The sequence below is a fragment of the Aulostomus chinensis genome, chromosome 1 (assembly GCF_037954235.1).
Source record: "Aulostomus chinensis isolate RoL2024-O1b breed Wild chromosome 1, RoL_Achi_v1.0, whole genome shotgun sequence".
In the NCBI taxonomy this organism is placed as follows: Eukaryota; Metazoa; Chordata; class Actinopteri; order Syngnathiformes; family Aulostomidae; genus Aulostomus; species Aulostomus chinensis.
This window is the reverse complement of record NC_141320.1, coordinates 20045485-20117573: the sequence shown is the minus strand read 5'-3', so window position 1 is coordinate 20117573 and position 72089 is coordinate 20045485. Positions and strand designations below refer to the sequence as shown.

Here is a 72089-nt window from a genome sequence, read left to right as displayed (position 1 = left end):
TATTTTGAGGTTCGTAGCAACTTTTACTACATTACTGTCGCATTATTTTGAGGTTCGTAGCAACTCTTACTACATTACTGTCAGCATCACTTTGAGTTCATTAGCAATTCTTCCGACATCACTGTCGGAATATTTTGAGGTTCGTAGAAACTTTTACTACATTACTGTCGCATTATTTTGAGGTTCGTAGCAACTCTTTCTACATGACTGTCAGCATCACTTTGAGGTTATTCGAAAGTTTCACTCCATTACTGTTAGCATCATCTTGAGTTCATTAGCAATTCTTCCGACATCACTGTCGGAATATTTTGAGGTTCGTAGCAACTTTTACTACATTACTGTCGCATTATTTTGAGGTTCGTAGCACCTCTTACTACATGACTGTCAGCATCACTTTGAGTTCATTCGCAATTCTTCCGACATCACTGTCGGAATATTTTGAGGTTCGTAGCAACTTTTACTACATTACTGTCGCATTATTTTGAGGTTCGTAGCAACACTTACTACATGACTGTAAGCATCACTTTGAGGTTATTTTAAAGTTTCACTGCAATACTGTTAGCATCATTTTGAGTTCATTTGCAATTCTTACTACATCACTGTCGCAACATTTTGAGATCATTAGCAATTCTTCTGACATCACTGTCACAATATTTTTTAGGTTCGTAGCAACTCTTAGGACATGACTGTCAGCATCACTTTGAGGTTATTCGAAACACTTACTACATTACTGTAAGCATGACTGAGTTGATTAGCAACTATCACTAAATTACTGTTAGCATCATTTTGAGTTCATTAGCAATTCTTCCGACATTACTGTCGCAATATTTTGAGGTTCGTAGCAACTTTTACTACATTACTGTCGCATTATTTTCAGGTTCGTAGCAACTCTGACTACATGACTGTCAGCATCACTTTGAGGTTATTCGAAAGTTTCACTCCATTACTGTTAGCATCATTTTGAGTTCATTAGCTATTCTTCCGACATCACCTTCGCAATATTTTGAGGTTCGTAGCAACTTTTACTACATTACTGTCGCATTATTTTGAGGTTCGTAGCACCTCTTACTACATGACTGTCAGCATCACTTTGAGTTCATTCGCAATTCTTCCGACATCACTGTCGGAATATTTTGAGGTTCGTAGCAACTTTTACTACATTACTGTCGCATTATTTTGAGGTTCGTAGCAACACTTACTACATAACTGTAAGCATCACTTTGAGGTTATTTTAAAGTTTCACTGCAATACTGTTAGCATCATTTTGAGTTCATTTGCAATTCTTACTACATCACTGTCGCAACATTTTGAGATCATTAGCAATTCTTCTGACATCACTGTCACAATATTTTTTAGGTTCGTAGCAACTCTTAGGACATGACTGTCAGCATCACTTTGAGGTTATTCGAAACACTTACTACATTACTGTAAGCATGACTGAGTTGATTAGCAACTATCACTAAATTACTGTTAGCATCATTTTTAGTTCATTAGCAATTCTTCCGACATTACTGTCGCAATATTTTGAGGTTCGTAGCAACTTTTACTACATTACTGTCGCATTATTTTCAGGTTCGTAGCAACTCTTACTACATGACTGTCAGCATCACTTTGAGGTTATTCGAAAGTTTCACTCCATTACTGTTAGCATCATTTTGAGTTCATTAGCTATTCTTCCGACATCACCTTCGCAATATTTTGAGGTTCGTAGCAACTTTTACTACATTACTGTCGCATTATTTTGAGGTTCGTAGCAACTCTTACTACATGACTGTCAGCATCACTTTGAGTTTATTAGCAAATTCTTCCGACATCACTGTCGGAATATTTTGAGGTTCGTAGAAACTTTTACTACATTACTGTCGCATTATTTTGAGGTTCGTAGCAACTCTTACTACATGACTGTCAGCATCACTTTGAGGTTATTCGAAAGTTTCACTCCATTACTGTTAGCATCATCTTGAGTTCATTAGCAATTCTTCCGACATCACTGTCGGAATATTTTGAGGTTCGTAGCAACTTTTACTACATTATTGTCACATTATTTTGAGGTTCATAGCAACTCTTTCTACATGACTGTCAGCATCACTTTGAGTTCATTCGCAATTCTTCCGACATCACTGTCGGAATATTTTGAGGTTCTTAGCAACTTTTACTACATTACTGTCGCATTATTTTGAGGTTCGTAGCAACACTTGCTACATGACTGTAAGCATCACTTTGAGGTTATTTGAAAGTTTCACTGCAATACTGTTAGCATCATTTTGAGTTCATTAGCAATTCTTACTACATCACTGTCGCAACATTTTGAGATCATTAGCAATTCTTCTGACATCACTGTCAGATTATTTTGAGGTTCGTAGCAACTCTTAGTACATGACTGTCAGCATCACTTTGAGGTTATTCGAAACACTTACTACATTACTGTAAGCATGACTGAGTTGATTAGCAACTATCACTAAATTACTGTTAGCATCATTTTTAGTTCATTAGCAATTCTTCCGACATCACTGTCGCATGTTTTGAGGTTCGTTGAAACTTTTACTACATTACTGTCGCATTATTTTGAGGTTCGTAGCAACTCTTACTACATGACTGTCAGCATCACCTTGAGGTTATTCGAAAGTTTCACTCCATTACTGTTAGCATCATCTTGAGTTCATAAGTAATTCTTCCGACATCATTGTCGGAATATTTTGAGGTTCGTATCAACTTTTACTACATTACTGTCGCATTATTTTAAGGTTTGTAGCAACTCTTACTACATGACTGTCAGCATCATTTTGAGTTCATGAGCAATTCTCACGACATCACTGTAGCATTGAATTGAGTTCATTAGCAACTCTTACTAAATGACTGTCAGCATCACTTTGAGGTTGTTCGAAACTCTTACTACATTACTGTTAGCATCACTGAGTTTCTTAGCAACTATCACTACATTACTGTTAGAATCATTTTGAGTTCATTCGCAATTCTTCTGACATCACTGTCGCAATATTTTGAGGTTCGTAGCAACTTTTACGACATTACTGTCGCATTATTTTGAGGTTCGAAGCAACACTTACTACATGACTGTAAGCATCACTTTGAGGTTATTCGAAAGTTTCACTACATTACTGTTAGCATCATTTTAAGTTCATTAGCAATTCTTACTACATCACTGTCGCATCATTTTGAGATCATTAGCAATTCTTCTGACATCACTGTCACATTATTTTGAGGTTCGTAGCAACTCTTACTACATGACTGTCACAATCACTTTGAGGTTGTTCGAAACACTAACTACATTACTGTAAGCATCACTGACTTGATTAGCAACTATCACTACATTACGGTTAGCATCATTTTAAGTTCATTAGCAATTCTTCCGACATCACTGTCGCAATATTTTGAGGTTCGTAGCAACTTTTACTCCATTACTGTCGCATTATTTTGATGTTCGTAGCAACTCTTAGTACATGACTGTCAGCATCACTTTGAGGTTATTCGAAACTCTTACTACATTACTGTTAGCATCACTGAGTTGATTAGCAACTATCACTACATTACTGTTAGCATCATTTTGAGTTCATTAGCAATTCTTACGACATCACTGTCGCATCATTTTGAGATCATTAGCAATTCTTACGACATCACTGTTGCAATATTTTGAGGTTCGTAGCAACACTTACTACATGACTGTCAGCATCACTTTGAGGTTTTTTGAAACTTTCACTCCATTACTGTTACCATCATTTTGAGTTCATTAGCAATTCTTCCGACATCACTGTAGCATTATTTTGTGGTTTTTAGCAACTCTTACTCCATTACTGTCAGCATCATTTTTAGGTTATCCGCAACTCTAACCATATGACTGTCAGCATCACTTTGAGTTTATTGAAACTTTCACTACATTACTGTTAGCATCATTTTGAGTTCATTAGCAATTCTTCCGACATCACTGTCGCATTATTTTGAGGGTCGGAGCAACTCTTACTACATGACTGTCAGCATCACTTTGAGGTTATTTGAAACCTTCACGACATTACCGTAAGCATCATTTTGAGTTTAATAGCAATTCTTACTACATCACTGTCGCATTATTTTGAGGTTCGTAGCAACTTTCTCTGCATTACTGTTGCATTATTTTAAGGTTCGTAGCAACTCTTACTACATGACTGTCAGCATCACTTTGAGGTTATTTAAAACTTTCACTACATTACTGTTAGCATCATTTTGAGTTCATTAGCTCTTCTCACTACATCACTGTCGCATCATTTTGAGATCATTAGCAATTCTTCCGACATCACTGTCGCATTATTTTGAGGTTCGTAGCAACTCTTACTACTTGACTGTGATCATCACTTTGAGGTTATTTGAAACTTTCACTCCATTACTTTTAGCATCGTTTTGAGTTCATGAGCAATTCTTCCGACATCACTGTCGCATCATTTTGAGGTTAGTAGCAACTCTTACTACATTACTGTCAGCATCACTGAGTTTATTAGCAACTACCACTACGTTACTGTTAGCATCATCTTGAGGTTATTAGCAACTCTTACTAGATTACTGTCAGCATCATTTTTAGGTTACTTGCAACACTAACCACATGACTGTCAGCATCACTTTGAGGTTATTGAAACTTTCACTACATTACTGTTAGCATCATTTTGAGTTCATTAGCAATTCTTCCGACATCACTGTCGCATTATTTTGAAGTTCGTAGCAACTCTTACTACATGACTGTCACAATCACTTTGAGGTTGTTCGAAACACTTACTACATTACTGTAAGCATCACTGACTTGATTAGCAACTACCACTACATTACTGTAAGCATCATTTTAAGTTCATGAGCAATTCTTCCGACATCACTGTCGCAATATTTTGAGGTTCGTAGCAACTTTTACGACATTACTGTCGCATTATTTTGACGTTCGTAGCAACTCTTAGTACATGACTGTCAGCATCACTTTGAGGTTATTCGAAACTCTTACTGCATTACTGTAAGCATCACTGAGTTGATTATAAACTATCACTACATTACTGTTAGCATCATTTTGAGTTCATTAGCAATTCTTCCGACATCACTGTCGCAATATTTTGAGGTTCGTAGCAACTTTTACTACATTACTGTCGCATTATTTTGAGGGTCGTAGCAACACTTACTACATGACTGGAAGCATCACTTTGAGGTTATTCGAATTGTTCACTCCATTACTGTTAGCATCATTTTGAGTTCATTCGCAATTCTTCTGACATCACTGTCACATATTTTTGAGATCATTAGCAATTCTTTGACATCATTGTCGCATTATTTTGAGGTTCGTAGCAACTTTCATTGCATTACTGTTGCATTATTTAAAGGTTCGTAGCAACTCTAACCACATGACTGTCAGCAATACTTTGAGGTTTTTTGAAACTTTCACTCCATTACTGTTAGCATCATTTTGAGTTCATTAGCAATTTTTACTCCATCACTGTCACATCATTTTTAGATGATTAGCAATTCTTCCGACATCACTGTAGCATTATTTTGAGGTTTTTAGCAACTCTTACTACATTACTGTCAGCATCATTTTTAGGTTATCCGCAACTCTACCCATATGACTGTCAGCATCACTTTGAGTTTATTGAAACTTTCACTACATTACTGTTATCATCTTTTTGAGTTCATTAGCAATTCTTACTCCATCACTGTCGCATCATTTTGACATCATTAGCAATTCTTCCGACATCACAGTCGCATTATTTTGAGGGTCGGAGCAACTCTAACTACATGACTGTCACCATCACTTTGAGGTTATTTGAAACATTCATGACATTACTGTTAGCATCATTTTGAGTTTAATAGCAATTCTTCCGACATCACTGTCGCATTATTTTGAGGTTCGTAGCAACTTTCTCTGCATTACTGTTGCATTATTTTAAGGTTCGTAGCAACTCTTACTACATGACTGTCAGCATCACTTTGAGGTTATTTGAAACTTTCACTCCATTGCTGTTAACATCATTTTGAGTTCATTAGCAATTCTTACTACATCACTGTCGCATCATTTTGAGATCATTAGCAATTCTTCCGACATCACTGTCGCATTATTTTGAGGTTCGTAGCAACTCTTACTACTTGACTGTGATCATCACTTTGAGGTTATTTGAAACTTTCACTCCATTACTTTTAGCATCGTTTTGAGTTCATTAGCAATTCTTCCGACATCACTGTCGCATCATTTTGAGGTTATTAGCAACTCTTAATACATTACTGTCAGCCTCATTTTTAGGTTACTCGCAACTTTCACTACATTACTGTTAGCATCATTTTGAGTTTTTTAGCAATTCTTTCGACATCACTTTCGCATCATTTTGAGATCTTTAGCAATTCTTCCGACATCACTGTCGCATTATTTTGAGGTTCGTAGCAACTCCTACTACATGACTGTCAGCATCACTTTGAGGTTATTTGAAACACTTACTACATTACTGTAAGCATCACTGAGTTGATTATCAACTATCACTACATTACTGTTAGCATCATTTTGAGTTCATTAGCAATTCTTCCGACATCACTGTCGCAATATTTTGAGGTTCGTAGCAACTTTTACTACATTACTGTCGCATTATTTTGAGGGTCGTAGCAACACTTACTACATGACTGTAAGCATCACTTTGAGGTTATTCGAATTGTTCACTCCATTACTGTTAGCATCATTTTGAGTTCATTAGCAATTCTTACTACATCACTGTCGCATCATTTTGAGATCATTAGCAATTCTTCCGACATCACTGTCGCAATATTTTGAGGTTCGTAGCAACTCTTACTACATTATTGTTGAATTATTTTAAGGTTCGTAGCAACTCTTACTACATTACTGTCAGCATCACTTTGAGTTTATTAGCAACTATCACTCCATTACTGTTAGCATCATTTTGAGATCATTAGCAATTCTTTGACATCATTGTCGCTTTATTTTTAGGTTCGTAGCAACTCTTACTACATGACTGTCAGCATCACTTTTAAAGTTGTTCGAAACACTTACTAAATTACTGTAAGCATCACTGAGTTTATTAGCAACTATCACTACGTTACTGTTAGCATCATTTTGAGTTCATTAGCAATTCTTACTACATGACTGTCAGCATCACTTTGAGGTTATTGAAACTTTCACTACATTACTGTTAGCATCATTTTGAGTTCATTAGCTATTCTTACTCCATCACTGTCGCATCATTTTGAGATCATTAGCAATTCTTCCGACATCACTGTCGCATTATTTTGAGGTTCGTAGCAACTCTTACTACACTACTGTTGCATTATTTTGAGGTTGTTCGAAAAACTTACTACATTACTGTAAGCATCACTGAGTTTATTTGCAACTATCACTACATTACTGTTAGCATCATTTTGAGTTTAATAGCAACTCTTACTACATTACTGTAAGCATCACTGAGTTTATTAGCAACTATCACTACTTTACTGTTAGCATCATTTTAGTTTAATAGCAACTCTTACTACATTACTGTAGCATCATTTTGAGGTTCGTGGCAACTCTCACTACATCCTGTAGCATCATTTTGAGGATTTTAGCAACTCTCACCACATCACTTCAGCATCATTTTTAGATTTTTAGCAACTCCTACTACATTACTGTAGCATCATTTTGAGGTTCGTAGCAACTCTCACGACATCATTGTCGCATTATTTTGAGGTTCGTAGCAACTTTCATTGCATTACTGTTGCATTATTTAAAGGTTCGTAGCAACTCTAACCACATGACTGTCAGCAATACTTTGAGGTTTTTTGAAACTTTCACTCCATTACTGTTAGCATCATTTTGAGTTCATTAGCAATTTTTACTCCATCACTGTCACATCATTTTTAGATGATTAGCAATTCTTCCGACATCACTGTAGCATTATTTTGAGGTTTTTAGCAACTCTTACTACATTACTGTCAGCATCATTTTTAGGTTATCCGCAACTCTACCCATATGACTGTCAGCATCACTTTGAGTTTATTGAAACTTTCACTACATTACTGTTATCATCTTTTTGAGTTCATTAGCAATTCTTACTCCATCACTGTCGCATCATTTTGACATCATTAGCAATTCTTCCGACATCACAGTCGCATTATTTTGAGGGTCGGAGCAACTCTAACTACATGACTGTCACCATCACTTTGAGGTTATTTGAAACATTCATGACATTACTGTTAGCATCATTTTGAGTTTAATAGCAATTCTTCCGACATCACTGTCGCATTATTTTGAGGTTCGTAGCAACTTTCTCTGCATTACTGTTGCATTATTTTAAGGTTCGTAGCAACTCTTACTACATGACTGTCAGCATCACTTTGAGGTTATTTGAAACTTTCACTCCATTGCTGTTAACATCATTTTGAGTTCATTAGCAATTCTTACTACATCACTGTCGCATCATTTTGAGATCATTAGCAATTCTTCCGACATCACTGTCGCATTATTTTGAGGTTCGTAGCAACTCTTACTACTTGACTGTGATCATCACTTTGAGGTTATTTGAAACTTTCACTCCATTACTTTTAGCATCGTTTTGAGTTCATTAGCAATTCTTCCGACATCACTGTCGCATCATTTTGAGGTTATTAGCAACTCTTAATACATTACTGTCAGCCTCATTTTTAGGTTACTCGCAACTTTCACTACATTACTGTTAGCATCATTTTGAGTTTTTTAGCAATTCTTTCGACATCACTTTCGCATCATTTTGAGATCTTTAGCAATTCTTCCGACATCACTGTCGCATTATTTTGAGGTTCGTAGCAACTCCTACTACATGACTGTCAGCATCACTTTGAGGTTATTCGAAACTCTTACTACATTACTGTAAGCATCACTGAGTTGATTATCAACTATCACTACATTACTGTTAGCATCATTTTGAGTTCATTAGCAATTCTTCCGACATCACTGTCGCAATATTTTGAGGTTCGTAGCAACTTTTACTACATTACTGTCGCATTATTTTGAGGGTCGTAGCAACACTTACTACATGACTGTAAGCATCACTTTGAGGTTATTCGAATTGTTCACTCCATTACTGTTAGCATCATTTTGAGTTCATTAGCAATTCTTACTACATCACTGTGGCATCATTTTGAGATCATTAGCAATTCTTCCGACATCACTGTCGCAATATTTTGAGGTTCGTAGCAACTCTTACTACATTATTGTTGAATTATTTTAAGGTTCGTAGCAACTCTTACTACATTACTGTCAGCATCACTTTGAGTTTATTAGCAACTATCACTCCATTACTGTTAGCATCATTTTGAGATCATTAGCAATTCTTTGACATCATTGTCGCTTTATTTTTAGGTTCGTAGCAACTCTTACTACATGACTGTCAGCATCACTTTTAAAGTTGTTCGAAACACTTACTAAATTACTGTAAGCATCACTGAGTTTATTAGCAACTATCACTACGTTACTGTTAGCATCATTTTGAGTTCATTAGCAATTCTTACTACATGACTGTCAGCATCACTTTGAGGTTATTGAAACTTTCACTACATTACTGTTAGCATCATTTTGAGTTCATTAGCTATTCTTACTCCATCACTGTCGCATCATTTTGAGATCATTAGCAATTCTTCCGACATCACTGTCGCATTATTTTGAGGTTCGTAGCAACTCTTACTACACTACTGTTGCATTATTTTGAGGTTGTTCGAAAAACTTACTACATTACTGTAAGCATCACTGAGTTTATTTGCAACTATCACTACATTACTGTTAGCATCATTTTGAGTTTAATAGCAACTCTTACTACATTACTGTAAGCATCACTGAGTTTATTAGCAACTATCACTACTTTACTGTTAGCATCATTTTAGTTTAATAGCAACTCTTACTACATTACTGTAGCATCATTTTGAGGTTCGTGGCAACTCTCACTACATCCTGTAGCATCATTTTGAGGATTTTAGCAACTCTCACCACATCACTTCAGCATCATTTTTAGATTTTTAGCAACTCCTACTACATTACTGTAGCATCATTTTGAGGTTCGTAGCAACTCTCACGACATCACTGGAGCATCATTTTGAGGTTCGTAGCAACTCTCACTACATTACAGACAGCATCATTTTGAGGTTTTGAGCAACTCTCATCACATCACTTTAGCAACATTGTGAGATTTTAAGCAACTCTCACCACATCACTTTAGCATCATTTTGAGATTTTTAGCAACTCTTCCGACATCACTGTCGCAGCATTTTGAGGTTTTTAGCAACTCTCACTACATTACTATAGCATCATTTGGAGGATAGTAGCAACTCTCACCACATCACTGTAGCATCATTTTGAGGTTTTTAGCAACTTAATACATTACTGTAGCATCATTTTGAGGTTTCTAGCAACTCTAAATACATCACAAGAGCATCATTTTGAGGTTAGTAGCAACTCTCACTACATCACTGTAGCATCATTTTGAGGTTTTTAGCAACCAAATACTTTACTGTAGCATCATTTTCAGGATCGTAGCAACTCTCACTACATCACTGTAGCATCATTTTGAGGTTTTTAGCAACCTAATACATTACTGTAGCATCATTTTGAGGATCGTAGCAACTCTCACTACATCACTGTAGCATCATTTTGAGGTCCGTAGCAACTCTCACTACATCACTGTAGCATCATTTGGAGGATAGTCGCAACTCTCACCACATCACTGTCGCATCATTTTGAGTTTTTTGAGAAACTCTCACCACATCACTGTTGCATCATTTTGAGTTTTTTGAGAAACTCTCACCACATCACTGTTGCATCATTTTTAGATTTTAAGCAACTCTCACAACATCACTGTAGCATCATTTTGAGGTTCGTAGCAACTCTCACTACATCACTGTAGCATCATTTTGAGGTTCTTAACAACTCTCACTACATTACTGTCAGCATCATTTTGAGGTTTTAAGCAACTCTGACTGCATCACTGGAGCATCATTTTGAGGTCCGTAGCAACTCTCACTACATGACTGTAGCATCATTTGGAGATTTTAAGCAACTCTCACAACATCACTGTAGCATCATTTGGAGGATAGTAGCAACTCTCACCACATCACTGTCGCATCATTTTGAAATTTGAAGCAACTCTCACTACATCACTTTAGCATCATTTCTTAGATGAGTAGCAACTCTCACTATATCACTGGAGCATCATTTTGAGGTTTTTACCAACACTTACTACATCACTGTAGCATCATTTTGAGGTTCGTAGCAACTCTCACTACATGACTGTAGCATCATTTTGAGGTTCGTAGTAACTCTCACTACATTACTGACAGCATCATTTTGACTTTTTTTTTTTTTTAACTCTCAACACATCACTTTAGCATCATTTTTAGATTTTTAGCAACTCTTACTACATGACTGTAGCATCATTTTTAGGATCATAGCAACTCTCACTACATTACTGTAGCATCATTTTGAGGTTCGTGGCAACTCTCACTACATCATTGTAGCATCATTTTGAGATTTTTAGCAACACTTACAACATTACTGTAGCATTATTGAGGTTCGTAGCAAGTCTCACTACATTACTTACAGCATCATTTTTAGATTTTTAGCAACTCCTACTACATTACTGTAGCATCATTTTGAGGTTCGTAGCAACTCTCACTATATCACTTCAGCATCATTTTGAGATTTTTACCAACTCTTACTACATTACTGACACTATCATTTTGAGGTTTTTAGCAACTCTCACCACATCACTGTCGCATCATTTTGAGATTTTAAGCAACTCTCACTACATCACTGTAGCATCATTTGGAGGATAGTAGCAACTCTCACCACATCACTGTCGCATCATTTTAAGATTTTAAGAAACTCTCACCACATCACTGTAGCATCATTTTGAGATTTGAAGCAACTCTCACTAAATCACTTTGGCATCATTTCTTCGATTAGTAGCAATTCTCACTACATCACTGCAGCATCATTTTGAGGTTTTTCGCAACTTAATACATGACTGTAGCATCATTTTGAGTTTCGTAGCAACTCTCACTACATCACTGTAGCATCATTTTGAGGTTTTTAGCAACTTAATACATTACTGGAGCATAATTTTTAGGATCGTAGCAACTCTCACTACATCACTGTAGCATCATTTTGAGGTTTTAGCAACTTAATACATTACTTGAGCATCATTTTTAGGATCGTAGCAACTCTTACTACATTACTGTAGCATAATTTTGAGGTTCTTAGCAACTCTCACCACATTACTGTCGCATCATTTTGATGTTCGTAGCAACTCTCACTACATTACTATAGCATCATTTGGAGATTTTTAGCAACACTTACAACATTACTGTAGCATTATTGAGGTTCGTAGCAAGTCTCAGTACATTACTTACAGCATCATTTTTAGATTTTTAGCAACTCTCACTACATGAATGTCAGCATCATTTTAAGGTTTTAAGCAACTCTTACTGCATCACTGGAGCTTCATTTTGAGGTTCGTAGCAACTCTCACTACATCACTGGAGCATCATTTTGAGGTTTTTACCAACACTAAATACATCACTTTAGCATCATTTTGAGATTTTTAGCAACTCTCACTACATTACTGACAGCATCATTTTTAATTTTTTTGCAACTTTCACCACATCACTTGAGCATCATTTTGAGATTTTTAGCAACTCTTACTACATTACTGTAGCATCATTTTGAGGTTCGTAGCAACTCTCACTCCATAACTGTAGCATCATTTTGAGGTTCGTAGCAACTCTCACTACATCACTGTAGCATCATTTTGAGGTTTTTAGCAACTTAATACATTACTGGAGCATCATTTTTTGGATCACAGAAACTCTCACCACATTACTGTAGCATCATTTTGAGGTTTGTGGCAACTCTCACCACATCACTTTAGCAACATTTTGAGATTTTTAGCAACACTTACAACATTACTGTAGCATTATTGAGGTTCGTAGCAAGTCTCACTACATTACTGACAGCATCATTTTTAGATTTTTAGCAACTCTCATCACATTACTTTAGCATCATTTTGAGGTTCGTAGCAACTCTCACTACATCACTGGAGCATCATTTTGAGGTTCGTAGCAACTCTCACTACATGACTTACAGCATCATTTTGAGATTTTTAGCAACTCTCATCACATCACTTTAGCATCATTTTGAGATTTTTAGCAACTCTCACCACATCACTGAAGCATCATTTTGAGATTTTTAGCAACTCTCACTACATCACTGGAGCATCATTTTGAGGTTTTTAGCAACTCTCCCTACATCACTGGAGCATCATTTCTTAGATTAGTAGCAACTCTCACTACATCACTGGAGCATCATTTTTAGGTTCGTTGCAACTCTCACTACATTACTGACAGCATCATTGTGAGGATTTTTGCAACTCTCGCCACATCACTTTACCATCATTTTGAGATTTTTAGCAACTCTTCTGACATCACTGTAGCAGCATTTTGAGTTTTTTAGCAACTTTCACTACTTCACTGTAGCATCATTTGGAGGATAGTAGCAACTCTCACCACATCACTGTCGCATCTTTTTAAGATTTTAAGAAACTCTCACCACATCACTGTAGCATCATTTTGAGGTTTTTAGCAACTTAATACATGACTGTAGCATCATTTTGAGGTTTTTAGCAAGTCTCACCACATCACTATAGCATCATTTTGAGATTTTTAGCAACTCTTACTACATCACTTTAGCATCATTTCTTAGATTAGTAGAAACTCTCACCACATCACTTTAGCATCATTTTGAGATTTTTAGCAACTCTTACTACATTACTTTAGCATCATTTTGAGGTTCATAGCAACTCTCACTACATAACTGTAGCATCATTTTGAGGATCGTAGCAACTCTCACTACATTACTGTAGCATCATTTTGAGGTTCTTAGTCACTCTCACCACATTTCTGTCACATCATTTTGAGGTTCGTGGCAACTCTCACTACATCAATGTAGCATCATTTTGAAGATTTTAGCAACTCTCACCACATCACTTTAGCATCATTTTGAGATTTTTAGCAACACTTACAACATTACTGTAGCATTATTGAGGTTCGTAGCAACTCTCACTACATAACTGTAGCATCATTTTGAGGTTCGAAGCAACTCTCACTACATCACTGTAGCATCATTTTGAGGTTTTTAGCAACTCTCACTACATCACCTTAGCATCATTTTGAGGTTTTTAGCAACTTAATACATTACTGGAGCATCATTTTTCGGATCGTAGCAACTCTCACTACATTACTGTAGCATCATTTTGAGGTTCCTAGCAACTCACGCCACATTACTGTCGTATCATTTCGAGCTTCGTAGCAACTCTCACGACATTACTGTAGCATCATTTTGAGGTTCCTAGCAACTCTCACAACATCACTGGGGCATCATTTTGAGGTTCATAGCAACTCTCACTACATTAATGGAGCATCATTTTTTAGGTTTTGAGCAACTCTCACTACATTACTGTAGCATCATTTTAAGATTTTAAGAAACTCTCACCACATCACTGTAGCATCATTTTGAGATTTTAAGCAACTCTCACCACATCACTTTAGCATCATTTTGAGGTTTTTAGCAACTTAATACATTACTGTAGCATCATTTTGAGGTTCGTAGAAACTCTTACAATACTACTCTAACATCATTTTTTAGGTTTCTAGCAACTCTAAATCCATCACAAGAGCATCATTTTGAGGTTAGTAGCAACTCTCACTTCATAACTGTCAGCATCATTTTAACGTTTTAAGCAACTCTCACTACATGACTGTGGAATCATTTTGAGGTTTAAAGCAACTCTTACCACATCACTCTAGCATCATTTATAGGTTCGTAGCAACTCTCACTTCATTACTGGAGCATCATTTTTAGGTTCGTAGCAACTCTCAATTCATCACTTTTGCATCATTTTGAGGTTTTTAGCAACTCTCACCACATCACTGACAGCATCATTTTGAGATTTTTAGCAACTCTTCCTCCATCACTGTAGCATCATTTTTAGGATAGTAGCAAATCTCACTTCATGACTGTCAGCATCATTTTGAGGTTCGTAGCAACTATTACCACATCACTGTCACATCATTTTGAGATTTTAAGCAACTCTCACTACATCACTGTAGCATCATTTGGAGGATAGTGGCAACTCTCACTACATCACTGTGGCATCATTTTTAAAGGTTTTAAGCAACTCTTACTGCATCACTGGAGCTTCATTTTGAGGTTCGTAGCAACTCTCACTACATAACTGTAGCATCATTTTGAGGATCGTAGCAACTCTCACTACATAACTGTAGCATCATTTTGAGGTTCGTAGCAACTCTCACTACATCACTGTAGCATCATTTTGAGGTTTTTAGCAACTTAATACATTACTGGAGCATCATTTTTAGGTTCGTTGCAACTCTCACTACATTACTGACAGCATCATTGTGAGGATTTTAGCAACTCTCGCCACATCACTTTACCATCATTTTGAGATTTTTAGCAACTCTTCTGACATCACTCTAGCAGCATTTTGAGGTTTTTAGCAACTTTCACTACTTCACTGTAGCATCATTTTGAGGTTTTTAGCAAGTCTCACCACATCACTATAGCATCATTTTGAGATTTTAAGAAACTCTTACTACATCACTTTAGCATCATTTCTTAGATTAGTAGAAACTCTCACCACATCACTTTAGCATCATTTTGAGATTTTTAGCAACTCTCACTACATTACTGTAGCATCATTTTGAGGTTCATAGCAACTCTCACTACATCACTGTAGCATCATTTTGAGGTTCTTAGTCACTCTCACCACATTTCTGTCACATCATTTTGAGGTTCGTGGCAACTCTCACTACATCAATGTAGCATCATTTTGAAGATTTTACTAACTCTCACCACATCACTTTAGCATCATTTTGAGATTTTTAGCAACACTTACAACATTACTGTAGCATTATTGAGGTTCGTAGCAACTCTCACTATATAACTGTAGCATCATTTTGAGGTTCGTAGCAACTCTCACTACATCACTATAGCATCATTTTGAGGTTTTTAGCAACTCTCACTACATTACTGTAGCATCATTTTTTAGGTTCCTCGCAACTCACGCCACATTACTGTCGCATCATTTCGAGCTTCGTAGCAACTCTCACTACATCACTGTAGCATCATTTTGAGGTTCCTAGCAACTCTCACAACATCACTGGGGCATCATTTTGAGGTTCATAGCAACTCTCACTACATTACTGGAGCATCATTTTGAGGTTTTGAGCAACTCTCACTACATTACTGGAGCATCATTTTAAGATTTTAAGAAACTCTCACCACATCACTTTAGCATCATTTTGAGGTTTTTAGCAACTTAATACATTACTGTAGCATCATTTTGAGGTTCGTAGAAACTCTTACAATATTACTGTAACATCATTTTTTAGGTTTCTAGCAACTCTAAATCCATCACAAGAGCATCATTTTGAGGTTAGTAGCAACTCTCACTTCATAACTGTCAGCATCATTTTAACGTTTTAAGCAACTCTCACTACATGACTGTGGAATCATTTTGAGGTTTAAAGCAACTCTCACTACATTACTGTGGAAATCATTTTGAGGTTTAACGCAACTCTTACCACATCACTCTAGCATCATTTATAGGTTCGTAGCAACTCTCACTTCATTACTGGAGCATCATTTTTAGGTTCGTAGCAACTCTCAATTCATCAGTTTTGCATCATTTTGAGGTTTTTAGCAACTCTCACCACATCACTTTAGCATCATTTTGAGATTTTTAGCAACACTTACAACATTACTGTAGCATTATTGAGGTTCGTAGCAACTCTCACTATATAACTGTAGCATCATTTTGAGGTTCGTAGCAACTCTCACTACATCACTATAGCATCATTTTGAGGTTTTTAGCAACTCTCACTACATTACTGTAGCATCATTTTTTAGGTTCCTCGCAACTCACGCCACATTACTGTCGCATCATTTCGAGCTTCGTAGCAACTCTCACTACATCACTGTAGCATCATTTTGAGGTTCCTAGCAACTCTCACAACATCACTGGGGCATCATTTTGAGGTTCATAGCAACTCTCACTACATTACTGGAGCATCATTTTGAGGTTTTGAGCAACTCTCACTACATTACTGGAGCATCATTTTAAGATTTTAAGAAACTCTCACCACATCACTTTAGCATCATTTTGAGGTTTTTAGCAACTTAATACATTACTGTAGCATCATTTTGAGGTTCGTAGAAACTCTTACAATATTACTGTAACATCATTTTTTAGGTTTCTAGCAACTCTAAATCCATCACAAGAGCATCATTTTGAGGTTAGTAGCAACTCTCACTTCATAACTGTCAGCATCATTTTAACGTTTTAAGCAACTCTCACTACATGACTGTGGAATCATTTTGAGGTTTAAAGCAACTCTCACTACATTACTGTGGAAATCATTTTGAGGTTTAACGCAACTCTTACCACATCACTCTAGCATCATTTATAGGTTCGTAGCAACTCTCACTTCATTACTGGAGCATCATTTTTAGGTTCGTAGCAACTCTCAATTCATCAGTTTTGCATCATTTTGAGGTTTTTAGCAACTCTCACCACATCACTGACAGCATCGTTTTGAGATTTTTAGCAACTCTTCCTCCATCACTGTAGCATCATTTTTAGGATAGTAGCAAATCTCACTTCATTACTGTCAGCATCATTTTGAGGTTTGTTGCAACTATTACCACATCACTGTCACATCATTTTGAGATTTTAAGCAACTCTCACTACATCACTGTAGCATCATTTGGAGGATAGTAGCAACTCTCACTACATCACTGTAGCATCATTTGGAGGATAGTAGCAACTCTCACTACATCACTGTAGCATCATTTTTAAAGGTTTTAAGCAACTCTTACTGCATCACTGGAGCTTCATTTTGAGGTTCGTAGCAACTCTCACGATATCACTGGAGAATCATTTTGAGATTTTTAGCAACTCTTACTGCATCACTTTAGCATCATTTGGAGGATAGTAGCAACTCTCACTACATTACTGTCAGCGTCATTTTGAGGTTGTAGCAACTCTCACTACATTACTGACAGCATCATTTTTAATTTTTTTGGAACTTTCACCACATCACTTGAGCATCATTTTGAGATTTTTAGCAACTCTTACTACATTACTGTAGCATCATTTTGAGGTTCGTAGCAACTCTCACTACATGACTGTAGCATCATTTTGAGGTTCGTAGCAACTCTCACTACATCACTGTAGCATCATTTTGAGGTTTTTAGCAACTTAATACATTACTGGAGCATCATTTTTAAGATCACAGAAACTCTCACCACATTACTGTAGCATCATTTTGAGGTTTGTGGCAACTCTCACCACATCACTTTAGCAACATTTTGAGATTTTTAGCAACACTTACAACATTACTGTAGCATTATTGAGGTTCGTAGCAAGTCTCACTACATTACTTACTGCATCATTTTTAGATTTTTAGCAACTCTCATCACATTACTTTAGCATCATTTTGAGGTTCGTAGCAACTCTCACTACATCACTGGAGCATCATTTTGAGGTTCGTAGCAACTCTCACTACATGACTGACAGCATCATTTTGAGATTTTTAGCAACTCTCATCACATCACTTTAGCATCATTTTGAGATTTTTAGCAACTCTCACTACATTACTGGAGCATCATTTTGAGGTTTTTAGCAACTCTCACTACATCACTGGAGCATCATTGTTAGGTTCGTTGCAACTCTCACTACATTACTGATAGCATCATTGTGAGGATTTTAGCAACTCTCGCCACATCACTTTACCATCATTTTGAGATTTTTAGCAACTCTTCTGACATCACTGTAGCAGCATTTTGAGGTTTTTAGCAACTTTCACTACTTCACTGGAGCATCATTTGGAGGATAGTAGCAACTCTCACCACATCACTGTCGCATCTTTTTAAGATTTTAAGAAACTCTCACCACATCACTGTAGCATCATTTTGAGGTTTTTAGCAACTTAATACATTACTGTGGCATCATTTTGAGGTTTTTAGCAAGTCTCACCACATCACTATAGCATCATTTTGAGATTTTTAGCAACTCTTACTACATCACTTTAGCATCATTTCTTAGATTAGTAGAAACTCTCACCACATCACTTTAGCATCATTTTGAGATTTTTAGCAACTCTTACTACATTACTGTAGCATCATTTTGAGGTTCATAGCAACTCTCACTACATAACTGTAGCATCATTTTGAGGATCGTAGCAACTCTCACTACATTACTGTAGCATCATTTTGAGGTTCTTAGTCACTCTCACCACATTTCTGTCACATCATTTTGAGGTTCGTGGCAACTCTCACTACATCAATGTAGCATCATTTTGAAGATTTAAGCAACTCTCACCACATCACTTTAGCATCATTTTGAGATTTTTAGCAACACTTACAACATTACTGTAGCATTATTGAGGTTCGTAGCAACTCTCACTACATTACTTACAGCATCATTTTTAGATTTTTAGCAACTCCTACTTCATTACTGTAGCATCATTTTGAGGTTCGTAGCAACTCTCACTACATCACTGGAGCATCATTTTGAGGTTTTTTGCAACTCTTACTACATCACTGTAGCATCATTTTTAGGTTTTTAGCAACTTAATACATTACTGGAGCATCATTTTGAGGTTCGTAACAACTCTAACTACATTACTGTCAGCATCATTTTGAGATTTTTAGCAACTTTTACTACATTACTGTAGCATCATTTTGAGGATAGTAGCAAATCTCACTTCATGACTGTCAGCATCATTTTTAGGTTCGTAGCAACTCTCAATTCATCACTTTCGCATCATTTTGAGGTTTTTAGCAACTCTCACCACATCACTTGAAGCATCATTTTGAGATTTTTAGCAACTCTTCCTACATCACTGTAGCATCATTTTGAGGATAGTAGCAAATCTCACTTCATGACTGTCAGCATAATTTTTAGGTTCGTAGCAACTCTCACTTCATCACTGTAGCATCATTTTGACGATCGTAGCAACTCTCACTACATCACTGTAGCATCATTTTGAGGTTCGTAGCAACTCACCACATTAGTGTCACATAATTTTTTTTAGGATTTTATCAACTCTCACCACATCACTTTAGCATCATTTTGACATTTTTAGCAACTCCTACTCTATTACTGTAGCATCATTTTGAGGTTCGTAGAAACTCTCACTACAATACTGTAGCATCATTTCTTAGGTTTGTAGCAATTCTTATTACATCACTGGAGCATCATTTCTTAGATTAGTAGCAACTCTCATTACATCACTGCAGCATCATTTTGTGATTCGTAGCAACTCTCACTACATTACTGTCAGCATCATTTTGATGTTTTTAGCAACTCTTACTACATCACTGTAGCATCATTTTGAGGTTCTTCACAACTCTCACTACATTACTGTCAGCATCATTTTGAGGTTTTTAGCAACTCTCACTACATCACTGGAGCATCATTTTCAGGTCCGTAGCAACTCTCACTACATAACTGTAGCATCATTTTGAGGTTCGTAGCAACTCTCACTACATCACTGTAGCATCATTTTGAGGTTTTTAGCAACTTAATACATTACTGGAGCATCATTTTTAGGATCACAGAAACTCTCACCACATTACTGTAGCATCATTTTGAGGTTTGTGGCAACTCTCACCACATCACTTTAGCAACATTTTGAGATTTTTAGCAACACTTACAACATTACTGTAGCATTATTGAGGTTCGTAGCAAGTCTCACTACATTACTTACTGCATCATTTTTAGATTTTTAGCAACTCTCATCACATTACTTTAGCATCATTTTGAGGTTCGTAGCAACTCTCACTACATCACTGGAGCATCATTTTGAGGTTCGTAGCAACTCTCACTACATGACTGACAGCATCATTTTGAGATTTTTAGCAACTCTCATCACATCACTTTAGCATTTTTTTGAGATTTTTAGCAACTCTCACTACATTACTGGAGCATCATTTTGAGGTTTTTAGCAACTCTCACTACATCACTGGAGCATCATTGTTAGGTTCGTTGCAACTCTCACTACATTACTGACAGCATCATTGTGAGGATTTTAGCAACTCTCGCCACATCACTTTACCATCATTTTGAGATTTTTAGCAACTCTTCTGACATCACTGTAGCAGCATTTTGAGGTTTTTAGCAACTTTCACTACTTCACTGTAGCATCATTTGGAGGATAGTAGCAACTCTCACCACATCACTGTCGCATCTTTTTAAGATTTTAAGAAACTCTCACCACATCACTGTAGCATCATTTTGAGGTTTTTAGCAACTTAATACATTACTGTAGCATCATTTTGAGGTTTTTAGCAAGTCTCACCACATCACTATAGCATCATTTTGAGATTTTTAGCAACTCTTACTACATCACTTTAGCATCATTTCTTAGATTAGTAGAAACTCTCACCACATCACTTTAGCATCATTTTGAGATTTTTAGCAACTCTTACTACATTACTGTAGCATCATTTTGAGGTTCATAGCAACTCTCACTACATAACTGTAGCATCATTTTGAGGATCGTAGCAACTCTCACTACATTACTGTAGCATCATTTTGAGGTTCTTAGTCACTCTCACCACATTTCTGTCACATCATTTTGAGGTTCGTGGCAACTCTCACTACATCAATGTAGCATCATTTTGAAGATTTAAGCAACTCTCACCACATCACTTTAGCATCATTTTGAGATTTTTAGCAACACTTACAACATTACTGTAGCATTATTGAGGTTCGTAGCGACTCTCACTACATTACTTACAGCATCATTTTTAGATTTTTAGCAACTCCTACTTCATTACTGTAGCATCATTTTGAGGTTCGTAGCAACTCTCACTACATCACTGGAGCATCATTTTGAGGTTTTTTGCAACTCTTACTACATCACTGTAGCATCATTTTTAGGTTTTTAGCAACTTAATACATTACTGGAGCATCATTTTGAGGTTCGTAACAACTCTAACTACATTACTGTCAGCATCATTTTGAGATTTTTAGCAACTTTTACTACATTACTGTAGCATCATTTTGAGGATAGTAGCAAATCTCACTTCATGACTGTCAGCATCATTTTTAGGTTCGTAGCAACTCTCAATTCATCACTTTCGCATCATTTTGAGGTTTTTAGCAACTCTCACCACATCACTTGAAGCATCATTTTGAGATTTTTAGCAACTCTTCCTACATCACTGTAGCATCATTTTGAGGATAGTAGCAAATCTCACTTCATGACTGTCAGCATAATTTTTAGGTTCGTAGCAACTCTCACTTCATCACTGTAGCATCATTTTGACGATCGTAGCAACTCTCACTACATCACTGTAGCATCATTTTGAGGTTCGTAGCAACTCACCACATTAGTGTCACATAATTTTTTTTAGGATTTTATCAACTCTCACCACATCACTTTAGCATCATTTTGACATTTTTAGCAACTCCTACTCTATTACTGTAGCATCATTTTGAGGTTCGTAGAAACTCTCACTACAATACTGTAGCATCATTTCTTAGGTTTGTAGCAATTCTTATTACATCACTGGAGCATCATTTCTTAGATTAGTAGCAACTCTCATTACATCACTGCAGCATCATTTTGTGATTCGTAGCAACTCTCACTACATTACTGTCAGCATCATTTTGATGTTTTTAGCAACTCTTACTACATCACTGTAGCATCATTTTGAGGTTCTTCACAACTCTCACTACATTACTGTCAGCATCATTTTGAGGTTTTTAGCAACTCTCACTACATCACTGGAGCATCATTTTCAGGTCCGTAGCAACTCTCACTACATCACTGTCGCATCATTTTGAGATTTTAAGCAACTCTCACTCCATCACTGTAGCATCATTTTGAGGATAGTAGCAACTCTCACCACATCACTGTCGCATCATTTTGAGTTTGTAAAGAAACTCTCACCACATCACTGTCGCATCATTTTGAGATTTTAAGCAACTCTCACTACATCACTGGAGCATCATTTTGAGGTTCGTAGCAACTCTCACTACATCACTGTCAGCATCATTTTTAGCATAGTAGCAACTCTCACTACATCACTGTAGCATAATTTCTTAGGTTTTTAGCAACTGTCATTACATCACTTTAGCATCATTTTGAAATATGTAGCAACTCTCATGACAGCACTGAAGCATCATTTTGAGATTAGTAGCAACTCTCACAACATCACTGTAGCATCATTTACAGGTTTCTAGCAACTCTCACTACATCACTGTAGCATCATTTTGAGGTTTTAAGCAGCTCACTACATCACTGGAGCATCATTTTTAGGTTTTTAGCAACCCTCATTACATCACTTTAGCATCATTTTTAGTTTAATAGCAACTCTCACGACATCACTATAAGCATCATTTTGAGGTTAGTCGCAACTCTCGCTACATTACTGTCAGCATCATTTTTAGATTTTTAGCAACTCTCACTCCATCACTGTATCATCATTTTGAGGTTTTAAGCAACTCACTACATCACTGGAGCATCATTTTGAGGTTTTTAGCAACTCACCACATCACTGGAGCATCATTTTGAGGTTTTTAGCAACTCTCACGACATCACTATAAGCATCATTTTGAGGTTAGTCGCAACTCTCACTACATCACTGTCAGCATCATTTCTTAGGTTTTTAGCAACTGTCATTACATCACTCTAAGCATCATTTTGAGGTTAGTAGCAACTGTAATTACATCATAGTCAGCATCATTTTGAGGTTCGTAGCAACTCTCACCACATTACTGTTGTATCATTTCTTAGGTCCGTAGCAACTCTCACTACATCACTGTAGCATCATTTTGAGATTTTAAGCAACTCTCACTCCATCACTGTAGCATCATTTTGAGGATAGTAGCAACTCTCACCACATCACTGTAGCATCATTTTGAGGTACGTAGCAACTCTCACTACATCACTGTCGCATCATTTTGAGATTAGTAGCAACTCTCACCACATCACTGTAGCATCATTTTGAGGTACGTAGCAACTCTCACTACATCACTGTCGCATCATTTTGAGATTAGTAGCAACTCTCACCACATCACTTTAGCATAATTTTGAGATTAGTAGCAACTCTCACCACATCACTGTAGCATCATTTCTTAGGTTTTTAGCAACTCTAACCACATCACTGTAGCCTTATTTTGAGATTTTTAGCAACTATCACTACATCAATGTAACATCATTTTGAGATTAGTAGCAACTCTCATTACATCACTTTAGCATCATTTTGAGGTTAGTCGCAACTCTCACTACATCACTGACAGCATCATTTTTAGGATCGTAGCAACTCTCATTACATCACTGTAGCATCATTTTGAGGTCTTTAGCAACTCTCACTACATCACTGACAGCATCATTTTTAGGATCGTAGCAACTCTCACCCCATCACTGTAGCATCATTTCTTAGTTGAGAAGAAACTCTCATTTCATCACTTTAGCATCATTTTGATCTTAGTCGCAAGTCTTACTGTATTATTGACAGCATCATTTTGAGTTTTGTAGCAACTCTCACTACATCACTGGAGCATCATTTTATCCTTGAGATTGGGGACCAATAATTTTATTGTCCATTTTGGGGACATGTACTGTACACACACACACAGATTTATGAAAGTCACTTTCAGGTGCCTGAAATTCCTTTGGGGACTAAAGTCTAGAAAAGTAATTTCAACATTTGTGTGTACTTTGTTTATTGATGATAAGATTTACACCGACCAAGTCAGCCATATTGGCACCACAATCCAATTGGCATGTCAATAAACATCACCCAATAAACCAGGTCTTCTGTCTCAATGTATGTCACTGAAACATACTGTATTGTATTGCCTCACACTTACAGCATACAAGGATGCATGGCGTGGGTGGAACTGCCTGAATCTCTTCTGCAATGGAAGTTTGGTCAACCGTGTGGAACATTCCTGCACGATCCCCTTTGAGTGGGAAAGTAGCATCAACACAGCACCACGTGGTCCACCAGCAGCTTGGACTTCTGCTCCTTGTCTTGTAGTTCCACTTGACTTCTCCAAGGGAAGAGACTGCAAATAGTCAAGAACTCTGGGAAATTTGGTGGCTGTGGCCTCCTCAAATTCCACATTGATGTGGACACCAGTTCAAAGTTTGAAGTGCAGTTATCAACTCTGCACTGAAGTTGTTTTGTTCAAGGATAAATGATTTCCATTGTCCAATGATTATTTTACATTCCAATCCTCTAAAGTGATGGACTGATATTGTAAATATGTAGAAATTCTCTATTGTTCAAAGTACAGATTCTGTGTTTATACATTGTTGTAGTTTTTATACTTGGAGAAATCAGAATCTAACAGGAAATCACTGTAGAAAGTTGGCTCAGTTTCATAAAGTAACAACTAAATAGCTTCAATTGACAGCGATTGACCTTAAACTTGGCTATTTTGATGGACTATGCTTGCTTTTCCACTGTCAAATGAACTTTTTAATGGGAAATTCCTGCTCATAGACTGGTTTGTTTCATAAATGAACCAGTAAGAGCCCTGAACTTAGAGAAGAACCTGAAAGGTCCTTGTTCTTCATGTGTTTTTACGTGATGGGCCTGTTTTCCTGCAATTGAATGCACATTTATCAACACTAAATGGACTGTAATTTAATGAGTCCGGCCTGTGAAACCTGCTGTGTATTTTTACAGTTTATTCCATGTAATTTTGTGGAACAGTTCATTACTGTAATTTGACGGTATTCGTCTGGAAACTCTGCTGACTGACTTTTTACTGTTTTTTTTCTAGTTTTTTTTTTACAGTGTACACAGAGGTCTGGTGGTTGAGCCGGGGCATTTTTACAAGCTGCTACCCGCATTCAAAAGACAAAACGGTCCCAGAGCTGATTGACCCAGAATGGAAATGGCACCTCGCATTTTGTGTTTGTGCCCCACAACATTGTCTGGCAGACAGTTGACCTGTCAATCACACACAGAGTCCCGCCCCCACACAGCTGAGAAACGCAGCTCTGAGCAGCTGCCCCAGTCACACAGAAGATAGACGCGTTTCCTGGTTGGCGAGTGCAGACACAACTTCTCTGAGTGCAGGATTCACTTCTCTCATTGCTGTTTGTTCACTGTTGAGGTTTTATTCCTCCACCAACCTGCTTCTGTCTGGAAAGAAACAAATAACTGGAGTGCTGCACATCAACAGACTTGGAGTTTGGACACGGACGAATGAAGTTTGGCTTTTTGTTTCTTCCATCAGATCAGAGCTGATAGGAAAAACAATCAGGTGGTTTTATTAAACCAGCAGTGAGCTGGACTTCAGCCCAGGTCCTCAGTCCCACTGTCAGTTCACTTCAACATGAACCAATAAAATCCAACCCTCACCTGGCCTGGAAATAAATAACAATTACATAACAATAACTCCTTTATTTCTCTCCTGTTCAGGTCCAGTTGGACTCACTCATCTCTATGTGGTAGGATTTCACTTCATGAGTTCAGAAGCATCTTCACATGAGACGCTGGTTCCTCACATTGATTGATCGTTGAATTCTGTCTTTGATCTCTGAATTCTGTGTTTGATGTCTGAATTCTATGTGTGATGTCGGAATTCTGTGTTTGATCTCTGGGTTCTGAGCATTGATCTCCTGCTTCAGTCTTTGATCTCTGACTGATTCTAAACTCATCAAAGGATCACATCAGCATCTTGCTCCAGACTCCAGATGGTGATTTTACCAAGTGCACCATAGTCCTTGTTGCTGTCTGCTGTTGGGTCACAGCAAAGTAAGGAAACAGCCTGACGGTCCTCAGGAGGAAATTCAACAACCTCCAAAGATGGAGGTGAATCTAGACCTGCTCATGTTGGCTGTCCTTGATGAACTTGGGCGGTACTCTGGTGCAGGGATGAGGTCATGGAGCTGATCTGGGAGCAGTCCTGATGTTAAATGATGGGATGAAGGACAGTGTGGAGGCAAAATGGACAAAATGTGTCAACATCAAATAAAATTGTAAACCTGTTTGAAGTCTTACTTTGTGTCTGATGGCCATTTTTAAAATCACTAATGATTTTTTGACTGAACGTCCTGGATCCTGTGGTGCCTGATGAGGAGACAACTTGAGTACAGAGTTGGAGAAGAGGGTTTTTGGAGGGGAGATGATTTTTGCAGTGCTACAAGTCAATAAAATGTCATCATGTTTCAAAATGTCCTCACTAAGATGGTTATTAATCCCTCATTCTCAGCTGCTACAGCCTTTAAAGAAACCCTTTGACTGGTGGATCTAACAAAGATCAGATGTTGTCTCCTCTAGAACATCAACAGCTTAACGTTGTGGGCAGGACTCCTACCTGAGCAGGGAGACCCCAATGGATTTTTAGTCCTGATAGGGAGAGGGAGCCTCCTGGGTCACGGAGAGGGGAACCTGATAGGGAGTGGGACGACCCGCCCATTGTGGGTGATTGACAGGGCAGGTTTGATCTATGTTTTCATTTTCAAAAGTAATTTTGAACATTTGTGGAAAGTTAGCCCACCTTGATCATGGAGAAGATGTCTTCTGATAGTTAATCGACTGTTGTCACATTTAAGGATCACTTTAGCTGACAAGATGAAGGCTACACAGGTCCAGCTGGAGATACCGGGGATTGAACCCAGGGCCTCACACATGCTCAGCATGCGCTCTACCACTGAGCTACATCCCCTCTGGTAGAGTCACTGTTTAACTGGTGAATGAATTTCCAGTTGATTTTAGGAAACCTAGAAGTTCCTCAGGTGCCATCAATCTTAAGTCACTCCTTCACTTTGTGTGTGGTTCAAAGTCAGTGGTTTCATCAGAGCTCAACAACAGAACAAGCTGAAGTCTTCTGGAGAACGAGGGCACCGATCCCACCACCTCTCACATGCTAAGCTAGCGCTCTACCATTGAGCTCCTTCCTCTGCTCAGCAACATAACAGATAATGCAGGTTGACCTTCAGGCTGCTGGGAGGTCAACACCTGAAATATTTCCAGGATTCTGTTGTGTTGGTAGAAACAGTTTGAGGGAAGAAAACCCTCAAACATGATGATGTCATTATTGAAGGCTTCACTGCTCCAAACCTTTGCTTGTTCTTCTGGGGTTGTGAGAGGTTCTGAGTGATGAATGGAAACTGAAGGTTTAGGCATCAGTTCAAAGTAGCAGGAGCTTAAGGGGACATTTCAGATTTGTTGAAGTTGAGTCCTACTGCCTTCTTGTTCATGATGATGGTGATGTCAGAGTTCTTGCTCAGAACGATCCATGCTGTTCCTCCTATTAGTTCTGGAAAGTTGGAGCAAAACGTCATGCAGGGTCACAGGGTCACGTGTTTTGTGTTATCAGCAGATTTAATCTATAGAGTGAGTGACGTGTGGTGTGTTTGTCAGGAGCTTAAAGACCAAAGTTGTTGATGCACAAGAGAAGTACACACGTCAAAGCTGCTTCATTTTAATGAGTGAAACTGAACATTAAGAGAAGAGTGACAACAAAAATGGAGTCAAGAAGTCTTCTTCAAAACACACACACACACACACACACACACACTCACATAGTCATATACGTGCAGTCAAATGCCAGTAAATTCTGAGTATTTTTGAATCCATTTTCATTTCACTCTTCTCTTTATGTTGCCCCCTGCTGGACAATAGGTTTAAGGTTAATGTGGAAAAAAAGCAGACAATAAATACGACTGAACTATGATTGAAATGCCGGCGACTTCATTCGATCTGAAAGTTCATTGTTGACCAAACAGACACTGATACAACAGGCTTAAAGTCTACCTCCATCGGCTAAAGATGCCCCTGGATCATAAAGCACAGCTCGACTGCTGGCTAACATGCAGGCGTGGGCCCATCACTGAAATCAGCAGTCATGAAAAACTGTGCTAGGCCTCCAGACCCAAGCTTGAAGAGGTTTGAAAACTGGACCCAGGAGAATTTTAACTGAAAACCCCTGCTCTGGAGGATCTGAGGGATGCATGACTGCCCTCTGTTGACCCGTTTAATACAGGAATATCTGAGAAGTACTGAGGACGGCAAAGGGTGCTGATTGGCCAGCAGCCCCACACAGGTCAAAGGTCACCCCCACGGCGGACCAGTTTATTATAATAGTCACGACACCATCCGTTACAGTTGGGTTGGGTTCAGGCTCTTCAGCGCTTCTTATTTTTCCGTGAGCTCCTCCAGCTGCTGGTCCGTCTCTCCTCTTTTCTTTCTCTTCTGCTTACTTTTTTGTTTCTTTGTTCTTTAACTTGAAACAGAACTTCTCCTCTCCCCCTTTTCACGGTCACAATACTGTTGACCTCCCGTGAGCCTTGAATCTCCATCCTGACCAGCGGAGAGAAGCCCCCTTGTGCCTGAGAAGTTCCTGACTGTGGTGAGCTGCCTTGCTCCTCCTCAGGTCTTCATGGTGGCTTTCTGCTGGACTGTTGTTGAAGGGAACATGGCATCCTATCATTTTCAGCTCTGACATCTGGACAGTGGACAGATGTGACATCATCATGGTCTCACTGCCTGCTTTGTTCATGGATCAATGGAACGTTGTGTTGGAACCTTTATTGTAGAACTGCTATGAGCTGAGAGCTCAGTGTTGTTGGAACAACGCAGCTCCACATAGGACTGATGTGATGAAGAGGTTTTTATTGAGCTGAAGCTGGAGAGCAACAATCAAAATGGAGCAGCAAACATAATGTCTGGTCTCTCTCTCTTCTCTTCCCCACCTCTCTGTCTCCTCTCCTCCCTCCCCTCCATCTCTCTCCAGCCCTTTTTAGACAGAAAATGTGCCAAATTTGCCGTCTTGTCTGTGTGAAATGGAGGCGTAATATTCCTCTTTTTGAAAAGACACCCCTTGGTGGGCATCAACACTTGATGTGATGTGCAGCTCACACAACCTCAGTCATTGACAACGCAATGACTGAGGTTGGCAGAGCGGGGCAACAACAGACTCTTGAACTGAAACCCAAGATGGAAACCATCTCGGAGCAGTTGGCCGCTCTGCAAAGAGGAGAGTGATGTTGAAGACCAGAAATTTAACTTTACAATTTGGATTGGACTGAAAGAGAAGACAGATTGGAATGTGTGCTCCTCCGCCCAAACCCACAGCTTCCTTATCGGCTGCCCCATTGTTTATCCTCCAGGAGAACTCCTTCTGCCTTGGTGACGTAAATGGCGCGTACTATCCTCCCCTCCCCCATGTGTTCCTGACCCCTGCCTCTGCCCTCTCCACCTCCCTTGGGGTGGCAGCGCCGACCTTGTAGTCTGGCTGCAGGCCTCACTCTCACTTGCCTCCATTGGGACAACGGACTGTTCAAGTTCAGCGTACATACACAACAAATGTATATGTGCTGTCGTTAATTCTGAAGTGTACCATTATTACGATTAAACTGTGCATTCAGGGAACATTAAAGTGGTTTCAATCGTATTCATCAGGTTGATTTCAGTTTGTAGACGTTAATGATAAATCTTCTATACAAACCAAAGTTAAACACGGTGTTCCTCAAGGTTCAGTGCTGGGGCCAATACTCTTCACTTTATGTATGCTTCCTTTAGGTCATATTATTGGGAAACAGTCCATAAATTTCCATTGTTACACAGATGATACTCAATTATATTTATCAATAAAGCTGGATGAAGGCCAGCAGTTGTCTAAAACTCCATGTATGAGTTCCATCTAGGCTGGACTTTTGTAGTTTATTATCAGGCTGCACCAACAAGTGATTAAAGACTTGACAGCTGCACATGTATTGACAGGAACCAGGAAGAGAAACCATCGTAACAATAACATACACTCATGTAAGATAGTCTGAAGACACTCAAAGATAATTCAGTGTTTGATCAGTGATCAATACGTCAATATAAAGATCAGTAAGTGGTACCAGGTGGATCTTTCCATGGTGACCTCAGAGAAAATAAGATCAGCCCCCTCACCGTCATATCCAATGATGGCTCCATTATGTCAGGTTAACTGAGTTCATTTCCTGCTGCATTATCTGAAAAACGCTTTCTAAAACCAGAACCTCCAAGTTGGGTCTGAACGACCATGATAAATTGCATTATCTACTCAGTTTGAGTCACACCAACACAGAATGGACAAAGGACATTTTTCTGTTGTGTTGTTTCATGTTTTCCTGATCTGGGAAGATTTGCAAGACAAATGTCTCTCAAGTGTGTGTTCTCCTCATGAGTGTGTTTACATGCAGGCTTCCTCTTGTGACAACTGATGTCATTGGAAACCATCTTGAGGACATTTGGAGAAAGTTCAATCTTTTAGCTGCAGGTACAGTGACTTACAACACTGCAACAACAACAAAAACACCCCTCCACAAACACTCTTGTCCAACATTTGTGCCCAAATTTTCTCCTCATGAGGCATCAAATCACTACAAAAACTGCCATTAAGTTGATCTGGTTGGCACTGGTATTTGTTCTTGCTGCATCATCGTCCAGCCTCCAACCAGAGGTCCCTCAGTTATCATGGAGCCACAGGTGGAGTCTGGATTCTTTTCTGGAATGAGACGGCAATGAGAGTCCTGCCAAGTGACATCACTGACATGAATGGATGACTTCAGTCACATGACTGGATGACTTCAGTCACATGACTGGATGACTTCAGTCACATGACTGGATGACAGTGTAGATGCCAATGTAGAGGTTGGGGAAATCGTCTCTGAGAATCAAGCTTGAACCCACGCCCTCCTTGTCCTTCAAAAACCCAAACAGCAACCATCAGTCTCCCTCCAATCCTGTACTTGGTTCAATGTTGCTGTTCCATTTTGCAGCAGTAGGTGTCGCTGTGATACCAGGTTCAGTTCAAGAGTCCCAACTCCAGCTCATGTTGGTGACCTCAGTGGCAGGTAAAATGGTGCTTCAGTAGATCATGTGATCAACTCATGTGTGTCCTCACTGCTCCACAGGTTTGTCAAATGTTCTGTAAAATAGTTGGACCCAGCAGAGCTGCTAGATTAGGAGTTGATGGAGTCGTTGCAGATACCAGGGTCCAGTTCCATCCTCACTACCCCTGGTGACCATGTCAAAGTGTCCTTGAGTGAGATACTGAACCCCCAAATACTTCTGATGAGTAGATTGGCTCCTTGCATGGCAGCCTTCAGCATCAGTGTGTGAGTGTGTGAATGAGAGGACATTGTTCAGCTCCTTGAGTGCTGCTGAGGTAGAAAGGCTCTGTATGAATAGAGTCCTTTTACCATTTCTTTCCTGCCTCTAGCGGCGCTGTTGTCACTTCCTGTGACCGTGGAGGGAAGGGGTCCCCCTTCAGAATAAGTTTGATATCATGATGTTACTTCCTCTTCAACATGCCTTTAGCAGACCAACTCAGAGAACAGCTCAGTGAGGTAGTGTGGCCGAGTGGTCTAAGGCGCTGGATTTAGGCTCCAGTCTCTGAGGAGGCGTGGGTTCAAATCCCACCACTGCCATCATGTCCCAGGTCACTGGAGAGGTGTGGCAGGTTTCTCACAGCCTCTCCTCTCTCTTCCACTGAGGTCTTCAAACCTGTGACCAGAAGAAGAATCCTCCTGTGAGTCCACAGACCTGAGCATCGCTGCTCTGACTACTAGGTTACCGCCTGGTTATCAGAGTGAAGTCATGGTGAGGTAGTCAGTTGTTCATTTTGTTTTATGACAGAGGCCTCATTGTGAATTAAATAATTTTAATTCTTTACTTGAAGTTTCACGCTGTTTCGATTGAAAAAGGCGAGTTCCTGGAGAAGATCTTCTAGGGGTCCAGGTTAAAGCGGTGCCCCAGCTGGCACCAGGTGCTGACCCAGGTCCTGCATGGGAGATACTGTCAGTTCTGTTCTGCCCTGCTCACAACCACAGGCTGGTGTTGAGGCCTGCAGCAACCAGGGAGTATAAAGGCTGGTCATTGTGGCAGTGGGAGGAGTCAAAATGAAGACAGACCAATGAGAGCAGGACGTTACTGGAGAAGTCATCCATCCACTTTCTATTCTTATCCTTTAAGGGTCACGGGGGGGGGGGGGTGATCCCAGGTGACATTGTTCAAGAGGCAGGGTTCACCCTGGACAGGTCACCAGTCCATCAGGAGAAATGAGGTGGTCGGCATCATGCAACCTAAACTAAAACATTAGTCAGATCAAATTCAGATTAAAGCAAGAGTCTCCAGATCAAAGTCAGAATTCCTGATGATGTCATCAGGGCTTTGACAGTAGCTAGAATTCTGTCTTTGATCTCAGGAGGACATGAAAGAAACCCAATTGAGGAAAGTAGAGGAGAACATTCAGCTTCATTAGAAACACTTGAACTGTTGAACAGTAGAATTTGTTTGAAACAGTTTACAACACTGAGTGACAGGTTTGAAGAGGGAAGAGTTTTCTACTTTAAATTTAAATCTAACTTCAAAGTCGTCAAGTCAATTTTATTTATTTTGTGCCAAATCCCAACAGAAGTTATCTCATGACACTTTACAAGTTTATCTAATGAGACAGGTACCCTGGAAGGTATCACCTTGGCCCCCAGCACCACCCTAAGGAACCTAGGAGTTCTCTTTGATCAGGATCTGTCCTTTCATGCCCACATGAAGCAAATTTCTAGGACTGCTTTCTTTCATTTGTGAAACATTGCTGAGACCAGACACATCCTGTCTCAAAAAGATGCAGAAGAACTAGTCCATGCCTTTGTCACTTCCAGGCTGGATTACTGCAATTCCCTCCTATCAGGCTGCACCAGGAGGTCCCTAAAGACTCTCCAGCTGGTCCAGAACGCTGCTGCCTGACTAGAACTAGTAGAAGAGACCATGTCTCTCCTGTACTGGCCTCTCTGCATGGCTCCCTGTCAAATTTAGAAGAGAATTCAAAATTCTCCTTCTACCATCAAAGTCCTCAACAGTCAGGCTCCTTCATACCTGACAGAGCTCCTAGTCCCCTATTATCCAGCTAGAACCCTTCACTCCCAGGATGCAGGGTTACTGTTGGTTCCTGGAGTTCTAAAAGTAGAATGGAGCCAGAGCCTTCAGCTATCAGGCTCCCCTCCTGTGGAACCGTCTCCCAGTTTCAGTCCAGGATGCAGACACCCTCTTGACCTATAAGAGCAGACGAAAGACCTTCCTTTTTGATCAGGCTTATAGTTGGGCTGCTTAGGCTGGCCCTTAGATATGCTGCTAAAGGCTTAGACTGCTGGGGGATCTCCCATGGTGCACTGGGCTTCTCTCTCCTCCTCTCTGTCCTCCTATATTTGTCATACATAAATCATACTCATATGTATTACTAACTCGTCTCCTTCTCCAGAGCCTTCAGGCTCCCCTCATCCCAGATGTGGGTGCTGCTGGAGGAGGCTGCAGACCTGAAGAGGCTCAAGCTGCCACCCGTAGCTCCACCTTCTCACCGTCTGTTCATCAGTCTCTTCACTTCTCTCTCTCTTTATCTCTGTCCCACTCTTTCCTTCTGCATATCTGTCTTCCTCCATTATCTGTCTTTGTCTCTGCCCCGCTCTCCTGCTCTCTTTCCCTCCAACCGGTCAAAGCAGAAGGCCGTCCCCACTGATCCTGGATCTGCTCGACGTTCCTGTCTGTTAAAAGGAAGGTTTTTGTCGCCGCTGTTGCAGGATGTGCTGCTGGTGGAGAATTGTTGGGTGGAGGTTCATTGAAGGAGTTTGGTGCTGGACCTGCTCTACTAGTAAAGAGTCATGAGAGAACTTTTGTTGTGATTTGGCGCAATACAAATAAAACTGACTTGACCAGTGTTATTTGTAGTCTTTTGTTAATTGCATGCCACATGAAATTATTATTGGTCACTTTTCTAGCGACTGTCTCACAGTAGCAAGACAAGAACACTTCTACTTTTGATGATGACAGTTTGTTCAACACTAAACTTCATCCAGTACCATGTTGTCAAACACTGGAACCTCCACAGCACCTGAACAGGGACTTGAACCCTGGACCCTCAGATTAAAAGTCTGATGCTCTACCGTCTGAGCTCCTCAGGCTCTTTCTACAGCATTGAGACAGGAACAGAAACACCTGTGAAGGTCAAACTGATGCTTTCTTGACTTGTTCAGTCCTCCATGTTAAAGTCCACCATGCTTTTGATTGGCTCTGATTCTCTGTGGCAAAATCCAACAAGAGGCTCCAAAAATGTCCTGAATGTCACAAGAATGCACAGGACAAGATGTTAGTTTCCTTCATGTCTGCAGTTCCTCCACTGGAAAGTAAAGTCAATGCTGCTCCTCTGCTGAAACCTGGGATCGGACCAGGGACCTTTAGATCTTCAGTCTAACGCTCTCCCAACTGAGCTGGTTCAGTTCTGAGGGAGGGCCCTGCTTCTCTCATTTATAATCTCTTCCACTCTCACTGGACCTTAGAGAGGATTGGAGCTTCTGAAGTCCTGACACAAATCAAACCAGGGACTTTGAACTACACAGTGAAGGAGTTGGTCATCAAGGTCGATGGCAGCTTATTAAGTTCTATCTTTGATCAAATATAAGAAATGTAAATGAATTCAACATTGATTGCATTTCCCTCCTTTCTTTGGTGCCCTCAGACTTTCTGAGAACTGTAGGAGGAACTGCTCTCTGTTCTGTGTTTGTTCTGCTCAATGGAGGAAGGAACCAAGGACCGAAGCTCTAAGTTTTCCAGTTCCTACATCAGTGAATGGACTTTCTGTGCTGCAAGGAGCCAAAGCTACAAAGGAGGATTACAGAGTTTGTCCTTGCAGGAGTCAGTGACTTCATAGGGTCTAACAAAGGGTTGGACCTGAATGAGACAGTCACCCTTCAACATGGGGCCATGGCAGAGTGAACCAAGAACTCTACAATGGGGGTGAGAGTGGAGCCATGATGGATTCACACTTCATCACCTCCACCATCATGTGGACCACCTGATCACCTCTCCCTCAACCTCTAATTAACTCATTCCCTGACCGGGAATCGAACTCAGGCCATGGCGGTGAGAGTGCCAAACCCTAGCCACTTGACCATCAGGGACCACACTGAGCTCTCCAACAACAGAGACTATAGACAATGACTCAAGAACACAGGACTCTGTGGTCTCAGCTTGAGATGCAGAGGGTCCACCAAGACCACCAGACACCTCAGCCCCCTAAAGACAGTCCACCCCCAGGATCAGCTTCTATCACTCAGTGGTCCAGAACCATTATGGAGCCTGATCAGGAATGTGAGCAAAGCTCTTGGAACAGGCCTGCTGCCACCACAACTAAGATCCTGCAGGTCACTAGAAACTCCAGTGTCCAGCTGACAAGTGGACGTTCCTCTGATCTGTGGTGGTGCTGAGTTTAGCAAACACCTCCAACAAGAAGATGAAGGAGGCCATCAACTCCTCCAAGCTCAACATCTATACTGGCTTTACTGGGAGATCAGGAGGTCAAAGCAGACCTTCCCCCTCCACCTCAGATGGTTTCTACTCACAGAGATGAGGGACCAGTTCAAACCAGCTCCCTGGAGCTCCCTTAAGCCATTGTCCCCCTCAGCTAACATCTGGATCTGGACCTGCACCGGTGCTGACTTGTGTCTTGAGTCCCCAGAGTTTGTTGAACCAGAGAAGCTTCAACTGGTGGCGGTCGTACAACCAAGCGTGAAGGTGAGCCTGCATTGTCTGATCTGGAGCTAACAGGAATTAGCAAGTTAGCGACTGTTCTAGAGTTGCTGCTGAGTTGAATTTGAATTTATTTGTTAAAAGGTTCCAGTTTCTATGAGGTCAGGGAAGATTGGTGTGGATCTAAAGGTCCCTGTTGATCCCAGGACATTGTTTTGACTCATTTGAACATTTTCAAACCCTCGTTGCTCAGATTTTACATGAATTTGATCATGACTTCAGACAAATGTTCTGTTTATTAATTAAATAATCACTTTAGTTATGAATTTAGTGAGTCAACCAGACTTGGTCAAAGATAAAAGTTAGTCTGGTTATTATTCAGTTTCCAGTCAGTAGGGACACACACACACACACACACACACACACACACACACACACACAGCCTGTCTTCAGTATAAAATGGTCTGTCACGTTCTCTCACGTTGGAAGATTTCTCTGACTCCATTGTGAATACAGAGATTCTTCATCTGCCACTTGAGTCTTGATCCACTGATTCCTCTGATCCACCTCTTTCTGCTCCAACAAGGCTGACATGGATCAGGTGGGTCCATGTCATCCAATCAGGAGGTTTCTCCTCTCAGTTAATTTTCTTCATCCCAGTTTAGATTGATTCTTCTCAGCCTGATGAAGGAGCATCTGATCAGGTGTTTGGCTGCTTGTTGGTTGTAATTCCATAGATTTTAATCTCAGATGTTATAGAATTAATAATGCAATGGCAGTCCTGCCAAGTGACATCAGTCACATGACAGGATGGCCCAGTCATGTGACTGAAGGAGCTGAGAGCTCCTACACATCATTGTTGATGGTGTCTTCCACTGTAGTCAGCAGCCACAACTCCTCTATCAACACCTGTCAGAGACCTGCTGGAGGCCCCACTGAGGTTTGAACTGGGATCACTGGATTCAGAGTCCAGAGTGCTCACCATTCCACCATGGAACCATCAAAGATGAAACAAGTGAGACAAACTATGGCACTAATCATGTATGAGGGACTGCAGTGGTTTTCTGGATCTAATTTCCACAAACAAATGATGATTTGGGTAAAGGTCTGACAAAGTCTGACAAACCTACCCTGATTTTTTCACAAACAAATGATAATTTTTAGACAGTGAGACAGTGCTCTTATTTTGGAGGGCCATCAGGATGTGAAATATCCCAGACCTCTGAGATCAGAGTGTTCACTTTGATCTCAGGGTCCTGAATTTGGAGGTTCTTCCTTTGGTCTCCAAGTTCTAACTCCCATCTGCTGAATCCTTTTTTTAATGAGCTCCTCAGACCCTGATGATGTCAGGAAGAAATCCAGACATTCAGTTCTCATCTCAGCTGTTCTGACTGAGACGTCAAGCAGTCAGGAAAAAAGTGTTACGACTCAAAGTGGGACCTTTACAGGAGCTAACAAAGTGTCTTTTTTCCTAAACTACTTGAGGAACTGGTTAAACCAGTAAAATATGCATTTCTGTGTGCAGACCAGTGAGGAGCCTGGGTGAGTGGAAGGATGTTTACCACCAACACAGAACCCAGACTTTAGTCATGTGATGAGATGGAGACTCTGATGATGAAGTTAATGGACAAAATGTGAATTGAAGGATGAACACAAATGGGTTTTTGAACCAAACACATTTCTTCAGCAGACTTTGATCCAACATTGAAGTTAGAGTTTGGTGGCTGCTCCATGTTGGAGGAAACCAGGCGATGTTGGACTGTCACAGGGAAGCTCTTTTGCCTCCTCTGCTGCCAGTTCAACCACTCACTCCCATCAGTGGAGAGCAGCTTCAACTGGGTTTGGAATGTACCACTGTGGATGCATAGGAATGTGGAGAAAATGTCCTTTGTCAGAAGTGGGATTTGAACCCACGCCTCCAGGAGAGACTGCGACCTGAACGCAGCGCCTTAGACCGCTCGGCCATCCTGACAGAAACTGAAAGTTGGAGACTGAATTACTTCACTGACAAAGTAGAATTTTTGTTAACATTAAACACACAGTCTGTGTTCATGGCAGGAAGAAATGAATGTGTGTGTGTGTGTGTGTGTGTGTGTGTGTGTGTGTGTCAAGTCACAACAAAAGTTCTCTCATGACTCTTTACTAGTAGAGCAGGTCCAGCACCAAACTCCTTCAATGAATCTACATCAACAATTCTCCACCAGCAGCACATCCTGCAACAGTGGTGATGAAAACCTTCCTTTTAACAGGCAGGAACGTGGAGCAGATCCAGGATCAGTGGGGACGGCCTTCTGCTTTGACCGGTTGGGGGGAAAGAGAGCAGGAGAGCAGGGCAGAGACAAAGACAGATAAGGCTCTCCTAAAACAAGGCCTGTTCAGTCAATGGTAGAGCAGAGTGGCGCAGAGGAAGCGTGCTGGGCCCGTAACCCAGAGGTGAACCTAACTTTCGAATAACCTCAAAGTGATGCTGAGAGTCATGTAGTAAGAGTTGCTACGAACCTAAAAAAAATGCGACAGTAATGTAGGAAAAGTTGCTACGAACCTCAAAATATTGCGACAGTGATGTCGGAAGAAATGCTAATGAACTAAAAATGATGCTAACAGTAATGTAGTGATAGTTGCTAATCAATTCAGTGATGCTTACAGTAATGTAGTAAGTGTTTCGAATAACCTCAAAGTGACGCTTACAGTCATGTAGTAAGAGTTGCTACGAACCTCAAAATAATGCGACAGTAATGTAGTAAAAGTTGCTACGAACCTCAAAATATTGCGACAGTGATGTCGGAAGAATTGCTAATGAACTCAAGATGATGCTAACAGTCATGTAGCGATAGTTGCTAAGAAACTCAGTGATGCTTACAGTAATGTAGGAAGAGTTTCGAACAACCTCAAAGTGATGCTGACAGTCATTTAGTAAGAGTTGCTAATGAACTCAATTTAATGCTACAGTGATGTCGTGAGAATTGCTCAACAACTCAAAATGATGCTAACAGTAATGTAGTGATAGTTGCTAATAAACTCAAAGTGATGCTGACAGTAATGTAGTAAGAGTTGCTACGAACCTTAAAATAATGCAACAATAATGTAGTAAGAGTTGCTACGAACATCAAAATATTGCGACAGTGATGTCGGAAGAATTGCTAATGATCTCAAAATGATGCGACAGTGATGTAGTAAGAATTGCTAATGAACTCAAAATGATGCTAACAGTAATGGAGTGAAACTTTCGAATAACCTCAAAGTGATGCTGACAGTCATGTAGTAAGAGTTGCTACGAACCTCAAAATATTGCGACAGTGATGTCGGAAGAACTGCTAATGATCTCAAAATGATGTGACAGTGATGTAGTAAGAATTGCTAATGAACTTAAAATGATGCTAACAGTCATGTAGTGATAGTTGCTAAGAAACTCAGTGATGCTTACAGTAATGTAGTAAGAGTTGCTACGAACCTTAAAATAATGCAACAATAATGTAGTAAGAGTTGCTACGAACCTCAAAATATTGCGACAGTGATGTAGTAAGAATTGCTAATGAACTCAAAATGATGCTAACAGTAATGGAGTGAAACTTTCAAATAACCTCAAAGTGATACTTACAGTTATGTAGTAAGTGTTGCTACGAACCTCAAAATAATGCAACAGTAATGTAGTAAAAGTTGCTACGAACCTCAAAATATTGCGAAAGTGATGTCGGAAGAATTGCTAATGAACTCAAGATGATGCTAACAGTAATGTAGTGATAGTTGCAAAGAAACTCAGTGATGCTTACAGTAATGTAGGAAGAGTTTCGAACAACCTCAAAGTGATGCTGACAGTCATTTAGTAAGAGTTGCTAATGAACTCAATTCAATGCTACAGTGATGTCGTGAGAATTACTCATGAACTCAAAATGATGCTGACAGTAATGTAGTAAGAGTTGCTACGAACCTCAAAATATTGCGACAGTGATGTCGGAAGAACTGCTAATGATCTCAAAATGATGTGACAGTGATGTAGTAAGAATTGCTAATGAACTTAAAATGATGCTAACAGTAATGTAGTGATACTTGCTAAGAAACTCAGTGATGCTTACAGTAATGTAGTAAGAGTTGCTACGAACCTTAAAATAATGCAACAATAATGTAGTAAGAGATGCTACGAACCTCAAAATATTGCGACAGTGATGTAGTAAGAATTGCTAATGAACTCAAAATGATGCTAACAGTAATGGAGTGAAACTTTCGAATAACCTCAAAGTGATGCTGACAGTCATGTAGTAAGAGTTGCTACGAACCTCAAAATAATGTGACAGTGATGTCGGAAGAATTGCTAATGATGTCAAAATGATGCGACAGTGATGTAGTAAGAGTTGCTACGAACCTCAAAATAATGTGACAGTGATGTCGGAAGAATTGCTAATGATGTCAAAATGATGCGACAGTGATGTAGTAAAAGTTGCTACGAACCTCAAAATATTGCGACAGTGATGTCGGAAGAATTGCTAATGAACTCAAGATGATGCTAACAGTAATGTAGTGATAGTTGCTAAGAAACTCAGTGATGCTTACAGTAATGTAGTAAGAGTTTCGAACAACCTCAAAGTGATGCTGACAGTCATTTAGTCAGAGTTGCGAATGAACTCAATTTAATGCTCCAGTGATGTCGTGAGAATTGCTCATAAACTCAAAATGATGCTAACAGTAATGTAGTGATAGTTGCTAATAAACTCAGTGATGCTTACAGCAATGTAGTAAGTGTTTCGAATAACCTCAAAGTGATGCTTACAGTCATGTAGTAAGTGTTGCTACGAACCTCAAAATATTGCAACAGTGATGTCGGAAGAATTGCTAATGAACTCAAAATGATGCTAACAGTCATGTAGTGATAGTTGCTAAGAAACTCAGTGATGCTTACAGTAATGTAGTAAGAGTTTCGAACAACCTCAAAGTGATGCTGACAGTCATTTAGTAAGAGTTGCTAATGAACTCAGTTCAGTGCTACAGTGATTTTGTGAGAATTGCTCAACAACTCAAAATGATGCTAACAGTAATGTAGTGATAGTTGCTAATAAACTCAAAGTGATGCTGACAGTAATGTAGTAAGAGTTGCTAGGAACCTTAAAATAATGCAACAATAATGTAGTAAGAGTTGCTACGAACATCAAAATATTGCGACAGTGATGTCGGAAGAATTGCTAATGATCTCAAAATGATGCGACAGTGATGTAGTAAGAATTGCTAATGAACTCAAAATGATGCTAACAGTAATGGAGTGAAACTTTCGAATAACCTCAAAGTGATGCTGACAGTCATGTAGTAAGAGTTGCTACGAACCTCAAAATATTGCGACAGTGATGTCGGAAGAAATGCTAATGATCTCAAAATGATGTGACAGTGATGTAGTAAGAATTGCTAATGAACTTAAAATGATGCTAACAGTCATGTAGTGATAGTTGCTAAGAAACTCAGTGATGCTTACAGTAATGTAGTAAGAGTTGCTACGAACCTTAAAATAATGCAACAATAATGTAGTAAGAGTTGCTACGAACCTCAAAATATTGCGACAGTGATGTAGTAAGAATTGCTAATGAACTCAAAATGATGCTAACAGTAATGGAGTGAAACTTTCAAATAACCTCAAAGTGATACTTACAGTTATGTAGTAAGTGTTGCTACGAACCTCAAAATAATGCAACAGTAATGTAGTAAAAGTTGCTACGAACCTCAAAATATTGCGAAAGTGATGTCGGAAGAATTGCTAATGAACTCAAGATGATGCTAACAGTAATGTAGTGATAGTTGCAAAGAAACTCAGTGATGCTTACAGTAATGTAGGAAGAGTTTCGAACAACCTCAAAGTGATGCTGACAGTCATTTAGTAAGAGTTGCTAATGAACTCAATTCAATGCTACAGTGATGTCGTGAGAATTACTCATGAACTCAAAATGATGCTGACAGTAATGTAGTAAGAGTTGCTACGAACCTCAAAATATTGCGACAGTGATGTCGGAAGAACTGCTCATGATCTCAAAATGATGTGACAGTGATGTCGGAAGAATTGCTAATGAACTCAAGATGATGCTAACAGTAATGTAGTGATAGTTGCTAAGAAACTCAGTGATGCTTACAGTAATGTAGTAAGAGTTTCGAACAACCTCAAAGTGATGCTGACAGTCATTTAGTAAGAGTTGCTATGAACCTTAAAATAATGCAACAATAATGTAGTAAGAGTTGCTACGAACCTCAAAATAATGTGACAGTGATGTCAGAAGAATTGCTAATGATGTCAAAATGATGCGACAGTGATTTAGTAAGAATTGCTAATGAACTCAAAATGATGCTAACTGTAATGGAGTGAAACTTTCGAATAACCTCAAAGTGATGCTGACAGTCATGTAGTAAGAGTTGCTACGAACCTCAAAATAATGCGACAGTCATGTAGTAAAAGTTGCTACGAACCTCAAAATATTGCGACAGTGATGTCGGAAGAATTGCTAATGAACTCAAGATGATGCTAACAGTAATGTAGTGATAGTTGCTAATCAACTCAGTGATGCTTACAGTAATGTAGTAAGTGTTTCGAATAACCTCAAAGTGATGCTGACAGTCATGTAGTAAGAGTTGCTACAAACCTCAAAATAATGCGAAAGTAATGTAGTAAAAGTTGCTACGAACCTCAAAATATTGCGACAGTGATGTCGGAAGAATTGCAAATTAACTCAAGATGATGCTAACAATAATGTAGTGATAGTTGCTAAGAAACTCAGTGATGCTTACAGAAATGTAGGAAGAGTTTCGAACAACCTAAAAGTGATGCTGACAGTCATTTAGTAAGAGTTGCTAATGAACTCAGTTCAATGCTACAGTGATTTCGTGAGAATTGTTTAACAACTCAAAATGATGCTAACAGTCATGTAGTGATAGTTGCTAATAAACTCAAAGTGATGCTGACAGTAATGTAGTAAGAGTTGCTAATGAACTTAAAATGATGCAACAATAATGTAGTAAGAGTTGCTACGAACCTCAAAATATTGCGACAGTGATGTCGGAAGAATTGCTAATGATCTCAAAATGATGCGACAGTGATGTAGTAGAATTGCTAATGAACTCAAAATGATGCTAACAGTAATGGAGTGAAACTTTCGAATAACCTCAAAGTGATGCTGACAGTCATGTAGTAAGAGTTGCTACGAACCTCAAAATAATGCAACAATAATGTAGTAAGAGTTGCTACGAACCTCAAAATATTGCGACAGTGATGTCTGAAGAATTGCTAATGATGTCAAAATGATGCGACAGTGATGTAGTAAAAGTTGCTACGAACCTCAAAATATTGCGACAGTGATGTCGGAAGAATTGCTAATGAACTCAAGATGATGCTAACAGTAATGTAGTGATAGTTGCTAAGAAACTCAGTGATGCTTACAGTAATGTAGGAAGAGTTTCGAACAACCTCAAAGTGATGCTGACAGTCATTTAGTAAGAGTTGCTAATGAACTCAATTTAATGCTACAGTGATGTCGTGAGAATTGCTCAACAACTCAAAATGATGCTAACAGTATTGAAATGATAGTTGCGAATAAACTCAAAGTGATGCTGACAGTAATGGAGTAAGAGTTGCTACGAACCTTAAAATAATGCAACAATAATGTAGTAAGAGTTGCTACGAACCTCAAAATATTGCGACAGTGATGTCGGAATAATTGCTAATGATCTCAAAATGATGCGACAGTGATGTAGTAAGAATTGCAAATGAACTCAAAATGATGCTAACAGTAATGGAGTGAAACTTTCGAATAACCTCAAAGTGATGCTGACAGTCATGTAGTAAGAGTTGCTACGAACCTCAAAATAATGTGACAGTAATGTAGTAAAAGTTGCTACGAACCTCAAAATAATGCGACAGTAATGTAGTAAGAGTTGCTACGAACCTCAAAATATTGCGACAGTGATGTCGGAAGAAATGCTAATGAACTCAAAATGATGCTAACAGTAATGTAGTGATAGTTGCTAATCAACTCAGTGATGCTTACAGCAATGTAGTAAGTGTTTCGAATAACCTTAAAGTGATGCTTACAGTCATGTAGTAAGTGTTGCTACGAACCTCAAAATGTTGCAACAGTGATGTCGGAAGAATTGCTAATGAACTCAAGATGATGCTAACAGTAATGTAGTGATAGTTGCTAAGAAACTCAGTGATGCTTACAGTAATGTAGTAAGAGTTTCGAACAACCTCAAAGTGATGCTGACAGTCATTTAGTAAGAGTTGCTAATGAACTCAGTTCAGTGCTACAGTGATTTTTTGAGAATTGCTCAACAACTCAAAATGATGCTAACAGTAATGTAGTGATAGTTGCTAATAAACTCAAAGTGATGCTGACAGTAATGTAGTAAGAGTTACTAGGAACCTTAAAATAATGCAACAATAATGTAGTAAGAGTTGCTACGAACCTCAAAATAATGTGAGTGTGATGTCGGAAGAATTGCTAATGATCTCAAAATGATGCGACAGTGATGTAGTAAGAATTGCTAATGAACTCAAAATGATGATAACAGTAATGGAGTGAAACTTTCGAATAACCTCAAAGTGATGCTAACAGTCATGTAGTAAGTGTTGCTACGAACCTCAAAATATTGCGACAGTGATGTCGGAAGAATTGCTAATGAACTCAAGATGATGCTAACAGTAATGTAGTGATAGTTGCTAAGAAACTCAGTGATGCTTACAGTAATGTAGTAAGAGTTTCGAACAACCTCAAAGTGATGCTGACAGTCATTTAGTCAGAGTTGCTAATGAACTCAATTTAATGCTCCAGTGATGTCGTGAGAATTGCTCATAAACTCAAAATGATGCTAACAGTAATGTAGTGATAGTTGCTAATAAACTCAGTGATGCTTACAGCAATGTAGTAAGTGTTTCGAATAACCTCAAAGTGATGCTTACAGTCATGTAGTAAGTGTTGCTACGAACCTCAAAATATTGCAACAGTGATGTCGGAAGAATTGCTAATGAACTCAAAATGATGCTAACAGTAATGTAGTGATAGTTGCTAAGAAACTCAGTGATGCTTACAGTAATGTAGTAAGAGTTTCGAACAACCTCAAAGTGATGCTGACAGTCATTTAGTAAGAGTTGCTAATGAACTCAGTTCAGTGCTACAGTGATTTTGTGAGAATTGCTCAACAACTCAAAATGATGCTAACAGTAATGTAGTGATAGTTGCTAATAAACTCAAAGTGATGCTGACAGTAATGTAGTAAGAGTTGCTCGGAACCTTAAAATAATGCAACAATAATGTAGTAAGAGTTGCTACGAACCTCAAAATAATGTGAGTGTGATGTCGGAAGAATTGCTAATGATCTCAAAATGATGCGACAGTGATGGAGTAAGAATTGCTAATGAACTCAAAATGATGATAACAGTAATGGAGTGAAACTTTCGAATAACCTCAAAGTGATGCTAACAGTCATGTAGTAAGTGTTGCTACGAACCTCAAAATATTGCGACAGTGATGTCGGAAGAATTGCTAATGAACTCAAGATGATGCTAACAGTAATGTAGTGATAGTTGCTAAGAAACTCAGTGATGCTTACAGTAATGTAGTAAGAGTTTCGAACAACCTCAAAGTGATGCTGACAGTCATTTAGTAAGAGTTGCTATGAACCTTAAAATAATGCAACAATAATGTAGTAAGAGTTGCTACGAACCTCAAAATAATGTGACAGAGATGTCAGAAGAATTGCTAATGATGTCAAAATGATGCGACAGTGATTTAGTAAGAATTGCTAATGAACTCAAAATGATGCTAACTGTAATGGAGTGAAACTTTCGAATAACCTCAAAGTGATGCTGACAGTCATGTAGTAAGAGTTGCTACGAACCTCAAAATAATGCGACAGTCATGTAGTAAAAGTTGCTACGAACCTCAAAATATTGCGACAGTGATGTCGGAAGAATTGCTAATGAACTCAAGATGATGCTAACAGTAATGTAGTGATAGTTGCTAATCAACTCAGTGATGCTTACAGTAATGTAGTAAGTGTTTCGAATAACCTCAAAGTGATGCTTACAGTCATGTAGTAAGAGTTGCTACAAACCTCAAAATAATGCGAAAGTAATGTAGTAAAAGTTGCTACGAACCTCAAAATATTGCGACAGTGATGTCGGAAGAATTGCAAATGAACTCAAGATGATGCTAACAATAATGTAGTGATAGTTGCTAAGAAACTCAGTGATGCTTACAGAAATGTAGGAAGAGTTTCGAACAACCTAAAAGTGATGCTGACAGTCATTTAGTAAGAGTTGCTAATGAACTCAGTTCAATGCTACAGTGATTTCGTGAGAATTGTTTAACAACTCAAAATGATGCTAACAGTCATGTAGTGATAGTTGCTAATAAACTCAAAGTGATGCTGACAGTAATGTAGTAAGAGTTGCTTATGAACTTAAAATGATGCAACAATAATGTAGTAAGAGTTGCTACGAACCTCAAAATATTGCGACAGTGATGTCGGAAGAATTGCTAATGATCTCAAAATGATGCGACAGTGATGTAGTAGAATTGCTAATGAACTCAAAATGATGCTAACAGTAATGGAGTGAAACTTTCGAATAACCTCAAAGTGATGCTGACAGTCATGTAGTAAGAGTTGCTACGAACCTCAAAATAATGCAACAATAATGTAGTAAGAGTTGCTACGAACCTCAAAATATTGCGACAGTGATGTCTGAAGAATTGCTAATGATGTCAAAATGATGCGACAGTGATGTAGTAAAAGTTGCTACGAACCTCAAAATATTGCGACAGTGATGTCGGAAGAATTGCTAATGAACTCAAGATGATGCTAACAGTAATGTAGTGATAGTTGCTAAGAAACTCAGTGATGCTTACAGTAATGTAGGAAGAGTTTCGAACAACCTCAAAGTGATGCTGACAGTCATTTAGTAAGAGTTGCTAATGAACTCAATTTAATGCTACAGTGATGTCGTGAGAATTGCTCAACAACTCAAAATGATGCTAACAGTATTGAAATGATAGTTGCGAATAAACTCAAAGTGATGCTGACAGTAATGGAGTAAGAGTTGCTACGAACCTTAAAATAATGCAACAATAATGTAGTAAGAGTTGCTACGAACCTCAAAATATTGCGACAGTGATGTCGGAATAATTGCTAATGATCTCAAAATGATGCGACAGTGATGTAGTAAGAATTGCAAATGAACTCAAAATGATGCTAACAGTAATGGAGTGAAACTTTCGAATAACCTCAAAGTGATGCTGACAGTCATGTAGTAAGAGTTGCTACGAACCTCAAAATAATGTGACAGTAATGTAGTAAAAGTTGCTACGAACCTCAAAATAATGCGACAGTAATGTAGTAAGAGTTGCTACGAACCTCAAAATATTGCGACAGTGATGTCGGAAGAAATGCTAATGAACTCAAAATGATGCTAACAGTAATGTAGTGATAGTTGCTAATCAACTCAGTGATGCTTACAGCAATGTAGTAAGTGTTTCGAATAACCTTAAAGTGATGCTTACAGTCATGTAGTAAGTGTTGCTACGAACCTCAAAATGTTGCAACAGTGATGTCGGAAGAATTGCTAATGAACTCAAGATGATGCTAACAGTAATGTAGTGATAGTTGCTAAGAAACTCAGTGATGCTTACAGTAATGTAGTAAGAGTTTCGAACAACCTCAAAGTGATGCTGACAGTCATTTAGTAAGAGTTGCTAATGAACTCAGTTCAGTGCTACAGTGATTTTTTGAGAATTGCTCAACAACTCAAAATGATGCTAACAGTAATGTAGTGATAGTTGCTAATAAACTCAAAGTGATGCTGACAGTAATGTAGTAAGAGTTGCTAGGAACCTTAAAATAATGCAACAATAATGTAGTAAGAGTTGCTACGAACCTCAAAATAATGTGAGTGTGATGTCGGAAGAATTGCTAATGATCTCAAAATGATGCGACAGTGATGTAGTAAGAATTGCTAATGAACTCAAAATGATGATAACAGTAATGGAGTGAAACTTTCGAATAACCTCAAAGTGATGCTAACAGTCATGTAGTAAGTGTTGCTACGAACCTCAAAATATTGCGACAGTGATGTCGGAAGAATTGCTAATGAACTCAAGATGATGCTAACAGTAATGTAGTGATAGTTGCTAAGAAACTCAGTGATGCTTACAGTAATGTAGTAAGAGTTTCGAACAACCTCAAAGTGATCCTGACAGTCATTTAGTAAGAGTTGCTACGAACCTTAAAATAATGCAACAATAATGTAGTAAGAGTTGCTACGAACCTCAAAAAAATGTGACAGTGATGTCAGAAGAATTGCTAATGATGTCAAAATGATGCGACAGTGACGTAGTAAGAGTTGCTACGAACCTCAAAATATTGCGACAGTGATGTCGGAAGAACTGCTAATGATCTCAAAATGATGTGACAGTGATGTAGTAAGAATTGCTAATGAACTTAAAATGATGCTAACAGTCATGTAGTGATAGTTTCTAAGAAACTCAGTGATGCTTATAGTAATGTAGTAAGAGTTGCTACGAACCTTAAAATAATGCAACAATAATGTAGTAAGAGTTGCTACGAACCTCAAAATATTGCGACAGTGATGTCGGAAGAATTGCTAATGATGTCAAAATGATGCGACAGTGATGTTGTAAAAGTTGCTACGAACCTCAAAATATTGCGACAGTGATGTCGGAAGAATTGCTAATGAACTCAAAATGATGCTAACAGTAATGTAGTGATAGTTGCTAATCAACTCAGTGATGCTTACAGCAATGTAGTAAGTGTTTCGAATAACCTTAAAGTGATGCTTACAGTCATGTAGTAAGTGTTGCTACGAACCTCAAAATGTTGCAACAGTGATGTCGGAAGAATTGCTAATGAACTCAAGATGATGCTAACAGTAATGTAGTGATAGTTGCTAAGAAACTCAGTGATGCTTACAGTAATGTAGTAAGAGTTTCGAACAACCTCAAAGTGATGCTGACAGTCATTTAGTAAGAGTTGCTAATGAACTCAGTTCAGTGCTACAGTGATTTTTTGAGAATTGCTCAACAACTCAAAATGATGCCAACAGTAATGTAGTGATAGTTGCTAATAAACTCAAAATGATGCTGACAGTAATGTAGTAAGAGTTGCTAGGAACCTTAAAATAATGCAACAATAATGTAGTAAGAGTTGCTACGAACCTCAAAATAATGTGAGTGTGATGTCGGAAGAATTGCTAATGATCTCAAAATGATGCGACAGTGATGTAGTAAGAATTGCTAATGAACTCAAAATGATGATAACAGTAATGGAGTGAAACTTTCGAATAACCTCAAAGTGATGCTAACAGTCATTTAGTAAGAGTTGCTACGAACCTTAAAATAATGCAACAATAATGTAGTAAGAGTTGCTACGAACCTCAAAATAATGTGACAGTGATGTCAGAAGAATTGCTAATGATGTCAAAATGATGCGACAGTGATGTAGTAAGAGTTGCAACGAACCTCAAAATATTGCGACAGTGATGTCGGAAGAACTGCTAATGATCTCAAAATGATGTGACAGTGATGTAGTAAGAATTGCTAATGAAGTTAAAATGATGCTAACAGTCATGTAGTGATAGTTTCTAAGAAACTCAGTGATGCTTACAGTAATGTAGTAAGAGTTGCTACGAACCTTAAAATAATGCAACAATAATGTAGTAAGAGTTGCTACGAACCTCAAAATATTGCGACAGTGATGTCGGAATAATTGCTAATGATGTCAAAATGATGCGACAGTGATGTAGTAAAAGTTGCTACGAACCTCAAAATATTGCGACAGTGAAGTCGGAAGAATTGCTAATGAACTCAAAATGATGCTAACAGTAATGTAGTGATAGTTGCTAATCAACTCAGTGATGCTTACAGCAATGTAGTAAGTGTTTCGAATAACCTTAAAGTGATGCTTACAGTCATGTAGTAAGTGTTGCTACGAACCTCAAAATGTTGCAACAGTGATGTCGGAAGAATTGCTAATGAACTCAAGATGATGCTAACAGTAATGTAGTGATAGTTGCTAAGAAACTCAGTGATGCTTACAGTAATGTAGTAAGAGTTTCGAACAACCTCAAAGTGATGCTGACAGTCATTTAGTAAGAGTTGCTAATGAACTCAGTTCAGTGCTACAGTGATTTTGTGAGAATTGCTCAACAACTCAAAATGATGCTAACAGTAATGTAGTGATAGTTGCTAATAAACTCAAAGTGATGCTGACAGTAATGTAGTAAGAGTTGCTACGAACCTTAAAATAATGCAACAGTAATGTAGTAAGAGTTGCTAGGAACCTTAAAATAATGCAAAAATAATGTAGTAAGAGTTGCTACGAACCCCAAAATAATGTGAGTGTGATGTCGGAAGAATTGCTAATGATCTCAAAATGATGCGACAGTGATGTAGCACGAATTGCTAATGAACTCAAAATGATGATAACAGTAATGGAGTGAAACTTTCGTATAACCTCAAAGTGATGCTAAAAGTCATGTAGTAAGTCTTGCTACGAACCTCAAAATATTGCGACAGTGATGTCGGAAGAATTGCTCATGAACTCAAGATGATGCTAACAGTAATGTAGTGATAGTTGCTAAGAAACTCAGTGATGCTTACAGTCATGTAGTAAGAGTTGCTACGAACCTCAAAATAATGTGACAGTAATGTAGTAAAAGTTGCTACGAACCTCAAAATAATGCGACAGTAATGTAGTAAAAGTTGCTACGAACCTCAAAATATTGCGACAGTGATGTCGGAAGAAATGCTAATGAACTCAAAATGATGCTAACAGTAATGTAGTGATAGTTGCTAATCAACTCAGTGATGCTTACAGCAATGTAGTAAGTGTTTCGAATAACCTCAAAGTGATGCTTACAGTCATGTAGTAAGTGTTGCTACGAACCTCAAAATATTGCAACAGTGATGTCGGAAGAATTGCTAATGAACTCAAGATGATGCTAACAGTAATGTAGTGATAGTTGCTAAGAAACTCAGTGATGCTTACAGTAATGTAGTAAGAGTTTCGAACAACCTCAAAGTGATGCTGACAGTCATTTAGTAAGAGTTGCTAATGAACTCAGTTCAGTGCTACAGTGATTTTGTGAGAATTGCTCAACAACTCAAAATGATGCTAACAGTAATGTAGTGATAGTTGCTAATAAACTCAAAGTGATGCTGACAGTAATGTAGTAAGAGTTGCTAGGAACCTTAAAATAATGCAAAAATAATGTAGTAAGAGTTGCTACGAACCCCAAAATAATGTGAGTGTGATGTCGGAAGAATTGCTAATGATCTCAAAATGATGCGACAGTGATGTAGCACGAATTGCTAATGAACTCAAAATGATGATCACAGTAATGGAGTGAAACTTTCGTATAACCTCAAAGTGATGCTAAAAGTCATGTAGTAAGTCTTGCTACGAACCTCAAAATATTGCGACAGTGATGTCGGAAGAATTGCTAATGAACTCAAGATGATGCTAACAGTAATGTAGTGATAGTTGCTAAGAAACTCAGTGATGCTTACAGTCATGTAGTAAGAGTTGCTACGAACCTCAAAATAATGTGACAGTAATGTAGTAAAAGTTGCTACGAACCTCAAAATAATGCGACAGTAATGTAGTAAAAGTTGCTACGAACCTCAAAATATTGCGACAGTGATGTCGGAAGAAATGCTAATGAACTCAAAATGATGCTAACAGTAATGTAGTGATAGTTGCTAATCAACTCAGTGATGCTTACAGCAATGTAGTAAGTGTTTCGAATAACCTCAAAGTGATGCTTACAGTCATGTAGTAAGTGTTGCTACGAACCTCAAAATATTGCAACAGTGATGTCGGAAGAATTGCTAATGAACTCAAGATGATGCTAACAGTAATGTAGTGATAGTTGCTAAGAAACTCAGTGATGCTTACAGTAATGTCGTAAGAGTTTCGAACAACCTCAAAGTGATGCTGACAGTCATTTAGTAAGAGTTGCTATGAACCTTAAAATAATGCAACAATAATGTAGTAAGAGTTGCTACGAACCTCAAAATAATGTGACAGTGATGTCAGAAGAATTGCTAATGATGTCAAAATGATGCGACAGTGATTTAGTAAGAGTTGCTAATGAACTCAATTTAATGCTACAGTGATGTCGTGAGAATTGCTCAACAACTCAAAATGATGCTAACAGTAATGTAGTGATAGTTGCTAATAAACTCAAAGTGATGCTGACAGTAATGTAGTAAGAGTTGCTAGGGACCTTAAAATAATGCAACAATAATGTAGTAAGAGTTGCTACGAACCTCAAAATAATGTGAGTGTGATGTCGGAAGAATTGCTAATGATCTCAAAATGATGCGACAGTGATGTAGTAAGAATTGCTAATGAACTCAAAATGATGATAACAGTAATGGAGTGAAACTTTCGAATAACCTCAAAGTGATGCTAACAGTCATGTAGTAAGTGTTGCTACGAACCTCAAAATATTGCGACAGTGATGTCGGAAGAATTGCTAATGAACTCAAGATGATGCTAACAGTAATGTAGTGATAGTTGCTAAGAAACTCAGTGATGCTTACAGTAATGTAGTAAGAGTTTCGAACAACCTCAAAGTGACGCTGACAGTCATTTAGTAAGAGTTGCTACGAACCTTAAAATAATGCAACAATAATGTAGTAAGAGTTGCTACAGACCTCAAAATAATGTGACAGTGATGTCAGAAGAATTGCTAATGATGTCAAAATGATGCGACAGTGATGTTATAAGAGTTGCTACGAACCTCAAAATATTGCCACAGTGATGTCGGAAGAACTGCTAATGATCTCAAAATGATGTGACAGTGATGTAGTAAGAATTGCTCATGAACTTAAAATGATGCTAACAGTCATGTCGTGATAGTTGCTAAGAAACTCAGTGATGCTTACAGTAATGTAGTAAGAGTTGCTACGAACCTCAAAATATTGCGACAGTGATGTCGGAAGAATTGCTAATGATCTCAAAATGATGCGACAGTGATGTAGTAAGAATTGCTTATGAACTCAAAATGATGCTGACAGTAATGGAGTGAAACTTTCGAATAACCTCAAAGTGATGCTGACAGTCATGTAGTAAGAGTTGCTACGAACCTCAAAATAATGTGACAGTAATGTAGTAAAAGTTGCTACGAACCTCAAAATAATGCGACAGTAATGTAGTAAAAGTTGCTACGAACCTCAAAATATTGCGACAGTGATGTCGGAAGAAATGCTAATGAACTCAAAATGATGCTAACAGTAATGTAGTGATAGTTGCTCAGAAACTCAGTGATGCTTACAGCAATGTAGTAAGTGTTTCGAATAACCTCAAAGTGATGCTTACAGTCATGTAGTAAGTGTTGTTACGAACCTCAAAATATTGCAACAGTGATGTCGGAAGAATTGCTAATGAACTCAAGATGATGCTAACAGTAATGTAGTGATAGTTGCTAAGAAACTCAGTGATGCTTACAGTAATGTAGTAAGAGTTTCGAACAACCTCAAAGTGATGCTGAGAGTCATTTAGTAAGAGTTGCAAATAAACTCAGTTCAGTGCTACAGTGATTTTGTGAGAATTGCTCAACAACTCAAAATGATGCTAACAGTAATGTAGTGATAGTTGCTAATAAACTCAAAGTGATGCTGACAGTAATGTAGTAAGAGTTGCTAGGAACCTTAAAATAATGCAACAATAATGTAGTAAGAGTTGCTACGAACCTCAAAATAATGTGAGTGTGATGTCGGAAGAATTGCTAATGATCTCAAAATGATGCGACAGTGATGTAGTACGAATTGCTAATGAACTCAAAATGATGATAACAGTAATGGAGTGAAACTTTCGTATAACCTCAAAGTGATGCTAAAAGTCATGTAGTAAGTCTTGCTACGAACCTCAAAATATTGCGACAGTGATGTCGGAAGAATTGCTAATGAACTCAAGATGATGCTAACAGTAATGTAGTGATAGTTGCTAAGAAACTCAGTGATGCTTACAGTAATGTAGTAAGAGTTTCGAACAACCTCAAAGTGATGCTGACAGTCATTTAGTAAGAGTTGCTAATGAACTCAATTTAATGCTCCAGTGATGTCGTGAGAATTGCTCATAAACTCAAAATGATGCTAACAGTAATGTAGTGATAGTTGCTAATAAACTCAGTGATGCTTACAGCAATGTAGTAAGTGTTTCGAATAACCTCAAAGTGATGCTTACAGTCATGTAGTAAGTGTTGCTACGAACCTCAAAATATTGCAACAGTGATGTCGGAAGAATTGCTAATGAACTCAAAATGATGCTAACAGTAATGTAGTGATAGTTGCTAAGAAACTTAGTGATGCTTACAGTAATGTAGTAAGAGTTTCGAACAACCTCAAAGTGATGCTGACAGTCATTTAGTAAGAGTTGCTAATGAACTCAGTTCAGTGCTACAGTGATTTTGTGAGAATTGCTCAACAACTCAAGATGATGCTAACAGTAATGTAGTGATAGTTGCTAATAAACTCAAAGTGATGCTGACAGTAATGTAGTAAGAGTTGCTAGGAACCTTAAAATAATGCAACAATAATGTAGTAAGAGTTGCTACGAACCTCAAAATAATGTGAGTGTGATGTCGGAAGAATTGCTAATGATCTCAAAATGATGCGACAGTGATGGAGTAAGAATTGCTAATGAACTCAAAATGATGATAACAGTAATGGAGTGAAACATTCGAATAACCTCAAAGTGATGCTAACAGTCATGTAGTAAGTGTTGCTACGAACCTCAAAATATTGCGACAGTGATGTCGGAAGAATTGCTAATGAACTCAAGATGATGCTAACAGTAATGTAGTGATAGTTGCTAAGAAACTCAGTGATGCTTACAGTAATGTAGTAAGAGTTTCGAACAACCTCAAAGTGATGCTGACAGTTATTTAGTAAGAGTTGCTATGAACCTTAAAATAATGCAACAATAATGTAGTAAGAGTTGCTACGAACCTCAAAATAATGTGACAGTGATGTCAGAAGAATTGCTAATGATGTCAAAATGATGCGACAGTGATTTAGTAAGAATTGCTAATGAACTCAAAATGATGCTAACTGTAATGGAGTGAAACTTTCGAATAACCTCAAAGTGATGCTGACAGTCATTTAGTAAGAGTTGCTAATGAACTCAATTTAATGCTACAGTGATGTCGGAAGAATTGCTAATGATCTCAAAATGATGCGACAGTGATGTAATAAGAATTGCTAATGAACTCAAAATGATGCTAACAGTAATGGAGTGAAACTTTCGAATAACCTCAAAGTGATGCTGACAGTCATGTAGTAAGTGTTGTTACGGACCTCAAAATAATGCGACAGTAATGTAGTAAAAGTTGCTACGAAACCTCAAAATATTGCGACAGTGATGTCGGAAGAATTGCTAATGAATTCAAGATGATGCTAACAGTAATGTAGTGATAGTTGCTAATCAACTCAGTGATGCTTACAGTAATGTAGTAAGTGTTTCGAATAACCTCAAAGTGATGCTTACAGTCATGTAGTAAGAGTTGCTACAAACCTCAAAATAATGCGAAAGTAATGTAGTAAAAGTTGCTACGAACCTCAAAATATTGCGACAGTGATGTCGGAAGAATTGCTAATGAACTCAAGATGATGCTAACAATAATGTAGTGATAGTTGCTAAGAAACTCAGTGATGCTTACAGAAATGTAGGAAGAGTTTCGAACAACCTAAAAGTGATGCTGACAGTCATTTAGTAAGAGTTGCTAATGAACTCAGTTCAATGCTACAGTGATTTCGTGAGAATTGTTTAACAAATCAAAATGATGCTAACAGTCATGTAGTGATAGTTGCTAATAAACTCAAAGTGATGCTGACAGTAATGTAGTAAGTGTTGCTAATGAACTTAAAATGATGCAACAATAATGTAGTAAGAGTTGCTACGAACCTCAAAATATTGCGACAGTGATGTCGGAAGAATTGCTAATGATCTCAAAATGATGCTACAGTGATGTAGTAAGAATTGCTAATGAACTCAAAATGATGCTAACAGTAATGGAGTGAAACTTTCGAATAACCTCAAAGTGATGCTGACAGTCATGTAGTAAGAGTTGCTACGAACCTCAAAATAATGCAACAATAATGTAGTAAGAGTTGCTACGAACCTCAAAATATTGCGACAGTGATGTTGGAAGAATTGCTAATGATGTCAAAATGATGCGACAGTGATGTAGTAAAAGTTGCTACGAACCTCAAAATATTGCGACAGTGATGTCGGAAGAATTGCTAATGAACTCAAAATGATGCTAACAGTAATGGAGTGAAACTTTCGAATAACCTCAAAGTGATGCTGACAGTCATGTAGTAAGAGTTGCTACGAACCTCAAAATAATGTGACAGTAATGTGGTAAAAGTTGCTACGAACCTCAAAATAATGCGACAGTAATGTAGTAAAAGTTGCTACGAACCTCAAAATATTGCGACAGTGATATCGGAAGAAATGCTAATGAACTCAAAATGATGCTAACAGTAATGTAGTGATAGTTGCTAATCAACTCAGTGATGCTTACAGCAATGTAGTAAGTGTTTCGAATAACCTTACAGTGATGCTTACAGTCATGTAGTAAGTGTTGCTACGAACCTCAAAATGTTGCAACAGTGATGTCGGAAGAATTGCTAATGAACTCAAGATGATGCTAACAGTAATGTAGTGATAGTTGCTAAGAAACTCAGTGATGCTTACAGTAATGTAGTAAGAGTTTCGAACAACCTCAAAGTGATGCTGACAGTCATTTAGTAAGAGTTGCTAATGAACTCAGTTCAGTGCTACAGTGATTTTGTGAGAATTGCTCAACATCTCAAAATGATGCTAATAGTAATGTAGTGATAGTTGCTAATAAACTCAAAGTGATGCTGAAAGTAATGTAGCAAGAGTTGCTAGGAACCTTAAAATAATGCAACAATAATGTAGTAAGAGTTGCTACGAACCTCAAAATAATGTGAGTGTGATGTCGGAAGAATTGCTAATGATCTCAAAATGATGCGACAGTGATGTCGTAAGAATTGCTAATGAACTCAAAATGATGATAACAGTAATGGAGTGAAACTTTCGAATAACCTCAAAGTGATGCTAACAGTCATGTAGTAAGTGTTGCTACGAACCTCAAAATATTGCGACAGTGATGTCGGAAGAATTGCTAATGAACTCAAGATGATGCTAACAGCAATGTAGTGATAGTTGCTAAGGAACTCAGTGATGCTTACAGTAATGTAGTAAGAGTTTCGAACAACCTCAAAGTGATGCTGACAGTCATTTAGTAAGAGTTGCTACGAACCTTAAAATAATGCAACAATAATGTAGTAAGAGTTGCTACGAATCTCAAAATAATGTGATAGTGATGTCAGAAGAATTGCTAATGATGTCAAAATGATGCGACAGTGATGTAGTAAGAGTTGCTACGAACCTCAAAATATTGCGACGGTGATGTCGGAAGAACTGCTAATGATCTCAAAATGATGTGACAGTGATGTAGTAAGAATTGCTAATGAACTTAAAATGATGCTAACAGTCATGTAGTGATAGTTGCTAAGAAACTCAGTGATGCTTACAGTAATGTAGTAAGAGTTGCTACGAACCTTAAAATAATGCAACAATAATGTAGTAAGAGTTGCTACGAACCTCAAAATATTGCGACAGTGATGTCGGAAGAATTGCTAATGATGTCAAAGTGATGCGACAGTGATGTAGTAAAAGTTGCTACGAACCTCAAAATATTGCGACAGTGATGTCGGAAGAATTGCTAATGAACTCAAAATGATGCTAAAAGTAATGTAGTGATAGTTGCTAATCAAGTCAGTGATGCTTACAGTAATGTAGTAAGTGTTTCGAATAACCTCAAAGTGATGCTGACAGTCATGTAGTAAGAGTTGCTCCGAACCTCAATATAATGCGACAGTAATGTAGTAAAAGTTGCTACGAACCTCAAAATATTGCGACAGTGATGTCGGAAGACTTGCTAATGAACTTAAAATGATGCTAACAGTAATGTAGTTTATAGTTGCTATTCAACTCAGTGATGCTTCCAGTAATGTAGTTAGAGTTTCGAACAACCTCAGAGTGATGGTGACAGTCATGTAGTAACAGTTGCTACGAACCTCAAAATAATGCGAAAGTAATGTAGGAAAAGTTGCTACGAACCTCAAAATATTGCGACAGTGATGTCGGAAGAATCGCTAATGAACTCAAGATGATGCAAACAGTAATGTTGTGAGAGTTGCTAAGAAACTCAGTGATGCTTACAGATATGTAGTAAGAGTTGCTACGAACCTTAAAAAAATGCAACAATAATGTAGTAAGAGTTGCTACGAACCTCAAAATATTTCGACAGTGATGTCGGAAGAATTGCTAATGAACTCAAAATGATGCTAACAGTAATGTAGTGATAGTTGCTAATCAACTCAGTGATGCTTACAGTAATGTAGTAAGTGTTTTGAACAACCTCAAAGTGACGCTGACAGTCATGTAGTAAGAGTTGCTTCTAACCTCAAAATGATGCTAAAAGTAATGTAGTGATAGTTGCTAATGAACTCAAAGTGATGCTGACAGTAATGTAGTAAGAATTGCTAATGAACTCAAAATGATGCAAACAGTAATGGAGTGAAAGTTTCGAATAACCTCAAAGTGATGCTGACGGTCATGTAGTAAGAGTTGCTACGAACCTCAAAATATTGCGACAGTGATGTCGGAAGAATTGCTGATGAACTCAAAATGATGCTAACAGTAATGTAGTGATAGTTGCAAATCAACTCAGTGGTGCTTACAGTAATGTAGTAAGTGTTTCGAATAACCTCAAAGTGATGCTGACAGTCATGTAGTAAGAGTTGCAACGAACCTCAAAATAATGCGACAGTCATGTAGTAAAAGTTGCTACGAACCTGAAAATATTGCGACAGTGATGTCGGAAGAATTGCTAATGAACTCAAAATGATGCTAACAGTAATGTAGTGATAGTTGCTAATCAACTCAGTGATGCTTACAGTAATGTAGTGAGTGTTTCGAATAACCTCAAAATAATGCAACAATAATGTAGTAAGAGTTGCTACGAAACTCAAAATATTGCGACAGTGATGTCGGAAGAACTGCTAATGATCTCAAAATGATGTGAAAGTGATGTAGTAAGAATTGCAAATGAACTCAAAATGATGCTAACAGTAATGGAGTGAAAGTTTCGAATAACCTCAAAGTGATGCTGACAGTCATGTAGTAAGTGTTGCAACGAACCTCATAATAATGCGACAGTAATGTAGTAAAAGTTGCTACGAACCTCAAAATATTGCGACAGTGATGTCGGAAGAATTGCGAATGAACTCAAAATGATGCTAAAAGTAATGTAGTGATAGTTGCTAATCAAGTCAGTGATGCTTCCAGTAATGTAGTAAGTATTTCGAATAACCTCAAAGTGATGCTGACAGTCATGTAGTAAGTGTTGCTACGAACCTCAATATAATGCGACAGTAATGTAGTAAAAGTTGCTACGAACCTCAAAATATTGCGACAGTGATGTCGGAAGAATTGCTAATGAACTCAAAATGATGCTAAAAGTAATGTAGTGATAGTTGCTAATCAACTCAGTGATGCTTACAGTAATGTAGTTAGAGTTTCGAACAACCTCAAAGTGATGGTAACAGTCATGTAGTAACAGTTGCTACGAACCTCAAAATAATGCGACAGTGATGTCGTAAGAATTGCTAAAGATCTCAAAATGATGCGACAGTGATTTAGAAAGAATTGCTCATGAACTCAAAATGATGCTAACAGTAATGGAGTGAACGTTTCGAATAACCTCAAAGTGATGCTGATAGTCTTGTACAAAGAGTTGCTACGAACCTCAAAATAATGCGACAGTGATGTCGGAAGAATTGCTAATGATCTCAAAATGATGCGACAGTTATGTAGTAAGAATTGCTAATGAACTCAAAATGATGCTAACAGTAATGGAGTGAAACTTTCGAAAAACCTCAAAGTGATGCTGACAGTCATGTAGTAAGTGTTGCTACAAACCTCAAAATAATGCGAAAGTAATGTAGTAAAAGTTGCTACGAACCTCAAAATATTGCGACAGTGATGTCAAAAGAATCGCTAATGAACTCAAGATGATGCTAACAGTAATGTTGTGAAAGTTGCTAAGAAACTCAGTGATGCTTACAGTAATGTAGTAAGTGTTTCGAACAACCTCAAAGTGACGCTGACAGTCATGTAGTAAGAGTTGCTTCTAACCTCAACATGATGCTAAAAGTAACGTAGTGATAGTTGCTAATGAACTCAAAGTGATGCTGACAGTAATGTAGTAAGAGTTGCTATGAACCTTAAAATAATGCAACAATAATGTAGTAAGAGTTGCTACGAACCTCAAAATAATGTGACGGTGATGTCAGAAGAATTGCTAATGATCTCAAAATGATGCGACAGTGATTTAGTAAGAATTGCTAATGAAATCAAAATGATGCTAAAAGTAATGGAGTGAACGTTTCGAATAACCTCAAAGTGATGCTGACAGTCATGTAGTAAGAGTTGCTACGAACCTCAAAATAATGCGACAGTAATGTAGTAAAAGTTGCTACGAACCTCAAAATATTGCGACAGTGATGTCTATGAATTGCTAATAAACTCAAAATGACGCTAACAGTAATGTAGTGATAGTTGCTAATAAACTCAAAATGATGCTAAAAGAAATGTAGTGATAGTTGCTAAACAACTTAGTGATGCTTACAGTAATGTAGTAAGTGTTTCGAACAACCTCAAAGTGACGCTGACAGTCATGTAGTAAGAGTTGCTTCTAACCTCAAAATGATGCTAAAAGTAATGTAGTGATAGTTACGTATGAACTCAAAGTGATGCTAGCAGTAATGTAGTAAGAGTTGCTTCGAACCTCAAAGTAATGCGACAGTGATGTCAAAAATATTGTTAATGATCTCAAACTGATGCGACAGTGATGTAGTAAGAATTGCTAATGAACTCAAAATGATGCTAACAGTAATGGAGTGAAAGTTTCGAATAACCTCAAAGTGATGCTGACAGTCATGTAGTAAGAGTTGCTACGAACCTCAAAATAATGCGACAGTAATGTAGTAAAAGTTGTTACGAACCTCAAAATATTGCGACAGTGATGTCTGAAGAAATGCTAATGAACTCAAAATGATGCTAACAGTAATGTAGTGATAGTTGCTAATAAACTCAAAGTGATGCTATGTAGTAAGAGTTGCTACGAACCTTAAAATAATGCAACAATAATGTCATAAGAGTTGCTACGAACCTCAAAATAATGTGACAGTGATGTCAGAAGAATTGCAAATGATCTCAAAATGATGCGACAGTGATGTAGTAAGAATTGCTAATGAACTCAAAATGATGCTCACAGTCATGGAGTGAAAGCATCAAATAACCTCAAAGTGATGCTGACAGTCATGTAGTAAGAGTTGCTACAAACCTCAAAATAATGCGACAGTAATGTAGTAAAAGTTAATACGAACCTCAAAATATTGCGACAGTGATTTCGGAAGAATTGCTAATGAACTCAAAATGATGCTAACAGTAATGTAGTGATAGTTGCTAATTAACTCAGTGATGCTTACAGTAATGTAGTAAGTGTTTCGAACAACCTCAAAGTGATGCTGATAGTCATATAGTCAGAGTTGCTACGAACCTTAAAATAATGCGACAGTGATGTCAGGAGAATTGCTAAAGATCTCAAAAAGATGCGACAGTGATTTAGTAAGAATTGCTCAACAACTCAAAATTATGCGAACAGCAATGTAGTGATAGTTGCTAATAAACTCAAAGTGATGCTGAAGGTAATGTAGTAAGAGTTGCTACGAACCTTAAAATAATGCAACAATAATGTAGTAAGAGATGCAACGAACCTCAAAATATTGCGACAGTGATGTCGGAAGAATTGCTAATGATCTCAAAATGATGCGATAGTGATGTAGTAAGAATTGCTAATGAACTCAAAATGATGCTAACAGTAATGTAGTGATAGTTGCTAGTCAACTCAGTTATGCTTACAGTAATGTAGTCAGTGTTTTGAATACCCTCAAAGTGATGCTGACAGTCATGTACTAAGAGTTGATACGAACCTCAAAATAATGCGACAGTATTGTAGTAAAAGTTGCTACGAACCTCAAAATATTGCGACAGTGATGTCGGAAGAATTGCTAATGAACTCAAAATGATGCTAAATGTAATGTAGTGATAGTTGCTTATCAACTCAGTGATGCTTACACTAATGTAGTGAGTGTTTCGAATAACCTCAAAATAATGCAACAATAATGTAGTAAGAGTTGCTACGAAACTCAAAATATTGCGACAGTGATGTCGGAAGAACTGCTAATGATCTCAAAATGATGTGAAAGTGATGTAGTAAGAATTGCTAATGAACTCAAAATGATGCTAACAGTAATGGAGTGAAAGTTTCGAATAACCTCAAAGTGATGCTGACAGTCATGTAGTAAGTGTTGCTACGAACCACAAAATAATGCGACAGTAATGTAGTAAAAGTTGCTACGAACCTCAAAATATTGCGACAGTGATGTCGGAAGAATTGCTAATGAACTCAAAATGATGCTAAAAGTAATGTAGTGATAGTTGCTAATCAAGTCAGTGATGCTTACAGTAATGTAGTAAGTGTTTCGAATAACCTCAAAGTGATGCTGACAGTCATGTAGTAAGAGTTGCTATGAACCTCAATATAATGCGACAGTAATGTAGTAAAAGTTGCTACGAACCTCAAAATATTGCGACAGTGATGTCGTGAGAATTGCTCAACAACTCAAAATGATGCTAACAGTAATGTAGTGATAGTTGCTAATCAACTCAGTGATGCTTCCAGTAATGTAGTTAGAGTGTCGAACAACCTCAAAGTGATGGTGACAGTCATGTAGTAACAGTTGCTACGAACCTCAAACTAATGCGACAGTCAAACAGCCGGAGCAGGAAAGCTAAGATGAATCAAAGATCCTCCACCCTGCCAGATCCGACCCTGGTAATGTAGACCTGCACAGGGTGGGTGGGGTGGAGCGGCTGGTGGTGGTGGAGGATGAAGACTCACCAGACTGCCCAAAGCCTGGACACGGTGGAGTCCACCGCAGCGTTCTGAGTAGAAGGATGAGAGCGATGTTCAATGGTACATGTTTTCTTTCCTGAACCGCCGATGTTTCCAATCACGAATCTCAGTCATGAGATTTGAACATCATGGAGGAGTTCAAAAGTGTCAAACTGGGCCGGTCTCCATTTTATGAGTCCAGAGACCGAGGATAAAACTACAAGTCCCTGGTTCAGATTTGACTCGTCTGAATCCAAACACAGCAGCGTTCTTCAACCAGGCCAGATGAGTTGATCATGATAACAAGATATCTTCATGCTACTACAACACACAAACTCATCACAAGAAAAGACTTCATGGTGGAACAACAAATCTCCTCCCAATGGGAAAAACATTGAGTTGAACAATCAACTTTTCCATGATGACATGGAGAGCTTGGCAGCAGCAGCAGGCTTCCATTGGGGGCTGATATGCCAGCTCCACTGAGCCTTCTTTGGAATGGTTTCACCTGGAGTGATGCTGTTATTGAGACCTTTTATCTGGAACAACACCACCTGCATGGAGACTGAGGACTTCAACCGATGCAGATGTATGATGCGGACTTTGTGCTAAAAACAGCAGAAAAAAAAGACAAAAAGGGGAGAATTTTAACAAAAGTATGCAAATGAGCTGAAGATCAAAATACAAAAAGTAAATCAAGGTTTTTTTCAAATGATTGCCAGCTATTTAGCTAAGAGAAGGACAAATGTCAATCAAGATGTCAGAATGGAACGATCCCACTGGCTTCTGGTCAAGGGAACCATGGAGATGCTAACTTCCTGTTGGACTATCAGGGTGTCTCATCCCTGACATGCTAACTTCCTGTTGGACTATCAGGGTGTCTCATCCCTGACATGCTAACTTCCTGTTGGACGATAAGCGTGTCTCATCCCTGACATGCTAACTTCCTGTTGGACGATAAGCGTGTCTCATCCCTGACATGCTAACTTCCTGTTGGACGATAAGCGTGTCTCATCCCTGACATGCTAACTTCCTGTTGGACGATAAGCGTGTCTCATCCCTCACATGCTAACTTCCTGTTGGACGATAAGCGTGTCTCATCCCTCACATGCTAACTTCCTGTTGGACGATAAGCGTGTCTCATCCCTCACATGCTAACTTCCTGTTGGACGATAAGCGTGTCTCATCCCTGACATGCTAACTTCCTGTTGGACGATAAGCGTGTCTCATCCCTGACATGCTAACTTCCTGTTGGACGATAAGCGTGTCTCATCCCTCACATGCTAACTTCCTGTTGGACGATAAGCGTGTCTCATCCCTGACATGCTAACTTCCTGTTGGACAATAAGTGTGTCTCATCCCTGACATGCTAACTTCCTGTTGGACTATGAGGGTGTCTCATCCCTGACATGCTAACTTCCTTTTGGACTATGAGGGTGTCTCATCCCTGACATGCTAACTTCCTTTTGGACTATCAGGGTGTCTCATCCCTGAGATGCTAACTTCCTGTTGGACTATAAAGCCTGATCTAAGCCTGATTTATGCTTCTGTGTCGAGTAGTATTCGTACCTACGCCGTCGACGCAGACCGTACGCCGTAGCCTGAAACGCGCCTCCAAAAAATCCTACTTACGCATCGCGTCGACGCGTGGTGACGTCAACGTCGAGGACTGTGATTGGTCCGCTCAGAACGTTATTTCCGGTTCAGTCGCAGCACAGCAACACCGCCATTTTCAAAGTTTCTGTGGTGAAGGCTCCAAGAAAAAATGGACCAAGCTGAAGAAAGGATTATCGAGGAGGTGCTCAAGTACGACCACCTCTACAACTCCTCTTCGCGGCACTACAAAGACTGACAAATGGCCAACAATTGTTGTCTGTGACCGGAAGAAAACCAAGGAATCCGACAAGAGCCCCGTAAACAATACAAAGACAAAGCCACACCCCCTAGCGGCTTGGATGTGAATTGCAGAGCAACGACGCAGAATAAACCAGGCTTTCCAGTCGCACCTGTTTTACGCCCCCGTGCCAGATAAGGACCCCCATCGGGCTGTGCCACTCTGGAGGGAGCGCGTCTCACAGTCAGTCAGCGGAACCATGCGGATCCGGGCCGGAGCTGTGGGAAGGAGCGCCAATTGTATCGGGTTGTTGTTTTCTGGACTGCAGCAGAACAGGAGCAGCCGGGACTGGAATGTAGAAGTAGGTTATCTTGAAGTTGACTCAGTTATGGTGAACGATATTGTGGTTCAACACTTTAATGAGCTTTAAGGCAAACATATTTCATGAGGAAACAACGCCGGAATTGGACGGATTTCAGCGGCACACAACAACGTATCCGATACACCTCATTGGAAACCTGGTGGTCTAAGACTAAGAAACACCAGTCACCATGAAGAAAGGAACTTTTAGCTGAGCACTCATGTTCTTTTCTGCAGGTTGAATGTGGCATTTGTTGGACAGAAGCGTCTCATCTCAACAAAAGCACCTCTTCAGTGCTGAGGCATGATGGGGCCAGGCATGAGAATGAAGTCCCAGATCCACCAGGATGAACTCAGGTATACAGCCACTCTCCAACTGACTCACAGTTGCTTCATTGATCATTAATTCCTATTCATTTCTTCTCTCCTTCATCTTTAACCATCCAGCTTCCAGGAAGCAGATGCTGGATGAGGCTCTGCTGAATTTCATCCTGAAGGACTGCCAGCCCCTCAGCACTGTTGAGAGGGAAGGGTTCAGGGAACTGGTTCAGGTCCTTGAGCCTCATATGTTTGCCAACCAGAAAGGTTTGTGTGGAAATGATCTAAAGCAGTAGTTGATATCTCCAGTTTATTTAATCTTTAATTTCAATGTATTGATTTACTCTGGGTGTCATTTTTAGACCATCAAACAAACGGTGGCTAAAAAGTACCAGGAGGAACGGGAAGGAGTGAAAAAGGAAGTCCAGCTGCCATGTGGACATCTGTGGACATGGAGGCTCCCTTGGCTCTGACCTGTCACTGCATTCGTGAGAATGAATGTGTTGGGAGTGCAAGACTTTCCACAAAGTCACCCTGCATCATTTTGAGGTTTTTAGCAACTCTCACTACATCACTTTCAACATCATTTTGAGGTTTGTCGCAACTCTCACGAAATGACTGTAGCATCATTTTGAGGTTCGTAGCAACTCTCACCACATCACTGTAGCATAATTTCTTAGGTTTGTAGCAACTCTCATTACATCACTTTAGCATGATTTTGAGATTAGTATCAACTCTCACTACATCACTGTCGCATCATTTTGAGGTTCGTAGCAACTCTCACCACATCACTGTAGCATCATTTATTAGGTAAGTAGCAACTCTCACCACATCACTGTAGCATCATTTCTTAGGTATGTAGCAACTTTCATTACATCACGTTAGCATGATTGTGAAATTACTATCAACTCTCACCACATGAATGTAGAATCATTTTGAGGATCGTAGCAACTCTCACTACATCAGTCGCATCATTTTGAAATTTGTAGCAACTCTCAATTCATCACTGTAGCATCATTTCTTAGGTCAGTAGCAACTCCCATGACATCACTGTAGCATCATTTTGAGGTTAGTAGCAACTCTGCCTACATCACTGTAGCATCATTTCTTAGGTAAGTAGCAACTCTCATTACATCACTTTAGCATGATTTTGAAATTACTATCAACTCTCACCACATCACTGTAGCATCATTTCTTAGGTTTGTAGCAAATCTCATTACATCACTCTAGCATCATTTTGAGATTAGTAGCAACTCTCATTACATCACTGTAGCATTATTTTTAGGTTCGTAGCAACTCTCACAACATCTCTGTAGCATCATTTCTTAGGTTTGTAGCAAATCTCATTACATCACTCTAGCATCATTTTGAGATTAGTAGCAACTCTCATTACATCACTGTAGCATTATTTTGAGGTTCGTAGCAACTCTCACCACATCACTGTAGCATCATTTCTTAGGTTTGTAGCAAATCTCATTACATCACTCTAGCATCATTTATAGGTTCGTAGCAACCCTCATTACATCACTGTAGCATCATTTTGCGGTTCGTAGCAACTCTCACTACATCACTGTAGCATCATTTCTTAGGGAAGAATCAACTCTCATTACACCGCTATAGCTTTATTTTGAAATTACTATCAACTCCCATGACATCACTGTAGCATCATTTTGAGGTTTGTAGCAACTCTCACTACATTACTGGAAGCATCAGTTTGAGCATCGTACCAACTCTGCCTACATCACTGTAGCATAATTTCTTCGGTTAGAAGCAACTCTCATGAAATCACTTTAGCATGATTTTGAAATTACTATCAACTCTCACCACAACACTGTCAGCATAATTTCTTCGGTTAGTAGCAACTCTCATGAAATCACTTTAGCATGATTTTGAGATTAGTATCAACTCTCACTACATCACTGTCGCATCATTTTGAGGTTAGTAGCAACTCTCACTACATCACTGTCGCATCATTTCTTAGGTTAGTCGCAACTCTCACTACATCACTGTCGCATCATTTCTTAGGTTCGTAGCAACTCTCACCACATCACTGTAGCATCATTTTGAGGATCGTAGCAACTCTCACCACATGACTGGAGCATCATTTTGAGGATCGTAGCAACTCTCAATACATCATTGTCGCATCATTTTGAGGATAGTCGCAACTCTCACGACATTACTGTAGCATCATTTCTTAGGTTTGTAGCAAATCTCGTAACATCACTCTAGCATCATTTTGTGATTCGTAGCAACTCTCATTACATCACGCTAGCATCATTTTGAGATTCGTAGCAACTCTCATTACATCACTGTAGCATCATTTTGCGGTTCGTAGCAAACCTCACTACATCATTTTTGCATCAGTTCTCAGGGAAGTATCAACTGTCATTACACCACTTTCGCTTTATTTTGAAATTACTATCAACTCTCACCACAACACTGTCAGTATAATTTCTTAGGTTAGTAGCAACTGTCATAACATCACTGTAGCATCATTTTGAGGTAAGTAGCAACTCTCACTACATCACTGTCGCATCATTTTGAGGTAAGTAGCAACTCTCACTACATTACTGGAAGCATCATTTTGACATTCGTAGCAACTCTCATTTCATCACTGTAGCATCATTTCTTAGGTTAGTAGCAACTCCCATGACATCACTGTAGCATCATTTTGAGGTTTGTAGCAACTCTCACTACATGACTGGAAGCATCATTTTGACATTTGTAGCAACTCTCATTTCATCACTGTAGCATCATTTCTTAGGTTAGTAGCAACTCCCATGACATCACTGTAGCATCATTTTGAGGTTTGTAGCAACTCTCACTACATGAATGTAGCATCATTTTGATGTTCGTAGCAACTCTCATTACATCACTGTTGCATCATTTTGAGGATCGTAGCAACTCTCATGACATCACTTTAGCATGATTTTGAAATTACTATCAACTCTCACCACAACACTGTCAGTATAATTTCTTAGGTTAGTAGCAACTGTCATAACATCACTGTAGCATCATTTTGAGGATCGTAGGAACTCTCACCACATCACTGTCGCATTAAATTGAGGTTCGTAGCAACTTTTAAATAAATTGCCTTGCCTTTTACTACATTACCGTTGCATTATTTAAAGGTTCGTAGCAACTCTTACTACATTACTGTCAGCATCACTTTGAGTTTATTAGAAACTATCACTACATTACAGTTAGCATCATTTTGAGTTTATTAGCAATTCATAGACATCACTGTACCATTAAATTGAGGTAAGTAGCAACACTTACTACATGACTGTCAGCATCACTTTTAGGTTATTCGAAACGTTCACTCCATTACTGTTAGCATCATTTTGAGTTCATTAGCAATTCTTACTAAATCACTGTCGCATCATTTTGAGATCTTTAGCAATTCTTCTGACATTACTGTCGCATTATTTTGATGTTCGGAGCAACTCTTACGACATGACTGTCAGCATCACTTTGAGGTTGTTCAAAACACTTACTACATTACTGTTATCATCATTTTGAGTTCATTAGCAATTCTTACTAAATCACTGTTGCATCATTTTGAGATCTTTAGCAATTCTTCTGACATCACTGTCGCATTATTTTGAGGTTAGTGGCAACTCTTACTACATGACTGTCGGAATCACTTTGAGGTTTTTCGAAACACTTACTACATGACTGTCAGCATCACTTTGAGGTTATTCGAAACGTTCACTCCATTACTTTTAGCATCATTTTGAGTTCAGTAGCAATTCTTCCGACATCACTGTCGCAATATTTTGAGGTTCGTCGCAACTTTTACTACATTACTTTCGCATTATTTTGAGGTTCGTAGCAACTGTTACTACATGACTGTCAGCATCACTTTGAGGTTATTCGAAACACTTACTACATTACTGTAAGCATCACTGAGTTGATTAGCAACTATCACTACATTACTGTTTGCATCATTTTGAGTTCATTAACAATTCTTCCGACATCACTGTCGCAATATTTTGAGGTTCGTAGCAACTTTTACTACATTACTGTCGCATTTTTTTGAGGTTCGGAGCAACTCTTACTACATGACTGTCAGCATCACTTTGAGGTTATTCGAAACGTTCACTCCATTACTGTTAGCATCATTTTGAGATCATGAACAATTCTTCTGACATCACTGTCGCATCATTTTGAGATCTTCAGCAATTCTTCTGACATCACTGTTGCATTATTTTGAGGTTCGTAGCAACTCTTACTACATGACTGTCAGCATCACTTTGAGGTTATTCGAAACACTTACTACATTACTGTAAGCATCACTGAGTTGATTAGCAACTATCACTACATTACCGTTAGCATCATTTTGAGTTCATTACCAATTCTTCTGACATCACTGTCGCATTATTTTGAGGTTCGTAGCAACTCTTACTACATTATTGTTGCATTATTTTAAGGTTCGTAGCAACTCTTACTACATTACTGTCAGCATCACTTTGAGTTTTTTAGCAACTATCACTACATTAGTGTTTTCATTATTTGAGTTTCTGAGCAATTCTCACGACATCACTGTAGCATCATTTTGAGTTCATTAGCAATTCTTACTACATCACTGTCGCATCATTTTGAGATCATTAGCAATTCTTCCGACATCACTGTCGCATTATTTTGAGGTTCATAGCAACTCTTAGTACAAGACTGTCAGCATCACTTTGAGGTTATTCGAAACGTTCACTCCATTACTGTTAGCATCATTTTGAGTTCATTAGCAATTCTTCCGACATCACTGTCGCAATATTTTGAGGTTCGTAGCAACTTTTACTACATTACTGTCGCTTTATTTTGAGGTTCGTAGCAACTCTTACTACATGACTGTCAGCATCACTTTGAGGTTATTTGAAACACTTACTACATTACTGTAAGCATCACTGAGTTGATTAGCAACTATCACTCCATTACTGTTAGCATCATTTTGAGTTCATTAGCAATTCTTCCGACATCACTGTCGCAATATTTTGAGGTTCGTAGCAACTCTTACTACATTACTGTCAGCATCACTTTGATTTTATTAGCAAGTATCACTAAATTACTGGAATCATCACTGAGTTTCTTAGCAACTATCACTACATTACTGTTAGCATCATCTTGAGTTCATTAGCAATTCTTCCGACATCACTGTCGCAATATTTTGAGGTTCGAAGCAACTTGTACTACATTACTGTCGCATTATTTTGAGGTTCGTAGCAACACTTACTACATTACTGTCAGCATCACTTTGAGGTTATTCGAAAGTTTCACTCCATTACTGTTAGATTCGTAGTAAGAGTTTCGAACAACCTCAAAGTGATGCTGACACTCATGTAGTGACAGTTGCTTCTAACCTCAAAATGATGCTAACAGTAATGTAGTGATAGTTTCTAATAAACTCAGTGATGCTGACAGTCATGTAGTAGGAGTTGCTATGAACCTCAAAATAATGCAACAGTAAAGTAGTAAAAGTTGCTTCGAACCTCAAAATAATGCGACAGTAAAGTAGTAAAAGTTGCTTCGAACCTCAAAATAATGCGACAGTGATGTCAGAAGAATTGGTAATGATCTCAAACTGATGGGACAGTGATGTCGTAGGAATTGCTAATGAACTCAAAATGATGCTAACAGTAATGTAGTGATAGTTGCTAATTAACTCAGTGATGCTTTCAGTAATGTAGTAAGTGTTTCGAACAACCTCAAAGTGATGCTGACAGTCATGTAGTAAGAGTTGCTACGAACCTCAAAATAATGTGACAGTGATGTCAGAAGAATTGCTAATGATCTCAAAATGATGCGACAGTGATGTAGTAAGAATTGCTAATGAACTCAAAATGATGCTAACAGTAATGTAGTGATAGTTGCTAATCAAGTCAGTGATGCTTACAGTAATGTAGTAAGTGTTTCGAATA

The 72089-nt window shown here is 38.6% G+C and overlaps 3 non-coding genes across 3 annotated transcripts; 1 reads left to right on the top strand and 2 right to left on the bottom strand.

The window, feature by feature from the left end:
- Window positions 1-27665: 27665 nt before the first annotated feature.
- On the bottom strand, window positions 27666-27737 carry trnaa-agc (transfer RNA alanine (anticodon AGC)). The gene has a single exon. It is a non-coding gene; the product is annotated as a tRNA-Ala (tRNA).
- Window positions 27738-32393: 4656 nt separating this feature from the next.
- trnal-uag (transfer RNA leucine (anticodon UAG)) lies at window positions 32394-32475 on the top strand. The gene has a single exon. It is a non-coding gene; the product is annotated as a tRNA-Leu (tRNA).
- A 5976-nt stretch (window positions 32476-38451) lies between these two features.
- Window positions 38452-38534, bottom strand: trnal-cag (transfer RNA leucine (anticodon CAG)). The gene has a single exon. It is a non-coding gene; the product is annotated as a tRNA-Leu (tRNA).
- Between the last annotated feature and the right edge of the window lie 33555 nt (window positions 38535-72089).